The 72,089-nt window shown below is 41.8% G+C and overlaps 3 pseudogenes; 2 read left to right on the top strand and 1 right to left on the bottom strand.

Moving 5' to 3' along the window:
• The first annotated feature begins 10,919 nt into the window (after nucleotides 1-10,919).
• LOC142424075 (large ribosomal subunit protein eL29 pseudogene) lies at nucleotides 10,920-11,388 on the top strand (annotated as a pseudogene).
• Nucleotides 11,389-44,925: 33,537 nt separating this feature from the next.
• On the top strand, nucleotides 44,926-45,345 carry LOC142424074 (peptidyl-prolyl cis-trans isomerase A pseudogene; annotated as a pseudogene).
• A 7,288-nt stretch (nucleotides 45,346-52,633) lies between these two features.
• On the bottom strand, nucleotides 52,634-53,009 carry LOC142424284 (microtubule-associated protein 1 light chain 3 beta pseudogene; annotated as a pseudogene).
• Between the last annotated feature and the right edge of the window lie 19,080 nt (nucleotides 53,010-72,089).

The raw sequence follows: 72,089 nt of genomic DNA, 5'->3' as shown, positions 1-72,089 counted from the left end.
ATGGTGAGACCTCAAGATCCAAGGTGGGGTTAGATACTACAAAGGGCCCTCCCCCCAAAAGAATTTATTTCAAAGGACAGCATTGAATCTGCAGCTCCAGGAGAGGGACATATCTGATGGGAGCACACGGGAGCAGATGAAGGGGGAGGAGGAGAGAGTGGAGCACATCCTGGCCCAGCAGCCCGTGAGGATGATTTTCCCAATTAGAGCAACTACTCCACAGAGAGGACCACATGGCCGGCCCCACTGTGAGACATGATGCCCCTCACTGACCCAAGCCCTACAGGGGACAACACTGGAGACACAGTGTGGGAATTGCACCAAATCAGATCCTGCCACACCGAGGCAAAACTCCAAGGGGGGTGCAACAGAACAGCAAGGGAACGGAGTAGTGAGGTTCCCAGGGAATGCTGAAAGTGGACTTTAGGGCCAGGGCTTGGTGCCCCAAATGACTGGATTAGAAAACACTCCTAAAGGCCAACAAACAATCCTTGAACTAACTACAAACCTTTCTTTCTTGTGTTTTGTTTTGTTCGTTGTCAGTGTTTTGTTGTTGTTTTGTTGTATATTGTTGCTTGGTTTTGCTCTGCCTTGTTTTTATGCATGTTATTTTCTCCGCAGGTGTGTCTAAATATGATAGGCTGGATGAACAATCTGGGGAGGAAAACAATGGGACCGACAGTTCAAGGGGGACATGGGAGAAGAGGATGTGGGCGGGAAAGGAAGTGGTGTTAACAAATTCAGGGACAAGGGAACAACAAGTGATCCAAATTGGTGGTGAGAAGGGAGTGGGAGGCCTGGTAGGGCATGATCAAGGGTAATGTAACCAGAGGAATTGCTGAAACCCAGTTGGGGACGGAGCATGATAGTGGGACAGGAGGAAAGTCAAAGGAAATAGAAGAAAGAGCTGGGAAGCAAAGGGCATTTAGAGAGGTCTAGATAAAGACATGTATATATGCAAATATATTTATATCTGAGGATGTGGAAATAGATCTATGTGCATATATTTATAGGTTTAGTATTAAGGTAGCAGAAGGACATTGAGTCTCCACTCAAGTACCCCCCTCGATGCAAGAATACTTCCTTCTATTAAATTGGCATTCTATGATGTGCACCTTCCTGACACAACCGCCGAAGACAAAGAGGGTAAATAAGCAAATGTGGTGAAGAAAACTGATGGTGCCCGGCTATCAAAAGATATAGCATCTTGTGGGGAGAGGAGGGTCCCCAACAAATCATCGCAGGTCTGGTAGGCACAATTGTATCATGATAATAAGTAAATATTATAGTATGAATTGGGGGAGTGTCAGCCCCCTACCACTAATCATGGGTTCAGTAAGCACAATTGTACTATTGAGTTTTATATATATATATATATATATATATATATATATATATATATATATATATATGCCATAGAGAGCAGGAGAGAGAGAAGAGAGTCAAGTAGTGGAGTCAGAGACACAATTCATAGTAGCATGCTCACCTCCTGGATGGCCATAATCTTTCCAGCCAGGTCCATGTGTGTGGACTGAGGCAAGGTTGGGCAGGGACCTGGCAGGATGCTCATGGCCCTGGGCAGGAGGTTGCAGGACCCGACAGTAGGTTGGAGGACCCGGCAGAAGACAGGAGGACCCCATTTATTTCTAACTAAGGGTTATATCCATTTAGCGGGGCATGATTACAGGTAACCACACATCACAGGAAGGGGCAGTACCATAGGCATACACATTATAGGAAGGGGATATAAAATGGGCATAAGTGTAACAGGAAGGGGATGAGCTAGGGCTGTACACATGATAGGAAGGGGACGAACTAGAGGTATACATGTGACAAGGGTGGACCCTAGATTCATGATGGCGGCGTAACCTTGGTCACCCTTGGGCGGGCTTGACCTCTCTGGGGTCTCTTACAAGGAAACAGACAGCTACTATGCTTATCAAAAGGGAGTGGGCCCTACTTGTGGGATAAACAGTGGTGACTGCTTGTTCTAGATGGCTGATAGCTCTTAGGGAGAATAACCCCTGACCTACTTCTGATGACCTCCAAGTGTATAGTCATTTGCAAGCAGCTAAGTTTGGCATATATTTGGGGGAGACAACTTGGGAGAAATCCTTCTGTTTCACACAGCATCTGGGACTTGAAGATAAACAATTGGCCATCTAGCTCAGAAGCAACAAAGCCCACATGGAAGAAGCACACAAGCCTGTGTGATCACAAGGTGCTGACAGGATCAGTTAGTACGCATCAAAGAACAAAATATCACATCATTGTGTACTCACCTCCATGATAGGATTGCTGAAGACAGTGGGTGCATAAGCAAATGTGGCAAAGAAAGCTAACGGTGCCGGCTATCAAAAGATATAATGTCTGGGATCTTAAAGGTTTGAAGGTAAACAAGTGGCCATCTAGCTCAGAAGCAACAAAGTCCACATGGAAGAAGCACACCAGCCTGTGCTATCACGAGGTGTCAAAGTGATCGGCTATCAGGCATCATCACAACAAAACATCTTATCATAGTGAATGAGGGGGGGAGTGCGAAGTGGAGACCCAAAACCCATTTGTAGGTCACTGGACATCCTCTTGCAGAGGGTCTCAGGGAGAAGACGAGCCAGACAGGGTGCGATGTAGCAACAATGAAAAATACAACTTTCCTCTAGTTCCTGAATGCTTCCTCTTCCCCCCCTCCCCACCCCACTATCATGATCACAATTCTACCTTGCAAGTCTGGCTAGACCAGAGGATGTATACTGGTACAGATAGGAACGGGAAACACAGGGAATGCAGGGCAGATGATCCCTTCAGGACCAGTGCTAGTACATTTCATGGTGTGTGGTAAACTGAGGGCTCCATAGAAAGTATTTAACTTTATTTCTACACTCGCTACCACACGCACAGGAAACAAGCCCTATTCAAAGAAAACTCTCCATTGTTCCGAGACAGAAATGTTTTCAAATACGTGTTATCCAGCCAACTAATGTGACCTCCGCAATAGCACTCCATTAAGAAGCAGTCTACAAGCAGCTACCATAGTAGATGAATCATTTGTGTCGACTAGACTACTTCACTATACCTGAAGGATATCTTCAGAATAGTGCAATCATGTTCTATAGCCAACCCAACATAAATGTAACAAATCACTGGGGAGGGGGTATTTGGAGGTCAACTAGCACTAGGTCAAGATAATGACTCACCTCCTTGCTTTTTTCTTGTTACCTGGTTATGATATTACCCATTGACCATGTCTGTTAACTCTATGACGTACATGCCTTATGAAAGATCTGTAAGTGCCATTATATATAACCAGTGGAAAATACGTTCATTCTCTCAGTCCTGACATGGGAAGAGGAGCCCCTGTGTCTGCTGTCTGTCTGTCTTAAATGTTTTTCACAATCACAAAGTCATTCCAGAGGACCTGATCCAGTGTTGAAGACACTAATGCCCCAACAATAATGCACCTCCTCTTAAAATTAGAATTTTGTCTCACAGTGAAATTAGCTGAATGATCTAGAAATAGCTCACATTGATACTCACACCCACTAGATAAACACATACATGTTTATATTAACAAACAAGTTTACAGTACATTGTGAAATGGCATTAGAAGTCCTAGCAGTATCACCATTATAAGATGCTCTGTACCTTCAGTGGTGATAGGTATCAGGCTCAATTCAGAGCTGATCCCTATGAGGGGGAGGTCAAAGATACCTCAGCTCTCCAACATTTTTTGTCAATTCTTACACAAGTCATTCTTCCCACACCACTCTTTGCCTTACTTCTGGATTTGATGATCCATTGCTATGGCCACACAAAATTCATAAACCAGAGTGGTTTATTAATGAACAAGGCAAAAGTCGGGATCAGGAACACGAACGTTTAACTCAGGACAAAGAACAGAAAGCTCCTAGGCAAACTCTTCCTTACTCAGTGCAGAACAACTTTCTAAGCTCTTGGAAGCCACCTTAGGACAAAGACCCCTTGTTTAACTTAGCCAAATTCTTCTCAGCCATCTCAGGACAGTATTGCCTTCACTTAAATTACAAGGTCCTTTTGGACCTGCTACCTGTCATCACAAGTTCACCAATGGGCCCCTCCTAGTTCTGTTGACATTGGCTTGAGCTCTGAAGCCCTCCTAATCTTGCCTAGGCAGGGCCTGTGCTAGGATGGCCTAAGAATCTATCATATAAAGAGTGAGAACGAGAGGGAGAGAGAGAGAGAGAGAGAGAGAGAGAAAGGGAGAGAGAGAATTGCTTGCAGGCATGGTTCAGAAGGGACAGTGAGACATTGGCTTGTTGATTTGGTTTTGTTAGCCCCTGCAGCCACATAGTTCAGAATGAACCCATGATTTGGGGATTTGCCAGCTTCCAGAAATGCATAAACCATTTCCTTGACATCCCTGCAACTGAAGGGCCACATGTGTGACCTGATTTGAGAGTTTCCACCACTCTGTCAGTGAACAACATGCTGTGTGACCTTCCCATTGGGTTCCTCACTATCTGAGCAGATTCAACAACTTCAACTTGTGAGGTAGTGGACTGGTGTCTACCTGAGGATCTGGTCCATCAGTCTTGGCAAACACATTAAAATGAGGAGAACCCTCCAGACTGATATGAGAACTGTGGATTTGGGACTCACCAACTTCCACATTCTAAAGAGTTATTAACTTGATAGCTATTTAGTTTTGTGAGATACTGCAGAGCAAATCATAGAACAGCTTATATCTCTACTTCATAGGGACTGGTCTACTGCTGCTCCTGCAAAAGGAACTTTAATACTTATGGATCAAGAGCTGTCCAATGAAGATAATGACCGGGGCAGAAAAGACACAGCAACGGAGCCAATGGTGACAGGTCGAGAAAGGGCTTTTCAGCCAAGATAGTGGGACAGGCAGGCAAGATCAAGAGGAGGATATTCTCAAGGAGCTGAGAGGAGCCTATATAGATGGAAGTAAGGAATGAGCCTATCTTTAGAAGAAAAAGTGACTGTTCAGGACAGGGAAAACAGGCCTGCCCTGAAGAAGAGCAAATGTGCCTAATGTTGCCTTAACATGAATCCCAAAGTGTAGCCCATTGATTCTGATACCGAGTTACATTCTGTTACTTAATAAAACTTGAACCTATGACTCTGTACTGTAATTTCTATGTGGCCACTGCAAAGAACTAGTGAACTGAGAAGCAGAGAACTGTGGTAAAGGTAACTGCTGTGAGAACTGGAAAACCATTGGAGGGTACAGGTGTATGCTTAAGCTCTCCTGTATAGAATCAGAGCTCGTGCTGATGGCTGATTTTCTCTCCTACATCTATATTCAGAGGAGGTGAGAAGCTGTCAGCCATTTTCAAACCACTATTGCTACAAGGGCCAGTTTAGATGCATTAAAGAGAATGCGGCTGTTTGGGAGATTACATAACACATCACCTTCAGAAAGAAACATTAAAGAAACTTACTTAGACAAAAATCCCATGGAATAATGATCTCTGCAAAAGATGTGATCTTATTTCTCATTAAAAACAAGGCATAGCATTTAATTTGAATGATTCTCATGGGTTGGCCATACAATAGTGAATTATGAATTGAAAGCTAACATCATCCAAAGAATCCTCAGTGACATATTATGCTCAATATCAATAGTTCAGTGTTATTCTTATGATCAATATATTCCTAATCTTCCCCAACCCAATGTGGAAATCAGAATCAAAATTTACCTCTAATTTCTACTATTTCAAATTTCCACTTTTTCAATGAATTGCATCAGTATTATACAGGCCCCTACAACTCTAGTAGGAAATACAGAAAAAGATAAGATACATCAAAATCACCTGAGCGTTGGTCATTTTCTTTGGTCCTTAGAACAGAGAGCAAATGAGTGCGTTATTTTTCTCTTAACTGGATCAGCTCTAATGATGTTCATAAATCTGAATCTCATGAGGACACCCCAGAAATAATAATACCCAAAACAGGCACTTCTTCCTCTTTCCTCTAAGATGCTGGTGATGCACAATCTGCAGGCTGATGGGAGAATACAATGTGAGTAATAAATCTCCTGTAGGTCCAGATGCTGTGACTGTTCTGTCCCTCTTCTTAGTCCCCAATACTGTTAACGGTGCCCTTATTGAGTGACGGAAAACATGCTTATACCATGAGCAATAAAATCTAAAACTCATAATTTTCAGACATGTGAATAAAAGATGACTTTATAACAAATGGAGATTGGACAATCAAACATCCATGTCAAAAGGTGAAACAAAAGAGCTGGATCGCTACCTCACAGCATACAGAACCATCAATTCCTTACTGTGTGACTCTCAAGGAGAATGACAAATCAATGACATTTGAAGATGCTTAAGTTAATTAAAGCAGCTGGTAATATTTCAAATGGGCTATATATAAAAAGCTATTCTAAATTGAAAATGATTTTCTAGAGGAACGACAAATTGTACAATCACTTTAGAAACACTTTAAAACTAAGCATCAAGTAGAGTTAGACATGTCAGCAACCAATAGGATACAATAACTCTAAAGCCATGACAGGCAGCTAATGGAATTTTTGACTCTGACCGTGAGGTTAGGAGTCCAACTCTTAACACATGGCAAAACTGGGGCTCCAAAATAAACACTTATGTATAATATTAGATTGAAACTTTATATATATATTTTTCTTTTTCTGCAGAGCTAAAAAAAAACCTTTGTAATATTTGCTCATTCAGGACAGAAGCCAGGAGGCTACAGGGCCTGACGTTACCTGCATTTATGTCTGTCAAGATGCTGTCCGAAAGAAGAACTGTACCTTGAGTCATTTATGATCCCAATTTGTGTATTAGGGTAGAAAAGTGACTATGTAAAATATAATTTAAGAAGAACATCTTTTAAACTTAAAAGATAACAAAAGACACATGCACGCGCACACACATACACACATCATATATTTAAGGGAGACCATTAGCACAAGGTCAAAATAACAACTGAGAAGGCATAGCTGGGATCCTGAATAAATAGGGAATAAAACAAAAGGCATGTCATAGATCATGATTGGTGGCAGATTAATACATCACAGGTATAGATGGGACTACAGCAGCAGGAAGGAGACCATGACTAGGACATGCACATTATTAGATAGAGGGACTTACAAGATAGGTCCAGAGCCTTTACACAAAGCCAGTCAAGGCAAGATTCATGAAAATGGCCCCCATTTTGTCCTCAGGAAGCTGACTTCCATCAAGGATACACCTAGGCAGGCAAGTGGAGAGGGGCTGGCTGGAAAGGAGTGCAGGCAATCTACTTCGAAGGCAATCTCTCCCAGGGGAAGATGATCTACCTGCTTGGTTAATGATAAGAGAGAATTTAATGGCGGCTTAATCAAAGTGGGGACACAGCAAATAGACACTGAGTTTGTCACTGTCATCAGCAACCAAACCTAAAACCCTACTCACTGCCATCGAGTGACTTCCAATTATAGCGTCCCTTTAGGAGAAGATGGAGCTGCCCTTTGTGGTTTTCGAAGACTAACTCTTTACAATAGTAGACACCCTGTCTTTCACTCCAGGTGTGACTTGTAATTCTGCACCACTGACCTTGCAGTTAACAGCCCAATCTGTAACCACTACGCCACGAGCCTTTTGTTAGTTGGAGTGCTCAGAACTTACGTTCAAATACAATTATAAACTGTTACTTACCCAGTAAATTCTATCATTCAGGGAGATGAGCAAGACCTTGGACCCTGATCATCAGGACAGCCTGGGCCCTTGTACACTGGCGCTCATCTAGGGTCAGACCCCAGGATACATGGATCCCTCCTGTTTCCCCTCAAGTTCCTCACCAGGCACTGCCCTCAGGAACCCCAGAGTGGCTCACCCTGTCTGGAGTCAGGTGAATGGATTTGGTTCATTACACAGTCAGGAGTTGAAATCCTTCCTTGTGATGCTTCAACGTGCAAGAGAGTAGTAAGAGATTTCTAACTCCCTGACTGGACTCTAGTTCTTTGTTCTGAAACAGAAGGGGAGTCAATGTTAAGAAAGGCATATCAGATTCTTGGCCTGTACTTCTTGAGCTAAATAGTGACCACCCCCACCCCTTGGGATCAAAACCATGCTCCAATCTGTGGGTTTTTGCATTAAAATGGAGACCACGCTATCTTTGCAGAGCAATTTTACTAATTTCTCAAACATCATTTTCAACTTTGGGTCCATATCCTATATATATATATATACAATATTTATTTTTAGAATAAAGTAGATTTAAGGCCTCAAAAATTCAAGCTCCATTTAAGGCAAATATCTTCTTTTCACCAGCAATCTAACTGAAAAAAAGGAGTATTTTATGAAGAATGTTCTTTACCAGCCCATACTGCGCACCTAAGACCATAATCCCTGACATATCTGGCAAAAAGTGATCAAGCTGAATTATGCTCATATATGTCACTCCAACCCAAGCTGAGCTTTTCATCAAGTTTAACCTGTCCCTATCCCCTTGCATCCTGTGTATTCTTTACAATATGTATTGTGCATGAAGAAATCCTATGGTTGGGTAGTCCATTTATTCACAATAGTGGTGTAGGTAGAGAAAGTTGTTGTATAAGTACACAGAAATAGACAGAGGGACGCCAATAGGACATCCCAGATGTACTTTGGCTGAGACACAGATATCCTAAACAAGAAAACTAGCCAGGGGAATCCTGGCTTACTTGCTACTCTCTTAAGCTCTTGGATTGAAGGGTGTCCAATTTTAAAGCCTTTTGGAAAGATTGCAGCAAAAGGTAGGTATATGGGTGATGCCAAGAGCCAAGGTGAGGGCAGAAGCTTAAAAGAGCAAGATGGATCCAGGAAAGAGACTACTGATCAACCATTGTATCATCTTGGCCTAGATTCTGGATTCCAAGCTCTAGGTAATGCTGACAGATGTCAAACAACACAAACTATTGGACAGGGATTATTAGCTTGGGTTCTAGGATGACTCATCCATAGTCTTGGTCTTCCATGGAGAAGGGAAAAAGCTAGTTCCTAGGCGTAAGCTTGTGAAACATGCTCCAATAGGAACCTAGCTTGGCAGGAAAACAAAATGAATGTGCCGGGAAGAGGCTGTGCTGTGATAAAGTAGGAGGCAGTAGTCTGAGTGGCTAGTTGGATATCATTGTCACTGCCCTTTTGCAACCCCCAGGGTGTCGCTGAAGGAAAGGATGTGTGAGGTTGCAGTTGTAGGATAAAGGGTGCAGATTAGTGCTCCTCTAAAACTAATCAGCAAGTCAGGCTACTAAAGAAAAGCACAATTTGTTTTAAACTCTCTCATGTATACCAGTCATCAAGCATACCTTAAATATAAGGCTCATCATTCCACTGGGTCTTAACAAAAGGCTTAAACTCAGGGTTCTTACATTGGTTGGTTGCAGAGTAAGTTTGGCTTCCAGGCCCCTCCTTGAGCAACATTCTTAATTTAAGCTTGACTAAATTTTAACTCCTTCCAGAAATACTGTTAGCTTATGCAAAAAAATACTCAAAAAACCTGACTGGTGATAGTAACAGTCAAGAGATCAATAGATACATTGCAGTGGATAAATATGCCTTATTAGGCTTGTTTATAGTGTTGAAGAGCATGGATCTTATTTTGAGGACTAGGTTTACCTCACCCAAACCATGGTATTGTGAATTGTCTTATACGTATGTGGAAGTTGAACACTGAATAAGGAAGACTGAAGAAGAATCGATTTGACTGAATTGTAGTCAAGGCCAAGAATACTGAAATACCATTGGTCTCCAAAAGCACAAACAAACCTGTCTTCAAAGAAGTAAGCTCAGAGTGCTAGGTAGAGGTAAAGATAGTGAGAGTTCACATTACATACCTTGGACAATGTTGTCAGAAGCAAGCAGTCCCTGGAGAAGGTTGGTGTTTATGGTACAGTAGAAGGGCAGTGACAAATAGGAATCCCCAACTAAAAGGATGTTGCCAGTGATGGCAACAATGGGTTCATCCTAAATGGAAGAAGAGAAGGCAGTGTTTCCTTCTGTTGTGTACTGGGTCCCTATGATATGGAATCAACTCAATGACACCTAACAACAACAACAACAGCAACAAAACACCTCAGAAGCCACTAATCTGTACCCAACACAGGCACAAAATACCAATGTGTTGGCTATGTTTACATGGTAAGCGATGGCAAACCTTTCGTGTGACATTTGCTGGAACATAAGCTCTCTTACTAAAAAGAAGGGATGGGTTTTGTGTGTGTGTGTGTGTGTGTGTGTGTGTGTGTGTGTGTGTGTGTAGCAAAGCAATGACAAAAATCACTGAGGAATTCCTGTCCCTCATTGACTTAGACAGTTCTTCAGGAGGTGAGCTGAAGGAAATTCTCTAAGATTCACCCAACATGTCTTATGGCAGAGTATTTCCCAAACTTGGGCTCTAGTGTGAAGTCAGCACACAGTCACTAAGGTGTGAGTGACTATTTGTCTATCAAGGGGAATGTAAATCAAGAAGTCCTCTACACTGAGGGTTCAGCTGCAAGATCAGAGTATCCAGCCAGAGCAAGTGATTTATGAGAGTTGAGTGGGTTTCAGGATGCTCAGAAGGTCTATAATCAACTGAATCACAATTAAATTCCATGAGAAACTTCAAGGCTAACTGTAAGACAGATTAAAGTTGGAGATTCTGGCAGCTACACAACAGAGTATTCACACAGTATGAATAAACACTTTATGTTTGTTGTTTAAGTTCAAGTTATTTGGTACATACATAACAATGGTTGTGACAGTACACTTACTAGCATTTTCTATGAGACCAGTAATAACCTGATACCAAGGTCAGATAATGATATTTCAAGTAAACTGATGTCCAATATTGATAATGGAGCTACATGAAAAAGTTCTTAAAAATATTGGTAACCCTCTCTTCTGGTCCCTGGTGCTATGGGAGCTGCAGGCATCGGTGCAGACATGGCCAAATCCAAGAACCACACGACGCACAACCAATCCCGAAAATGGCACAGAAATGGCATGAAAACCCCAGGTCACAACAATACGAATCTCTTAAGGGGGTGGACCCCAAGTTCCTGAGAATTATGCGCTTCGCCAAGAAGCACAACAAGAAGGGCCTGAAGAAAATGCAGGCCAACAATGCCAAGGCCACGGCTGCTTGGGTTGAGGCCATGAAGGATCTTGTGAAGCCCACAAAGGTCAAGGCCAAGATCCCAGTGGGCGTCAACCACAAGCTCAGCTGACTGACCTACATTGCCCACCCCAACTTGGCAAGTGGGCCCGGGAACCTATTGCCAAGGGTCTGAGGCATTGCCAGCCCAAAACCAAGGCACAAAGCAAGGCCAAAGCCACGACTCCAGCAAAAGCTCCCAAAGGCGTCCTGACCCTAGCTCAAGCTCCCAAAGGCGCCCAGGCTCCCACCAAGTAGAGTTCTCTGTGTGAGGGCAAGAGGGACTGGTGTGAGCCCTGGGCGCTGCCTGCATGGCACTGGTGTCTTCTTGTGCTTGGCACTTAAAATTATATATATTATATATATATATAACCAAGTCAGACAACACATTAAAATTATATTCCACAATTAATTGAAATTTGTCCTAGAGTTGATTTAACATAAGAAAATAAGGACTGTAATATAGTAATTAATGTAAAAAATAACTAATTACCTAAATAGACACATAAAACATACTAAACAAAGTAAAAGGCTTTTAATGGTAAGGGGAAAAACCCTACACAAATGAGATAGTTAATGTTTCTTGTGCCAACATGGCCAATGAACATATATGGGATTAACTGAAGGTGGGAAAGATACATGGCTGACATACCTCACCTCTCTTGTCTCTTGCTTTTGATCATCAGACTAGTGTGGGGTTGCTGTGCTTGTTCTGTGGCCCAATTTGCAAGCTACACTACCTGTGGGACACCTATTCCATGGACTGTGTCGCTGTAATTTGAGGTTCCTTCAAGACCTACTTCACCACACTGTGGACTGTCGGACCGTGTCATCTGGCTGACTGTTGGTGACCTGTCTTGCTGTTTTCTGCCTGTGCCCAGATAGCCTGAATTGCTATCTACAGAGGACTACCCCGCAGCCCTCAAGACTTGAAGGACTGCCAGTGGCTCACAACTGTCTTGCGGGAGTGAGTTGCACTGAGCCATTTGTATTGCTTTATAATTTAATTAACCATTTATTTCTTATGGTATATATCTATCTTTCTGTATAAATATATATTAAATTTATAGTTCAATATGTTTCGATGCTAATAAACATTCCTAAAAAAATAGAAAAGAAAAGGTCAAAATGTCAGACTTAGAGGAAAATGTAAAGAAAACATCACCCCACCTCAGAAAAAGTACAAAAGTATCCACTTTCACCACAGATATTAAAAATTGACTGTATATTAAAACTACAGCAATCAGAATATGATTTTTGTTAAGGAAGAAAACAGGCTTCCAAAGAGAAATAAAAACTCCTCTAATCATAAATTAATGATCATACCCATAAAACATTCAAGATATGCCATAACTAGCTAATAAATATAAAAACATTGTAGGCTACATTTTAACACACAAAAATAACTTTTGGTACTAATTCACAAACCATTAATTGCTAGACAACAACTCCCAAACTATAAACCCTTATAACTTAACATGCTGAGCGTCCTTACAACACACTGATAATCTCTTCAAACACTGAACCACTACCTGAAAAGCCCCTTATCATCCAGAATTGCTATTAACACCCTGAGTATTCCCTGATACCCACAACCAATTTTTAAAAATTAGCATAATTGATTTATCCCAATTTTTAAAATCAGGAACACAACTTGGAATATATTCTATAACATTAATCCTAACTTTATAATCCAAAGTCTCAAATTGAGAAACCAACTTCCAAAACTGTACTGTTTGAACCATAACTCTACATCTTTATACCATAATACATGAGCCCTAAGCAATTCCAAACATAAGCTGTTAGAAAGGACACATTCTAAATATAAAGCCCTTTAATCTGTCCACTAACATATGTCTCTTATCTCATGACATGCATGTTCTGTTTCTATCCATTGACTCTTGTTCTCGAACCGGGAACATTAATCCCAGGACCTAGATTCCAATCTAACAGACTCTGACTCTAGCACTATACAACCCTAAAATGAACCCAAATCTAACCTATCAAGAAACTCACATTGCTAATTATGTATGTGGCCCTGTCTTCTCTCTCAGATTTCACCTAAATGTATGGAACTAAGGTAGATAGACAAAACCAGGAATCACAGGCACATTTTCAGTAAACTATTAAATAATTTGCATCTGATTGATGGTAGTTGGCAAAGCAAAGTGGTTTATAAATGTTTCTAGATGATAAACAACAACATGTCCATATCACAGGTGTCTTGTGGCTCTCCCCTCTATGTGTCCTGGTCTCAAGGAATCTTTTCTGCTATCAGACATATGCAGGGATGTGTTACCCAATAAGCAAGGTGCCTGAGGTTCAGTTTTACTGAGTCACTAATTTGTATATCCCAATTTCATATGGTTTCTTCCTCAAAGATGTAGTGAAACCCATGTTAAATAAGGAATATTAATTACTGGTTATTCTGTCATCGGCCCCTTCCTTCCCCTCATTCCCAGGGGATGCTCAGGTCACAAGAGATGCAGGAGGCAGAAAATTAAAGGTACATACATTGGAACCATTGTATCCATTTTTCAAAACTAACATTGACCTTATACTCAGACCTAGGGAAAGGGCTCAGAGTATTATTTTGTGTAACCCCCTCTACCAGTGTGAGCTGATAACCCTAAAATATTTGGCTCCGGGCATCCTTTAGATTGGTGTGAGCCAACAAATTAACCTCACAAGACATACTTCAAGTGGGGCTGTATCTTTACCCCAAACTGGAAATGTGTCAATCCTATGGACACCCTGTGTGTCCAGGGCCAGGAACTCCCTGTCAGAGCACACTGGGGTTGTCCTCTCATGAAGAAGTAAGTCCTCAAAGAGTCAATCATGATAACAACTGCAGGCCAACCCCTCTCTGACCTAACCTGTGCAATGCTGGCTGGGCACCCTGGGCACATGGATATCTCAATAAACTCTGGGATGAAAGTGAGGCCCTGGTGTGGAAAAATTAGCAGAAGTGATTAGTGGATGCTTCATCATCAGGATGATGGCCCAGGGCTGAATAACTTTGAGCTCAACCTCAGAGGCAAAATGCAGAGATCCTATCTTAGCCTGTATTACATACCTACTGGATGAGGGTACCTGGCCTAGGATCGCCCCCCTGTCCAGGTTCCAGGTTCTTTTACCTTCCAGGAAGCACAAAATATCCAACGAAGAACGATCCACTATCTTTCCACACAGCATAGGATGATTGATCTGAGATCCACATCTGCCCCCAATTTAACACCTCAATCAAATAAGCTGTCTCCAGGATCACCTTGGTCTAAGCTCAAACTGGAAAATAAAGGAGAGGCTGAGACAGATTAAACATTAATCACCCAGAATTACTTCAGCATGATCAATAAATCAATATAATGTATCCTCCAGGTGCCTTGCTTATTGGAACAGCCATGCTGGGGTTTGCAGTGAATTTCCCAATATAACCTGATGCTTGTGCTAAGAATATGCAGACTTCATGAAGCCTCATTAGTCATCTACACAGAAGGTGCAAAGGATGAGCTATGCCTGTAAATCCATAGCTGGAATGTGGGACATGGCCAGCTAGCACTGTGTGAGACACAGTGAGTGATGTCAGTGTGAACCCAGGGACAAACCTCACCTTCAGGAATGGGCTACAGGGATGTTTATGATCAAGTGAGCACAAGAACCAGGCTCTGAGGCAGGGAGAGATGGGTTGTCAGGGTGGGTTTCCTGTTGCAGTCTTGGAATTCTCAGTTTCATAGTTTCCCCAAGAAAGCATCTCTATTTGTATTTTTATATTCCAAAGCCCTGAGATCTATGAATTCAAGTATCAGGCCTCCTTAGAAGTTAAAATAATCTGTGTGTGAACTATTTGCCTTCAGAGCTCTTCACTTGGGTCAAAGCCAGTTCTCTTTTAAGAGAAAGTATAGAAATAGTTGACTAGAAAATGCGTTAACTGCAGATCTGATGGGAGAGATCACACTTTGGTTGTAGAAAAGCAGCTGCCTTAGAGAAGTGCTGAACGTGTCTTGTAATTCTGCGCCTATCTCTCCTAGCTGTGAATATAACATGTGTAATAGGGAAATGTTACTGTCCTACAGCAATGCCACAAGAAATAATCTTCAACTTTATGAAGGTTCCTTAATAGCTGTTAACACCTTTCAAACAGTGATGATGTGTGTGTACTGACTGAAAGACAATGAACATCAAATAATCCAGCCACACTCTAAACCCATATTGAAGAGAATAAAACAAGTCTTTTAAACATGATTAAAGAAAACACAGCATGACCAAAAGTGCAAAATTATTCAGGTTAAGACCCTGAAATGGGGAATTTGTTTCTAACCATTTTGTGAAAAAAAATCATGGATTTAGAGTCCTGTAGTTTTGTCTGCAGTGTTGAAACTCCTCATATAGTGATGAATGAACTAAAACAAAAAATTTCTGTGCACAGAAACACAAAAATAATTCTCATTAAGAATCCCCATATCATGGTAGACCACTGGGGAGGAGGTGGGGGAAGGAAAATAAAAGGATGAATTTAAGAAAAGGGGAGTGGGGGCTTGGGGTACTAATCCACCCAAGGGGAGGGTATTGTTTATATCTCCAGGGGAAAGAGGAACCAGATTTCAACCCAGTACCACAAGGTGTGAATGCAACATTCCGGCATGGAGTAGGCAACCAGTGGAGAAGTCTGGGAGGCTGGCCCCAGCACCAAAAATTAAGTGGACTCCTGCCCCTCCCCTGAGAAGAATTTGTTTCAAAGGACGACATTGATTCTGCAGCTCCGGGAGAGGGACATATCTGATCAGAGCACAAGGGAGCAGATGAAGGAGGAGGAGGAGAGAGTGGAGCACAGTCTGGCCCACCAGGCCATGTGGATGATGTTCCTGATTAGAGCAGCAAGTCCACAGAGAGGACAACATGGCTGGCCCCACTATGAGACATGATGCCCCTCAGTGACGAATGGAGCTACAGGGGACAGCACCGGAGACTCAGTGTGCGAATTGCACCTGAACTGATCCCACCACACCGAGGCAAAGCACTGGGGGAGTGCAGTGGAACAGCAATGGAATGGAGCGGCAAGTTCCCTAGGGAATGCTGAACGTGGACTTTGGGGCCAGGGTGTGGTACCCCAACAGACTGGACTGGAAAACACTCCTAAAGGCCAACAAACGATTCTTGAACTAACTACAAGCTTTTCTTTCTTGATGTGTTTTGTTTTGTTCTTTGTCAGTGGTTTGTTGTTGCTGTTTTGTTGTCTGGTTGTATATTGTTGCTTTGTTTTCCTCTGTCTTGTTTTTGTGCATGTTATTATCTCCACAGGTCTGTCTAAATAAGACAGGCTGGATGAACTATCTGGAGGAAAAACAACGGGACCGACAGTTCTGGGTGGACTTGGGATAGGTGGAGGTTGGGCATAAGAAAGTGGTGTCAACAAATCCAGAGACAAGGGAACAACATGAGATCCAAATTGGTGGTGAGTGGGGAGTGGCAAGCCTGGTAGGGAATGATCAAGGGTAAGGTTACGTAAAGAAGAGGTATAGCTGTAACCCAGGTGGGGACGGAGCATGATAGTGAGGCAGGAGGAAAGTCAAGGGAAATAGAGGAAAGAGCTAGGAGGCAAAGGGCATTTATAGAGGTCTAGACAAAGACATGTATATGCAAATATATATATGAGGATGGGGAAATAGATCTATGTGCCTATATTTTTAGGTTTAGAATTAAGGTGGTGGAAGGACCCTGGGCCTCTACTCAAGCATTCCCTCAATGTATGAATACTTTCTTCTATTAAATTGGCATTCTATGATGCTCACCCTCCCAACACAACTGCTGAAGCCAAAGCGGGTGAACAAGTAAATGTGGTGAAGAAAGTTGATGGTGCCCGGCTATCAAAAGAGATAGTGTCTGGGGTCTTAAAGGCTTGAAGATAAACAAGCGGCCATCTAGCTCAGAAGCAACAAAGCCCACATGGAAGAACACACCAGCCTGTGTGATCATGTGGTCCCGAAGGGATCAGTTATCAGGCATCAAAGAACAAAAAATCTTATCATTGGGTGCACACCTCCATTATAAGATCGCAAAGGGCAAACGGGTGCATAAGCAAATGTGGTGAAGAAAGCTGATGGTGCTCGGCTCTCAAAAGAGATAGTGTCTGGGGTCTTAAAGGCTTGAAGGTGAACAAGCGGCCATCTAGTTCAGAAGCAACAAAGCCCACATGGAAGAAGCACACCAGCCTGTGTGATCACGAGGTGTCAAAGGGATCAGGTATAAGGCATCATCAAAAAAAAAATTCTTGCCATAGTGAATGAAGGGGGAAGTGTAGAGTGGAGACCCAAAAACCATTTGTCAGCCACTGGAGATCCCCTCACAGAGGGGTCTAGGGGAGGAGATGAGTCAGTCAGGGTATGATGTAGTACCGATGAAGAATACAGCTTTCCCCCAGATCCTGGATGCTTCCTACCCCCCCCCCCCCAACTACCATGATCTGAATTCTACCTTTCAAGTGTGGATAGAGCAGAGATTGTACACTGGTGCAGATAGGAGCTGGAAGCACAGGGAATCCAAGGTGGATGATACCTTCAGGACCAGGGGTGTGAGGGGCGATACTGGGAGAGTAGAGGGTGAGTGGGTTGGAAACAGGGAATCGATTACAAGGATCTACATGTGACCTTCTCCCTGGGGGACGGATAACAGAAAAGGGGGTGAAGGGAGACGCCAGATAGGGCAAGATATGACAAAATAATAATCTACAAATTATCAAAGGCTCATGAGGGAGGGGGGAGCGGGGAGGGAAGGGGGAAAAAAAGAGGACCTGATGCAAAGGGCTTAAGTGGAGAGCAAATGCTTTGAAAATGATAAGGGCAAAGAATGTACAGATGTGCTTTATACAATTGATGTATGTATATGTATGGATTGTGATAGAGTTGTATGAGCCCCTAATAAAATGTTAAAAAAAAGAATCACCATGTCTATAATGCAAAACATGTCTAAATTAGTCAGTGAAGAAGCCCTAATGCTCCGGTGTTTAAATGATCGGCAGCTCTATGAAATGAAAGCAGTTGGGTCCATGAGGTGGCAATATATTCACATATAGAGTCTAAAAACCATAAGGAAAAGTTTAAGGCCCCATGGCATCACTAACAGAATGCACTGGAGTGCACCTGAGAACAATAAACCAGTGAATAAAACATGCCTTTTCTCAAGAACACTTGGATAAAAGGTTAGAGCATTTATGAAGTGGGACAGAGAAAATGGTCACTTATTTTAAATAAGATGATGTCTTACTATATATAAGAATTATATATCTGGATGTTGCCTTGTACTGGGAACAATTATAACACAATTTGTAAAAATTGTGACACTGGGACATAGTTTTACACAGTAAAATCAAACACACTGAAAAAGAAACTGTTAACAAAGAAAATAAATCAAAAGGATAAAAAGAATTTACATACTTAGAATTTGGTTGCAAAAAACATTTTCTAGATCCACTAGGTCAGTGGTTCTTAACCTTTGTACTGCTGCAACCCTTTCATACAGTTCCTCATGTTGTGATGATCCCCAACCATAAAATTATTTCCGTTGCTACTTCATAATTGTCATTTTGATACTGTTATGAATCGTCATGTAATTATCTGCAGTATATATTTTCCTTGCTACAAATTGACCATAATTAAAACATAGTGATTAATCACAAAACAATATATAATTATATATTGTGAAATATTTATTTCTAATTACCAATAAAGGAAAATTTGTCTTGAATCATGGTGTAGCATGAGTAACAATCTTCACCCCCAGGTACTCATATGTGCGCATATCTACATGTGGGTGGACTTGCCTGGAGACAGATAGAGGATCAGTGTCTCAGTTCCTAAGACCATCAGAAATGTGTTTTCCCATGGTCTCAGGTGACCCCTGTGAAAGGCTCATTCAAACTCCAAAGGGGTCACACCCCACAGGTTGAGAACCGCTGTACTAGGATAATGACCGATTTAAATTCTGTGTCACTGTGAAAATAAAACAACAAAAAAAGTTCTGACCTTTAGGACATCTGTCACTAAAATATAATATTAATGCACAAAACCAAAACTCACTGCCATCAAATCAATTCTAACTCATAGTAACCCTATAGCAGAGAGAACTACCCTGTAGATCTTCAAAACTGAAACTCTTTATAGATGAAGAAAACCTATTCTTTCTCCAGATTAATGCATAAAAGGACCTGAAGCATCAATAAATAATTGCTGGATTCTATAAATCAAGAGAATATAAAAGGAAATCAAAATTCCCTATTAAAAAATTGAGTGGACTTTAAATGTGGTCTAGCAATGCTCTAAATGCCAAGAGGGATGGTGTGGGTGGTAGCAATGGAGTATAGTGTTAAAGAGAAGTGAGCCCATAATAGGATGAATCTCTGAGGTGAGGTTTATTTGGGGAGACATCTCCAAGTGAGACTCTTCACACTGCAAGTGGAAAGTTACAGCATCAGCCAGAGATTAGGAGACAAATCCTGGGGGCTGTGTTAAGGATTCAAGTCTAAGCACCCAAATTAGTAAAGGTCTATGGATGGCAGTGACTGCCTAAAGACCAATGGAAGGATCTCCACATAGGTTGAACCGCCATTGAATTCTTTCTAACCATTAAGCAAGGATATAGATTAAATTTGCCGAGAGGCAGAGAAAATTGGAAAGTGGACAACCACCACCATTCTCCAGCCAATCCAGGGTATCCTATATTCTTTATGTTTAGCCCTGCCTGCCCACATCAGATAGCCCTGGACCAGTCTTGTAAAATGTTCTGACAGTGTAGATGCCCCAATTATGGCCCTGTCTCTGCTTCTGTAGTCTTATAACAATGAAGTATCGATCATCTACCAATCATGAACTTGTGACAGTTTCCTTTGTTCCAGTATTATTTAACTAGATTCCCAACTTGAATGTTTCCTTGACCTACACGAATGATCTCCTTCATCCGGGTGATGTCTGTTTGCATCTTTGTATTCTCTTTGTCACAATTAAGACTTAATAAGTGTTCTCCATAAATTATATTTGAGATTGGAGTCCCTTTTGCAGTCTACAACAGAGCACAAGCTAGTTTCTGCTGGGCAGAAATGATTAAGGAGGCAGACACAGGAAAGACCTGTTTTAGAGAAACAGGAGACCCCATTTTAAATATAGTTGAAAGGGAACATTTGTTCAATCTTAAGTGACAAAGACACAAATACATTATCTGAATGTGGGAAGCCACCAACAGGAAGTGGAAATGGCTTCCCAGGTTCTCAATTGAGAGGTGAGATAAAAAGGAGGCAGGGGGCGGGAGGTGGGGGTGGGGGGGGAGGGGGGTGCAGGACAAAAGAAATTTTCACAAAAGCATGATTGGTAGCCAATCAATACATCACAATGACAGACGCTTCCGATTGGTCAGGGGCCTTCTGACCCATGCAGTCAGGGCAAGACTGATAAGGCATGGCTCCTGACCCCATGTACAGTCTTCAGTTTGGTGACCTCCATCAAGGACACCCAAGCCTTCAAGCTTCTAAGAAGGACCGCCCCTCCCACCGGCTGCCTGGAGAGAGGTGAAGGTAATCCACACTCCAAAGCCCTCGCTTCCTGCTCAGAACGCGTTCAGTGGAGGTTTGCTCTATGTGGGACTCTGCAATGCACCTGAGGACCTAATCTGTGCGGGGACTTGGGGCCGTCACTGCTATTGTGCCCTTTTGCAAAGCAAGGTGCTGAGAAGTTAAGCTCTAATGCAGACCTTGGTCATCAGTGGGGTGGCCTGATGACTGCAAGGCTGGCCTCTCCTTTCAGTAAAGGCCACTCTGGGGTCCCCTACTCTCATGCCCGGTAACTGACAAGGAGGGAATGGGCTCCAGGCAAGGACCCACCCTCAATCGGACATTTCTGGTGTGAGGGGTGAGGGTGAATGAGGGGCTCTGAGCAGGAAAAGGGGACCAGCGTATTCCCAGGGCTGAAGGCAGAGAGGTTTGTAACCAGCTCAGAAAGGACTTAACTGGGAATATCTCAGGGGGTCGCAGCGACCTGAAATGCAGACAGGAGGCAGGAACTGTAATATCCTTGGGGATCGAGGCACAGCTGGGGATGCCAGGTCTGTAGGGAGCTCCAAGCCTAGGATCAGTATAGAAACATAGAGACTCACTTACCCTTGTAGAAAGCTCAGGTTGCATCTTCTCAGTCAGAAGTGGGTTCCACAGGAAATTGCATCCCTTGGGTAGGGGTGGGGTCCTTTCAAAAGGGCGAAGTCTGGAGGTAATGAGGGACTTCTGGGGGGAGTGGCCTAGAAGTGAGATTCAAGTCCTGGAGTGGCAACTGACTCGTTCTTAGTACTTTCTTGTTAGGCTGGAAGTTCTGCCAAAAACTCTTCACTCTGGGTGACCCTGCTTGCATTTGAAACACCTTTGCATTTGAATCACAACAACACACAAGCCTTGAGAGAAAGACAAACTGACATTAAAGTGGTGGGTGGACTGCATGCTTCCCAACTTCTAAGACTTTTGCTAATTAGCAATTCAGGAAAAAAGCACTTCATATTAAAAACAAAAAATTCAATGGGATAAATCTTTCCTTTAAGAACGGTTCTAAGTAGACAGAGGTAATAAAGTGAGCATAAACCTGATAAAAATGGGCCTTGGTGACAATTGAACACATCATTGATTGAAAATTAGCAATCCAGAGAAAAAGAACGCCTCATTAAATTAGGTGAGGAGGTTTCTATTTCACTGCTTCACCTAAAATAACATGGGCTGTCAGTGTTTTCTCTTAATCTGAATTCATCTAATGTCCCATTCAATACCTTATATATACTGGTCTGTCCTTGATGGTCAATGACCCACAAGATTTTTACCTTCCCAAACTCTACTGCGGCCTGTATTGTTTATCATTGCTATTGAAACAGCCAGTGAAAAAGCAGAAGTTGGGCTCACAATGAAAAATGGTCAGAAATCATCAGGCAAACACGGAAAAAATGACTTTTGACAGAAGTCAACTTCTATTGGACACTGAGATAGAATTAATTTTCTGCCATGGAAAAGTGTTCATTATCAACTCTGAAAGAAAGCATATTGCAATTTAAAAACCAGCAACACCATTTACTTTCCTCTTTTCTCTTGTCCCGAGTCTTAGTCTGCTTCTTTATTGATGTCTATTTGTCTAAGCGTTTGACTATGCTGCTCTCAGTTTCCAGCATAATGGATTAATAAAGTCAATGATCCTTAGTAGGGTGGGTACCCATAAGAAAAAGCCTTTACTGATTTCTTTGTCTCTTTTGTTTGAATGGAACTTTTTTCCTATAGTTAATGACCCTAATCCAGTTCAGTTTTACTTTTCCTGCTTTTGGGTTTTGTTGTTGTTGTTAGTCCCTTAGGCCAAGATTTACATAGGAAGAATAAGAAATCTGGAGGGATTTTAAAAAGAGATGTACATTGCATATATTTACACAGCCCATCTCTCAAGAAATGGAAATCAAAAGCAATATCCTTTTAAACATTCTATGTAAGTGGTTCTCTTTCTTTTCTCTGCCCCATCTTCCTCAATAGCCTATCGCTCTCCTATCCCTGTTCCCTCCCAGTCCTTTGCCTCCTCACAGTCATCAAAGTCTTATCTTTTCAAGTATAATCCAAGTTTCTTTATCTTTGTTTTTCATTATAATGCTGTTATTAAATATTTATGTTTGCAAGATTGACTGAGTTTGTGAACCATAAGTTTTTCCATGCCTCATGGTGTTTAAGACTTTTTTTTTTCAAATAAGAATATAACTATATTTTATTACAGATAATATGACTATTGATTCAACACTTTTCAAATCTACAAGATAAATCAAGGCTTAGAACTGGGTCACTTGGCCCTTTTTCTCTTATCAATTCACAGTTCAGAATGCTTGCATCTTTTAATGGCCAGCATGCTCTTGGACCTCCAGGAAGGCTCAACACATTCAACCTCAGCATAATCTTCTTTGTGGTTTTAGCCTTCTTCTGGAACATTGGCTTTGTCTGCCCACCATTGCCACTCTGCTTTCCATCATAGCAACTCTTTCCTTGTGTGTACAAGGAATCCTTGACCTTTTGCATACTGGGTCACTTTGTGTGGTTGATGCTTGCTGCACCTCTTATAGAAAGTTCTTTAGACTTGGGATACATTGACCATCTTTGCAGAGATGTGGTCTATGCAGTGTAAACGGGAACTGAGAGTCTGCGATCCTCGCCTCACTCCACTTGGACCTAACCCGACAATCATTTTGTTTTAATTGATGCATAATATTCGATTGTATGGAAGTACCAGGGTTTGTCTGTTCCTTTATAATAGGGATCTTTGCATTGGACCTCCACTTAAGTACTTACTCATGGCAAGAACACTTTGTTCTTTTAAATTAGCAAAATATATAGCATCTGGGGTCTTAAAGGCTTTCAGGTAAACAAACAGCCATCTAGTTCAGAAACACCAAAGCCCACATGAAAGAAGCACACCAGCCTGTGTGACCATGAGGAGTAGAGGGACCAGGTATCAGGCATCAAAGAACAAAAAATCATATCAGTGGGTGCCCACCTTCCCGATATGATCACTGAAGACAAATGTGTGCATACGCTAATGTGGTGTAGAAAGCTGATGGTGCCTGGCTATCAAAAGTTACAGTGTCTGGGGTCTTAAAGGCTTGAAGCTAAACAAGCGGCCATCTAGCTCAGAAGCAACAAAGCCCACATGGAAGAAGCACACCTGCCTGTGTGACCATGAGGTGTTGAAGGGATCAGGTTTCAGGCATCAAAGAACAAAAAAATCATATTGTAAATAAGGATGAGTGCAGAGTGGAGACCCAAAGCCCATCTGTAGGGCACTGGACACCCCCTTACAGAAGGATCCTGGGGAGGAGACGAGCCAATCAGTTTGCAGGGTAGCAACAATAAAACATACAACTTTCCTCTACTTCTTAAATGCTTCCTCTCTCAGCTACCATGATCCCAATTCTACTTTACATATCTGGCTAGACCAGAGGATGTACACTGGCACAGATAGGAACTGGAAACACAGGAATGCAGGACAAATGACCCTTCAGGACTAGTGGTAAGAGTCGTGATACCTGGAGGGTGAAGGGAAGATGGGGTAGAAAGGGGAAACTGATTACAAGGATCTACATATAGCATCCTCCCTGGGTGGAGGAAATAGGGTGAAGGTAGACGTTGGACAGTGTAAGATATGACAAAATAATAATAATTTATTAATTATCAAGGGTTCATGAGGGAGGGGGAAAGGGGGAGGGCGGGGGAAAAATGAGGAGCTGATGTTAAGGGCTCAAGTAGAAAGCAAATATTTTGAGAAGGAGGGCAACAAATGTACAAATGTGCTTGACACAATGGATGTGTGTATGGATTGTGATAAGAATTGTACAAGCCCCCAACAAAATGATTTTAAAAAATAATAGGTGTCATTAGTTATTTCCTTGTTTTTGATATTTTGGAAAATGCAGCAACAAACACAGGTGTGCATAAATCTGTTTTTGTTTTGTATTCCTTATTTCTTCAAGGTATATATAAAAATGATGTGACTACTAGATTATAAGATATTTGTGTTTGCATTTCTCTAAGGAAGTGTTATACTGATTTCCATAGAGATTTTAAAATTGTACAGTCACCATTCATGTATGAGCATATCAATTTCTACCTTTTATTAGCATTTATTATTTTGTCTTATTGAATTTTGATTAAAACCTGAGTATCAGGTTGTATTTCATTATTGTTTTAATCTATTTTCTCTTCTTCCTGGTGAATGTTAACATTTCTTCATATGATTGTTGAACACCTGAATGCCATCTTCAATGTATTGTCTATTTTGTCCTGTGCCTATTTTTCAATTGGGTTATTTGTATTTTTCTTATTAAATATTGTAGTTGCCTACAGATTTTGGAGGTTTCCCTTTAATCTGATGTATTATTACTGAATGGTTTTCTCAGTCTGTGCGTTCTTTGTAAATTCTTTGATGAAGTCTTTCGATCTGCATACATGTTGTATTTTGAGTATGTCTCAGTTCTTTACATTTCTTCTATACTGCGGATACTTAATTATGTTCACAGTGTGTTTGTGTCTTGTGTTAATGCCCTTTAGTTTGTCCCTAATTTTTCATTGTTAGTCTTTATGTTTCTGGAGTTTCTGTTTAGGTCTCTGATTTATGTGACTTCATTTTTTACATGGTGTGCAGTATGGGTCCTCTTCGTTAAAAAAATTTTTTTTGCAGCTGAAGATCCAAATTAACTTAGATCTCTGAGAGAAAAGGCTATCTCTGCCCCACCTACTCTATCTTAACCTTTATCAAAGAATAAGCATCTATAGGTATTTGATTGTATTTTTGGGTTTTCAATTCTAAACATTGGTCTTCATATGAATTATTGTACCAGTACCAAGCTGTTTTGTTTACCATGGCTATATAATATGTTTTAATGTCTGGGTGTTAAAGACCTCCTACTTTGTTTTAACTTGTTAATAGTGTTTTATTTCTACCTAGTTTCTTTTCTTTCCATATAAGCCCTTACTGATTTAAGAGGCTTACACCTCTTCCCTTAGGAGAGTGTGGCAAAAAAAAAATTGCATTGCACATTTGGTGGGACTGCTAAGTAGGATGATGTCTGGAGGGTTGTGACAGAAATGCAGGTGGAGGTCACAATGAACAGTCTTTTGGCTTACTGGTTAATCTAAGAATCCAACAGGGATTGCTTTAAGGGTTAGGTGTTAGTCCAGATAGACTAGAGAAACAAATTCATAGACACTCATAACTGTATAAGAAAGAACTTTATAAACAAGAGCAATTGAATATTGAGAAAACATACCAGTCCAGTCTAGATCAAGTCTGTAAGTCAGATTTTAGCCCCTATGTCCAATACCAATCTGTAAAGTCCTCTTCAGACTCACCCAACACATTCAATGACACTGAATGCAGGAAGATCACAGGCCAGTGGCTGGAAAGTCTTGTGAATCTAGTGGCCGTGCAAGTATCTCAGCACTGACAGGGGTCTCCATGTGGCTTCTTCAGCTCCAGGGCTCTAGCATAGCTCCATTTGTCTTGTCTGCAGGAATGTCTGGCAGGGAGTGAGTGTGTGTCCCGCCCCCAGTGAGCTATTTATCTCCTTAGTGCCTCCAAATGAGGTCATCAAGCTGCGACTTGATTGACAGGCTAAACTCCAGTCCTTCATTCTTAAGCCTCAAATTGACAACAGATTTTGTAACTACCACAGGCTATTTCCAAGAGACAACTCCAGTAGAACTCTGAGATTGATGGGCGTCTATGTCTGAGACCTACGCTACTTAGGACCTCAGGAATAAAGCATTATCACTTTAAAATAGAGAAACTGGATTTTGAGAAGGATAAGTCCTTTTTCTAAACACAACCCCATATAAATAATGCTTATACAGGATCAGAATCTGAGGTGGTTTTTCTGTTTGTTTGTTTTTCTTTTTTAAAAACTGTTGTTCTGGAACTTAAGATCCACACACATGTCATTTTCTTTCTTTCTTTTTTTTTTTAGTCATTTTATTTGGGGCTTGTACAATTCTTTTTTTTTTTTTAAGGTGGTGTTTTGGGTTTTATTTTTAACATGAAGTCAAACTGATTAAGTCATGGAAGATGATATGATTTTTGCCCTAATCATTTTCTTTTTTTTCCTTCTTTTCTTTTTTTACATTTTATTAGGGACTCATACAACTCTTATCACAATCCATACATATACATACATCAATTGTATAAAGCACATCCGCACATTCCCTGCCCCAATCATTCTCAAAGCATTTGCTCTCCACTTAAGCCCTTTGCATCAGGTCCTTTTTTTCCCCTCCCTCCCCGCTCCCCCCTCTCTCATGTGCCCTTGGTAATTTATACATTGTTATTTTGTCATATCCTGCCCTATCCGGAGTCTCCCTTCCCACCCTTCTCTGCCGTCCATCTCCCAGGGAGGAAGTCACATGTAGATCCTTGTAATCAGTTCCCCTTTTCCAACTCACTCACCCTCCACTCTCCCAGCATCGCCCCTCACACCCTTGGTCCTGAAGGTATCATCCACCCTGGATTCCCTGTGCCTCCAGCCCCCATATGCACCAGTGTACAACCTCTGCCCTATCCAGTCCTGCAAAGTAGAATTTGGATCATGGTAGTTCGGGGGAGGAAGCATCCAGGATCTGGGGGAAAGCTGTGTTCTTCATCGGTACTACCTCGCACCCTGACTGACCCATCTCCTCTCCTAAACCCCTCTATGAGGGGATCTCCACTTGGGTCTCCACTCTGCACTTCATTTTCAATACATATGAATTTCCTTTTTGTCTCTACAGTTCCACCAGCAAGGTCTAAAAAATATATGGATATGCCTTAAGCAGTCTGTTTGTTCATATATTAATATGAATTTTATATCAATAAAAAATCTACATTCTCTTTAGTGTTTCTTTTCTTTTGTGATTGAGAGCAATATTGATGTCTAATGGGTAAAGAATATGAAGGGTTTTTAATGCTGTCACATTTCTCTATTTTTTTAAAAGAAAATTTAACTTTATTTACTCATATTGGTATTTACACATTTTTATATACTTTAAATACATCTTTATGATATTTTGTATGTAAAACACAATAATTCAAATAAAAACACATTCTGTGTAGATGCACTGCCCAACTCAAGTCAAATCAGTAAAAGTGACCCAGTGCTCTCCCCCACGCCCACTTTAAGCAGTTCTTTTTTTTTTGTCTGTCTCTTCCTCCAAAATTTTCTGTCCCTTTCATCTTACTTCCCCCACCACATTTCAGCAAACTTGTAGTTCTTAAAATCCTATCTTTTCTTATGAAAATGACATTTTATTAATTTCTTATAATAATGATTTCATAAAATAGTTATCTTTTGTTAGATTAACATTCCTAATCATAATGTTCTCTTGCTAAGTCCATGTCTTAAAATGAGTAACAGACTCAAGATGCTTTTAAGTGATATTCCATAACATTCCATTGTATAAATACAGAACTTTCTTTATCCATCCCTCTAGAGTCAGTTTTTGATTGTCCCCATTTTTTGCTATTATAGAAATTTCCACAATTAACAAAATTTTGCATATCTGTCAATGTTGTGTTCTGTAGTTTTTGTTTTATTTTTAATCAAAATAATCTCCATAACTTTCTTTGATTTTGAAAAGGACTGTGAATTTCTGGTTGCAAGGAAACCATGTGAAGTGCCAAAGTGATTGAAGAGTCAACTTTTCATGTTGTGGATACCCTGTTTCACAAATATCACATGAGATCTCAAAGGCAAGGATATGTGACACTTGCATACTCACAGGTGAGCGATGTAGTCTCCTAAATGCGCATTGTAGTCTTATCCTCTGTAACTCTGGTCCTGCTTCTTTATTTCTATCTGTCTGGATCAACCTATTAATATGTTGTTCTCATGGTCCCAATTGTCAGACTTGAGATCAAGCATATTTAATAAACTAAGTGAGCAGCAAAACTCCCTTCACTGATCCCTCTGAATACAACTGTGCTGGTACGACACATTCAAAATATACTTTACCAGCCTTTGTGAAGGCAGGTTTTCTAGGATGTTGCATGAAAGTCTCAGCCTAGAATTGTAGACCATCACTTTGTAGACAACAACCGGAAATGTAGTAGGGACAGAAAATGGATTGAGAACAGCAGCAAGTAAACCCATCATTAAATGAATGAAAATTAGGAAATCAAGGAAAAGGAGCACACCATTAAAAATTAGGTTTTCAGTGATGTGCAGTTGCATAATCTCCTGTCAACTTCTGAAGGGGTGGAGTTTCGCCATTCAATCAGGTCGAGGCTTCATGACCTCTTTTGGAGGCACAAAGGGGCTATAACTCACTGGAGGCCAGATAACCTCACTCCCTTTGAGACATTCCTGATGACAAGCCATGTGCAGCTACACTGATGCAGCCAGAGCCCTGAAACAGAATGTGCCACTTGGGAAGTCAATTAGGAGTCCCTTTCAATCAACTAGTTGGAAATGCTTAGATGTGCCCATTTGCATCAACCCCTGCAGGTCAATTTTACTTTAAGGCACAGGCACTTGAGGTGCGTCTGGCATGTGCAGGTGCGTACGTACCTGTTGGTGTGTGTGTGTGCACGCGCGTACCCCAAATTGTGTGTTAAAAAGCAGGTTTGTGCAGCGACCACAGATAACAAGTATCTATACCTCTATTTCTCCAGGGGTTACCAGACCATCAGCCCCTGAAGCATTAGACTTGATTGCTTATCTAAAGGGGGATGCTGTCTGCCTGCCTATCTTAATACCATCTTCCTCAGTTAGAAGACTAGCTCCACTAATTAAGCTTAAGAGCAATTTGTACTGCAAGTAGGGGACTGCTACATTTTTTATTTCCCACACCTAAATCTAATATGGTTATATTTCTCATATTTTAACTAACAGCAGGCTAACTCTTTCACTCACCGCCCACCCTCATCATTTTTCCCTTGACCATTTCAATCCCCTTAAGCTACTACCTTCTGGCAGTCCATGGGACTTTCAGCATTCTTTGCCAATACCATAATTCAAATGAATTGATTCTTCTTTGGCCTTCCTTACTCAATATCCAACTTGCACATGCATATGATGGGGCTGAAAAAAGGTGCACCTCTGTCCTAAAGTGACCTCTTTGCTCTTCAGCAGATATTCCCAATGCAAACATGTGTCCAAACAAGATGAAATCCTTGACAACTTCAAAATGTCCCCTATTTATGATATTATCTCTTGGTCCAGTATTGAGAGTTTCGTTTTCTTTACACTGCGTTGGAATCCATACGGAAGGTTTCCCTCCTTTCCAGCACGCAAGGTGTGTCACGTGTACATTGACAGGTGTTAAAAAGCCTTCCTCCTAGACAGTGCAAAGTATAAGGCCAAGTTCTTCTTCAGAAACTCCAGCTTCTTGGATGATTTGCTCAGCATATAGATTGAATAAGTATGCTGAAAGGATACAATTCTGACATACACCTTTCCTGATTCTGAACCACAAAATATTCTCTTCTTTTTAAATGAGAGCCCCTTGGTCCATGTACAAGTTCTACATGAGCATATCTATGTGTTCTGAAATTCTCATTCATCTCATTGCAGCGATCTTGTGTTAGGCCAGGTTGTCTAGAGAAACAAATCCAGAGACACTCATATATGTATAAGGAAGAGTTTTATATCAAGAAGTAATATTATACCAAGAAGACATGCCACCCCAGTCTAACTCAAGGTCACAAGTCTGATGCAGGGCAGGATCCTCTGCATACTCACATAGCTGCAGGCTGATGATGCAGGTGAAGTGGGATGTGGAAGATAACAGGCCAATGGATGCAGAATCACATGGATCCAAGGTCAGTCATAGTGTGGGAGGGCGCCAATAGCTCTCAGGCTCAGGCAGCCCACAGGGGACCACCCCTGAAGGAAGACAGAGTTCTATCAAGCATAAATATGGAGTGGAAGATAGAAGGAAATACCAATATTCTCCAATTATTAGAAGGCCACACCCCAAGGAGGCATATAAAGCTGTGGCCTGATTGGCAGGTTGGATTCCACCACACGTTCATACATCTTCAAGTTGACATAAATCTACCTGCCATAGATCCACACAGTTTAATGATTTTGCATAGTCATTGAAACACAAGGAGACATCTTTCTGGTAGCTTTCAGGCAAGGCCCATCTGATGTCAGCAATGAAATCTCATGTCACATTCTCTTTTGAATCCAGATTGTATTTTGGAGTCTCCCTGCTGAAGTCCTACTGCAATCATTATTGAATTATCTTCTGCAAAATTTTATGTGCATGTGTTATTAATTCAATTGGTTGATAATTTCTACAGTTTTATTATCAGGCAGCTATGTTTTGACTTTCTTACATAGAGAATTGAGTGATTGCTGTGCTTTACAAGTTGGTTGATACATTTCAGCTGGTATTCTGTCAACTCCTGGAGCCTTGTTTTTTGCTAATATCTTCAGTACCATTAGGTCTTCTTCCTTCACTACCACTGGTTCTAGATCATATGCTACCTCTTGCTTTTTGTAATTCTTCCATCCTCTTTTGATACTTCTTTCATCATTTGAATTATGGTTTGGCGAAGAATATTGGAAGAACCATGGACTTCAAGAAGAACTAACAAATCTGTCTCAGAAGTACATCCAGAATGCTCCTGAGAAGTGAGCAAGGTGAGATGTTGTCTCATGTACTTTGGATATCTTATCAGGAGAAACTAGTCCCTGGAAAAGGATATCATGCTTGGGAAAGTAGAAGGGCAGTGAAAAAAGAGGAAGACCTTTGTGAGAGATCGAATCATTGACTGCAGCAATGAGCACAAGCAGAAAAACTACTGTGGGTTGAAAAAGTACTTTGCAGTGTTTCATTCTGTTGTATGTAGGTTCTCTGTGAGCTGGAACCTTATGGAGGGCAAATATCAGCAACAACACACTATCCCTCATCCTATTCTCTTCAGGGCTTTCCTGTTTCTATTCCTCCATATTTCCAAAATTCTGTCCTGGGGTGTGTACTGCCCTTTTGATCTTACTTACATGGTTGTTTAGTCTATCAACAGGGTGAGTTCAGTTCCTGACCGTAGGAAACGAAGACTGACGGAAATATGACTAGGACTATATTCTTTAACTTATAACAGAGGGAATCTGGAAAGCTAGTATTCCACAATAGGAAAGCCACCACTTTGGTACATTAGAGATAAAGTACAAGTACATTATCCTGGTTTAAATATAATTCCCACAGATGCTCCCCTATTCTGCCTTAAAGTGAGCACATGGCTGATTCAATCTCTCTATAGAAGCAAACGTTCGTGTTGTCTCTTCCTGCCGCAGCACCCATCCCCCCTCATGCCTTTCTCTAATGCAGGTATTAGGTTTCCTCACCTGTGAACTCAGAGACTTTACTGTGGTTACCACTCACCTTGTAATGTATGTAACTACTGATTATGCACATCTCATGGCTATCTACAAATATACCAAGACAGTAAAGATTGACTATCTCCTCCTCCCTCTCTGCGTGGACCTGGCTGCTGAGATCATGGCCATCTCGAAAGTGACTATGCTATCATAAAATGAGTCTGACTCCTTTATTTTATTTTCTCCTATGTTCTATGACTTTAGTATGGTCTTTATATATTTATAGCCATGCAATTTCACTTAGGAACCCTGTGATTGTCACAGGCTTGTTTACACAAAGCCTGGACTTGAAAGGTGACTAAAGGCCATTGTCTTGAGGGTCTCTTTGGTGATCTGAGTTTTGGTCCACATTTTCCTCCCACTCTGTCTAGGATCTTCTAATGGGATTCCTTTCGGAGCACTTGGTAGTGGTAACTGGGCATATCTGGTTCTGATCAATCACTAACTTTAGGTTAGCAATTCGATGGACAGTAACTTGCATAACTGAGGGATCCTTTTGGACTCTACTTGTGTGCTATTGTGGGTAGAGGTACAATGATCCACACAAAGCCCTGTTTGTGTAGTGGTTATGAGTTGGGCTGCTAACTGTAAGACTAGCACTTTGAATCCACCATTCACGCCACAGAGAAAGATGGAACTTTTTACTTCAGCAAAGATTTAGTCTTGGACACTCACAAGGGCAGTTCTACCCTGTCCTATAGCATCATTCTGAGTCCACATTGACTCGATGGCAGTGAGTTGGTTTTTTTGTTTGTTTGTTTTTTGACAATTCATGATTTATCCATGGGGACAGAAAACCTCAAATGAAAGCAGGTGTAGTAGTTGCATAATTTCATATTCACTTGATAACTAAGTCTAGGTGTGGAGTTTAGCCTGTCAATCAGGTCACAGATCCATGATGCCTCCTGGTATGCTTGACCTTCTCTTCCCATGAGAAATCTGGGAACTTCCACTCTTTCTCCCTGGAGGTGGGCCACCCTTCCTCTCTGCTTCACCTTCCCACTGTTCGGAGAGCTCAAAGAGCCATGTGGAGACCTGCGCCAGCACTAAGAAATTCTACCACCACTGGATACACAATAATTTTCAGTCACTGATCTGTGATCTTTCTGCATTCAGCATCATTGCATGTGCTGCGTGAGTCTGAAGAGGAATCTATGGTGTGTCTGGGTACTTTAGAGAAAGAAACCCACAGAAACTCATGTATAAGAGAGAGTTTTATACAAAGATTAAGTGTGCATAAAGAAAACAGCCCAACCCAGTGCTGCCCAAGTCCACAAGTCCAACATTAACCCATGGACCCATATGTCCAAGACCAATCCACAAAGGCCTCCTCCATCTCACAAAACAGATGCAATGATGCCAACTGCAGGAGGAAAGCCGAGTCAGTGAATGTGTATGCATCTCAGAGCTGGCAGGGGTCTCCACACGGCTGCTGCAGCATCCAGGGCTGCATCGGGGTGGGTCCATGTGGCTTCTCATTGGGGATGACTTGCTGGAAGTCAGCCTTGCAAGCTGAAGCAGGGAACTGCTAAGGCAGCTGCACCCTGGTGTGATTATCACAAAGCAAGAGACCCGAGTACTAGAAAGGTGAGGATCACTGAACCATTTATCCCTCTGCCCTTCAATTAACCCCACATGTGTTTATCGGTCAGGTTGGACCAATAACTAACTCATATGAACTAGTATTGGACTTATGGGCTAATATCAGACTTACGGACTTGATCTGGACTGGGCTAGGATGTTTTCTAGATATCCAATTACTCTTTGATATAAAACTCCGTCTTACACATTATGAGTATCCCTGGATTTTTTCTCTAGCCTACCCAGTCGAACAAGGCAGGTCTTTTAAGAGCAGTTCCCTTAGTTGCAAAATCTAGCCTCTGTTTCCCAAGAATTAAGGATAAGGTGGCTCCATCAGAACTGGGAACATAAATTACTTTAATTCAGTAAATATTTGCTAAGTGACTTTTTTCGATTCCTGATAAAGTTAGGAGACAGAGTTTTCTGTACAGTGTGCAGAACAATCTGCACAAATTCGGAAATGTGACAAAGTATTACAATTCTCATATCTCCATTTTCAGCCAGCAACATTGGAATCTGACTGGAAATTTCATAGAGGCATTCTCTAGTATAACAGGTATAAAAGAAGCATAATCCTTATGGATGCAAACTAATAGGGAAATGCTTCACTTTGATCTGTCCCATAAGCGCTTGTTCTCAGAGACCCGGAAACCATGAGTTAATTCGAGGAAGTAAATTTAAATTCCAGACCTCTCAATTTGGAAGAGTCTCTACATACATTCTGCCCATAACTTGAAACCATTGGATTGATAGAACCTCTGGTGAGTGATAAATTAGCAGCGTGCAGAAATCATGATAAACATAATTGAACTGAACTGTCAAGTTTAACTGCCCCAATAGCATTCAAGCAAAATAAAACAAGATAAAAATATAAACTCCAACTCTAAGAATAATGAAGTTTAACAACCATGCCCTCTCCCTTTCTCCCATCACTTTTTAGTGCTCCTGCTTGTTTTATTTTTAAATTTTGTTACACTGACATATAATTTACCAAGACCATATGATGCCAGGTATTTCTCATTTCCTAAAGGCAGTCATACATGTCAGTACTTTGGGATGCAGAATGGTCCTTCACCTCAAAGGTCATTAGTTTCGGTTCTTGCTTCAGCCCCATTAACATGGTGGCAGGTTGGATGGCTGGGTGGTTCGTTAGTTAGGAGGATGCCCCATCCGGGGAATCTGATCACAGGCTGACACACGTACATTGTGTATCGTTTTATGTCCCCCATGCACACTGGCGGTGCTGGGGGAAAGTACTTTTTCTGCCCACATGTGTCTCCACCTGAGCCTTTGCAGCTGCAGCCACCGGCCATTGTTGGCCAACCGCCTCTCCCTGGCTCCTCCCCGCGCCGCCCAGGCCCCGCCCCAGGCCCCGCCCCAGTGCAAACAGCACCGCCCCTCCCCGCTTCGACAGGCACCTGGGTTTGGGCAGCCTTGGCAATGGACGGGTCCAGAGCCGCCTCCAAGGGGAAGTGAAGGTGGAGACCCTGACCCCGCGGGCTCCTCCCACCCGGGTCGCTCTGAGACGGGCCTGAAGTCGCGGTGTCCTAGTGGAACTGCGGCTCACTTGGCGGCTCCTACTTACTGTGCGCTGTACGTGGAGCCAGAGCAGCGCCCACAACCTGAGCACCGTGTAGCCAGCGCTCGCAGGTGAGAGGCGCTCGTCTCCAGGGACGTGCGTGTGGGCGGCGGCCAGAGTGGGGTACCCTGGTGCACGCAGCAGCCCTGCTGGGGTGCAAGCGCCCTTTCCTTCTCCCCTTCCCCAGGCGGCGCCCCTCACCTGGTGAGAGGTGAGCGGGAGTCCCAGGAGCCTGATCCCATCTCCCAGCTCTTGGATTGGTTGAGGCTCTTAGTGGGTAACCGCCGGGGTGTGTTGTTTCTCTCACTACGAAGAAGAGAACGCATCTTAGGAAGCAAGTGGCTGCAGCTGATGCACAAAACGTTAGGGCTTCCCCCGGAGGTTTGCTAAGTCTTGTCACCTGTGCGGTACCTTCTCCCGGGAGCGGGGCAGCGGAGAACCCAAGGTCCAGGTCTAGAAACTCCCTGGCTCTTCGTGCCAGCTAGTGTGTGGCCACAGGGAAGCTCACTCAGCCTTGAGGGTGTTGAAGTGACATTCCCGGGCATCCACCGCGCACTGAGACATGATAGGCATTCCCAGGTTGCTGGGCTAAGTCCTTCTAGGACTGGGGGCCTCAAGGAAATGGCCCAGTTTGGAGGCTATTCGTCAACCTGGCAGCTGGCAAGTGAAGAAGAGACAGGCCCAGCTCCAGAAAGATAGGGTTCGTTGACCTTGAACTCAGCCAGAGGAAGGCCCAGTCTTTTTTGGGAATGCCTACAGGTCTGTAAAGAAGGGCTGTCCTGTCCTGCGGGACATTCACCGTGGGTCCTGGAGGAGAGAGTGGGAATTGGGGGGGGTACAAGAGGCACGGAGAATGAGGACAAGACAATATCCTGATCAAGTCCTGTTTATTGAGTGGAAAGTTATAGCTTATATAGGCCAGGGAAAGGGAAACAAGCCGCAGGTGTTTCCCTGAGAACACTAGTGGGGGAAACAAAACGCAGATGTTTCCCTGAGAACAATGGTGGGGGAATCAGGATGCAGATGTATATATATAATCATTACACATATGTTTACCCAAGGTTGGAGCAGAGTTCATACCGGGAATAGTGACCGCAGAACAGAATCATGCAGACAGATAGAGACTTCCTTATCTATGTCTGGCAAGATAAGTATGTCAAACACAGCTGTAGTGCTGTAGGCTGGCTCAGGCTAATAAATTCCAAGTAATGGCTGGGCCTCATGGCTCCGGACAGGTCTCCCTTTTATATATTTTTCAAAGCCAAGAGAAATCCCTTCAGGAACTGAGTCTTAGGTTGTCAGGCATCAAGAATCATCCTTAACCGTCATTGATCAATGGAATGCCTTCATAAAATAAGAGCAAACCAATGTCTGTGTTAGGTTGGTATGTCTTGTGCCGATTTTACCCGTCAATGACTGCCAGTCCTTCAGGCTTTGCGGAGGGGGATTACTCCACGAACTTGGTTCAACTCATGGCTGTTCAGAAGAACTTGTGCAGTACCTCATGCTAGCATGGTTCGAGGACATTACAGATAACAAGGCAATAAATTTCAAAAAATTTAAAATAATGATAACAACATTATATTCCTTATATTCATGCAGAAACAACCCAGTGTTAATTATCTCATTGTTAAGCGAGCACAGTTGATACACATAGCAACTCTATCTTTTGCCAAGTTAGACATCCTTGAGAAAATTAAAACACCTGTTTTTCCAGACCTTGCATACTTTCTTGCTCTTGATAGAGTCACAGAAGAAATCAGCAAACACTGACACAAGTCATGAGAATTTTCAGCTGTTTTAAGGTTGTCTTAATGGCCTTTAACATCTTTCTTCCTCCTTTTTAATTTACTGAAGACGTTTTCACTCAAAACATCAGCAGATGACTGTGTCTGGCTTAGGTCTTCGAGTCCTGAAATCTCCCTTACCCGTCATCAGTCATAGTCCTCCAGGCAACTATGACCTGTCTTAGGTTGAGAGACTCAGACTCGATTTTACCCGTCATTGACTCACCAGCCTCTGCCTTACACCCCTGTTCGGGGAGGGGGCGAAGTGCACAGGTGCACTTCATGAAGTTTTGTTCCTAAGGCCAATAATTTAACCATAACTTTGCACAGTATCATAGGAAGTATGCATAAGATCAACAATACACACTCTTGCTGTGACCATGTTATAAAGAGCATTAACTTTTTGTTCTAACGTTCCGTCTTTTTGAGTACCCAACACATTAGTCGCATTTTTGGATAAAGTACAGTTGCTTTAATAATATCAGTAGCAACTAAACAATATAGCTAAAATACTTGCTATAAGCAAACTTACAAAACTCTTAGTTTTCTCAATCTCTTCAAATACCTGTAACCATCTTTTTTAAATAATAAAAGATTGATACAAAATAGCAATGACAACACCCTCAGGGGTTCAGGTAATACAATTGGACAAATTACAATTATTACAAGACATGTTAAACTTACAATCATCATGATCTATAGTAATATTCCCTGCCAAAAGTACATAAGACGATGTTACACAGGCAGTAACGTTTCCTTGCGGTTTGTAGGAAAGGCCCATAAGCTTCACATCTCCAAAGTAGTCTCTATTTTCCATTCGGCAATATTTTTTAGTATTTGCCTGGTTGCTGGACCAATCGATGATATATCTCTTTTGTGATGTTATACTGGATAGGCTTGTCCATGGGACCTGATCTCCACAATATGGTTTTATTATTCTTTCACATCTCTAGTCCACAAAAAGAAAAAGACTGCGGAGTGGATGAGAATACATTTCCTTCACCTTGTACAGGGAAGATGTGAGTCATTAACCCACACTGTGATTTCCAGACTCCCCGATAGCAGGATGTAAGAGTGGTGGATCAGGAACTTAAGCCTAGTACTGCTCACTGTGCAATGTCCCCAGAAGCACTTAGAGGCGAATTACCATCTGCTTAGTTTGCAAACTGCACCAAAGGTTCAGGCAGTCACCTTGCTCCATCAGCCTCCTGTGGGAGAAAAGACAAACATGCCCTCGCCCCCAAATCAGGAGGGAGCTGGCTTTTGCCATTTTCCATTAAGTAGATCTTTCCATATTACATATGCTTTGTCTTTATGTTTGGCAATCTTTTTCCAAAGGCAGTCAGCAGCAGACTGACCGTGTACATCTAAATTCCAAACTGTTAAAATAAAGTATGATTAATTAAATTGCCGGGAGTAAAAGGGTATATCTCCCCTTTTTCATTTTGTCTAAATGTCGCTTAATAGTTTCATTGGCACATTCCACAATACCTTGGCCTTGAGGATTATAAGAGATTCCAGTTATGTGTTTAATTCGAAAAGTGACACAAAATTAAGTAAATGATTCACTAATATAAGCAGATTCATTATTTCTCTTTAAGCATTTGTGTATACCAATTACAGTAAAACAACGTAACGTGTTGAATAACTAAAGACGTTTTTTCACCAGTCATAGAAATGGCCACAATAAATCCAGAGTAAGTAACATGCAAATAGCTCAATTTACCAAATGAAGGAATGTGAGTAACATCCATCTGCCAAAGATGTCATTGAGAAACTGCTATGATTGCATGTAGCTCAACTAACTGTGCAGATTGAGCAGGGAATTTTTTTACCATAGTGTGTAGCTGCAGTTCCATTAGAGGAACCATCAGTAAATATTGTAAGGGCATGAAGTATGGGTTTATTTTTACAAATGCTGGGGAAATAAATAAATGTTTTTTAGCAAATAGTAACAATTTATCTGGAGGATAAATATTGTTCACCAATCCACAAAACTCAGCAAATGCTAATTCCCATGAATCATAACTTTCCCATAAACAAGAAGTTTGGAGCCTGTCATAAGGTATGACTATAGAATTAGGGTCTTTCCCAAAATATTTAACAGACTTGGACCTACCTTTCATCACTAATTCAGTTATTTCTTCAAAATAAGGTTTCAGATGATTAGGGCAAAGAATGTACAGATGTGCTTTATACAATTGATGTATGTATATGTATGGACTGTAATAAGAGTTGTATGAGCCCCTAATAAATTGTTTTAAAAAAATTACCAAGGATTGTGGCCCAATCAGGTTTGGATAAAACCTAACTATCACAAGAACTTTTTCCACAAAGATTCTAAATCCCCTTTGAATAAAAATTATGTATTCTTCTGATGCTTTAAAAAAAAAAAGGTTTCAGAACTCTTTTTTTCTTGAAGAAGCTAAGTATACCCACAATAATGGTCTTTTCTGCCATAACACACCAGATGTAAAAGTACCAAGGTTTACCATAATTAATAAACATAATTTGTTCTTGAATACATAAATTTACTAATTTTTAAGGCTTGTCTGCTAAAGGGGAAATTTCCCGAGTTGAATTTGGATCAGGATCTCCTTTTAAAATATCAAACAAAGGCTTAAGCTCTCTAGTACTTATTTTTAAATATGGTCTAAGCCAATTAATAGCTCCTAATAATTTTTGGAAATCATTTAAAGTTTGTAAGTGATATTTTCTTATTTCTATCTTCTGGGGTTAAACAAAACCTTTCTGTAAAATATGTCCTAAATACTTGTAAGGTTCAATAACCTGTACTTTTTCTTCTGCTATAACTAACCCATGCCTTTGTAATGCTTCTCGTAATAAGTAAAAAATAAAGAGAACCCTTTTTGGTCCCTATGAGCCATCAAAATATCATGCATATAGTGAATGTTATATACCGACGTTTCAGAAGTTCTCACTGACTTTATAGCTGCAGTTACAAACTTTTGACATAAGGTGACACTATTAGACATTCCCTGATGTAAGACTTTCCACTGATAATGCTCCATAGGTTCTTTAAAATTAACACTAGGAACACTAAAAGCAAATCTTTTATAATCTTTTGGATCCAAGGGAATGGTATAAAAACAATCTTTTAAATCTAAAATGATTTTATATGCATTGGCTGGAATAGCAGAGGGGGAAGGGAGCCCAGGCTGCAGGGCTTCCATAAATTTCACAGTATCATTAACCCTCTTTTACTGTTTTTCCTTGCAAAGCAACTGCTATAGCAAGCCTTGAGTAAAGAAAGTTTTAACATTTTAGCATAGTCTGATATAATCAGACAAGTTGCTCTTGTTTCTTAAAGGTCTCAGCACTACCTAGCAGGCAGTATTTGCATTTTTTTTTAAAAACAATTGTTTAATTTTTTAATACAATTCCTGATTTTAATTAGACAAAGGGACAAAAAATTAGCACATACTTGAAAGTTACATAGTCTATAAATGATGGCAATATTTTCCTTGAGAGAGTAGTTTCATTGGTATAATTATTTTTAAATACTCAAAAAAGACTCAACTTTAAGCAGTAATAAACACAAGCAAGTGATTTTATTCTTAAAATAAACATTCAGAAAAACATTTGTACATACAAAATGAAAGAGTGTGTAATACACACACACACACAAACACACACGTGCGCACGCACCACACACACATTGTTCACACAAACTTTGTTCACACAAACAGCTTATATCTGCTGTATTTTGAAAACTCTCAAGAAACTCTGAATTCAACAACAAGTAGTCTTTTCCTGACAAACACGTTTGAGCCAGCTATTACCAGTCTTCTGCCCAAAACACATTTTCTCCTATCGCGGCTTCTACTAACTCCATAGTAAAATGAGCCACAGAACCATATTGAGAACAAGCAGATTTTAAATCTTTTACAGTTTTGAATGAAATGGGGGGAACATTCGCCAGTCCTTGAGCATAGATAACATCCTGGAATTCCTAAATCTACTCCCCTTTTGTTGCTAATGACTCATACACTTGCTCCCAGGCTACCCCCTTTGCCAATTGGTTCATCCCAGCAGGACGTCTGAGTCTCCAGGCACCAGGTTTCTAAGTCCTAGATCCTTATCATGATAATGTATTGACCGCCCTCTAACTGCTTCTGCTTGCTTTCAAAGCCCTCAGGTTCACTTTCCAGCGGCTTCTGGGGCTTCAGTGGTGGAGGGGGAGGAGCTGGAGGCTCAGCAGCAACTTTTCTTTCAATTTTGTTTGAGCATGCAACCAAATTATTCTCACCCCAGAGTCCTTCATGCTTAGGATCCAGGCTATCCCTAATATTTACAGTCCCATCCTCAGTAAACCAAAGACATATCTTACCCACAAATTCTGAAAACTTCTCTAATCATTGGTAACTTATATTTGTTCCTTTAGCTTATAACACATTTTGAAACATATTTACATACATACATTATTTACTAGAAATCTGTCCCATTATTTATTACTTCCAACTTTTCACCACTTACTCTTAATTTTCTCTAAATATTCACGGCCGTGCTATTCAGTGGTGTCTGACATGGGATCCTTTGTTTTTAATCACAACTTTTGACCTTTACTCCCCATGCCTTTAAGGCCTCTTTCAATTGTTTCACATAAATCTGATGCCTGCTTAATTCTTGACCCATCTTTAGGCGCTCTCACCTTCAGTCTCGCCGCAGCAGGTTCCCATGGCGGCCGAAGGAATTTTCTTCCACTTTAACTCGCCAGCTTATTCCTGCGCCTTCATTCCTCACTTTATGCCTCATATCCAGCTCACACGTTGGGCGCCAGTTGCCCCGTCCCGCGGGACATTCACCGTGGGTCCTGGAGGAGAGAGTGGGAATTGGGGGGGTACAAGAGGCATGGAGAATGAGGACAAGACAATATCCTGATCAAGTCCTGTTTATTGAGTGGAAAGTTATAGCTTATATAGGCCAGGGAAACGGAAACAAGCCGCAAGTGTTTCCCTGAGAACACTAGTGGGGGAAACAAAACGCAGATGTTTCCCTGAGAACAATGGTGGGGGAATCAGGATGCAGATGTATATATATAATCATTACACATATGTTTACCCAAGGTTGGAGCAGAGTTCATACCGGGAATAGTGACCGCAGAACAGAATCATGCAGACAGATAGAGACTTCCTTATCTATGTCTGGCAAGATAAGTATGTCAAACACAGCTGCAGTGCTGTAGGCTGGCTCAGGCTAATGAATTCCAAGTAATGACCGGGCCTCATGGCTCCGGGCAGGTCCTAATAAGTTCCAAGTAATGACCGGGCCTCATGGCTCCGGACAAAGGGCCAGACCCCTTCTAGGGTCCCTTGGAAGCCTTTACTAAGGACAGCATAGGTTTCTTCTGTTTACAAAGCTTACTCCACCCATCTTGCTGCCCAGTTAAGAAGTGTCAGTCTGTGGAAGCTGGCAGCCAGCCCATTGGAGTTATCCACACCAACCAGAAAGATGTGGGGGAACCCTCATATCAAAAAGTGTACAGACATCCCAAAGACTTACATACCCAAATTGATCCTTTGCCTCGCTTGGACTCGGCTCCTTCTACCCTCCTGCTGCTCTGGACTCTTTTGCTCTCACCTCTTCTCTCTACCTTGAAGGCGGACTCTCCCTCCAGCTTGGATTTCTTCTGCCAGTTCTGCATCAGACATTAGAGTTGTTTAGCCCCTTCCTCACCAATTCTGCTGTAGTTTGTTCATGGGTCTGTATTAAGCCTAATGTTCTCCTTTATGTAATAGCAGGTCTCATGGACTTTACACCTTTTAATTTGGCTAATCCTCTGGCTTTAGACGAAGAGCCAGCTCTAACCTTTCTTACCTTACTATCTTAAACCCCTTTCACCTAATTTCTTTTGACTTCCTGTACCCTACAAACTGCACCTCTCTCAATAAATCTATAAATTAAACATCTCACTCTGTCTCTTGTCTCTGTAAAACCTACTATATGGTGGCCTGCATGGGGAGGCTGTCTAGGCTAGGACTGAAGTGGCACTTTCCTTTCCCTAGCCAGTAAAGTCCTCAGCAGCCTTTCCAGACCTCCTTCTAGCAGCCTTTCCAGACCCCCTTCTAGCAACCTTTCCGGACCCACTTCAAGCGAGCCTAACAAAGGGATCTCATCTTCAGCTAAAGACCCTCTGACAACGCATCAGTGAGTGTTGAATCCAAGGCTCCCTTCCCCAAGGTGGTCTGCTCATTTTCTCTTGGCCTTTCTGAAAATGTCCATATACCAGGAATCTTTGCTCAGTCAGGTGGCCTTCCCAGCCCCAGGGGCTTAGGTGGTAATTATTCAGTGTAAGGATGCTCTCCTGTTTTGCTACCTCATTTAAAAGAGCTCAAATTTTTGCTCAGCCTTTTAAAATGGGTTGTAAGAATTTTAAGTGTGTTGGTCCAAGTAGGCTAGAGAAATCCATAGAAACGCATGTGTATAAGGGTTTTGTATAAAGAGTAATTATACATTAAGAAAGCATCCCAACCCAGCCCAGTTCAATTCATAAGTCTGATATTAGCCCAAGTATCCGGTACCAATCTATATAAAGTCCTCTTCAGACTTAAGAAACACATGCAATGATGCTGAATGCAGGATGATCACAGGCTAGTGGGTAGAATGTCATTGGATCCAGTGGTGGTGTAAGCATCTCAGCATTGGCAGGGTCTGCACATGACTTCTCTAGTTCCCAGGGCATGCGGTTTATCAGTGCAGTGCCATGTGTCTGGTCAGCAGAGGGTCTTTAAAGGAGTGAGCCAAAAGAGAAAGAGAGAGTCTGTCTCTTGCCTCCAAGGAGGAAATTACAAAATTCCCAGAATTGACAGGAGAAGGGCATACCCACACCTGCCACAGGGGCCATTGGTTATATTTTGATTGAAACGCTGGACTCCACCCCTTCAGTCTTAATCAAATTGACAAATGATTATATAACTACCACACTAAGCAATGGCATAAAACACCTCTGGTTAGTTTACTGGCAAACTTCTATTCCCTGGGTCTTAAATCAGTTATTCAAAGGGGAAAATGGATTTTCTTATGTAACACGGACAAATTGAACAACTCAAGATGGTTACCAGGTGGTGTACTTGATTTAAACATTATTCAAGATCTCAATAATTTCTTTTTAATCTATAAAATATAATCTGATATTCCATATATCCAAGTTTTTTGTCTCCTTTGTGCTCAACCTCATTTATGTCAGAATTGTTCCCCTATCCAAGTTCTGGTTCAGGAAAATGTTCCTCTCTCAGACTAAGAATCAGTCTTTGATCCTTCGGATCACGCTGTGCAGCCAATTTCAGTGCCTATTGTCTCTGACTAAACTGCTGCTGGGCTTTCTTTCTCCCCTCCCCCTTACACCCCCTCCAGGTCTCTCCAACCCCCCTGGATACTGTTGCAATCTCCCTGCTGTCAGACTATAACCCTCTATTTTGCTATAGTGTCTCATTCTTCTTCAGTCTTCCTCCTCACCACCTCCTACCACTCCTGCCTTGTCTCACCACCTCTGAGCCTACAAAGTGTAATCCAATATCCCCTCCCGTTACCTCATACAAAATTTTACCCAAATTCCTCCCTTGCCCATACCATGATTGTCTACTCCTCCCACCCTTGCCATGTTCTAAAACATCTGACACCTGTCCCCTACTGCCCGCACCATCTCTGCCTCTCACTCTTTGATGTTCAGTTCTCTCCAGCACAAAGACAGCAGCTTCAAATCCACAGGATCCATCCTCAATCCTGTCCCCCTTATTCCCCTCTGTGATGTCCCAGGACCAGAGAGGCTTGTAAAAGTTCAGATCCCTTTCTTGTTAAATTATTTATCAGTCTTAGGAAAACATCTTGGAGTTATACGTTGGACCCAGACACTTACATTAAAGAATTTAAATATCGGCTTTGCAGACGCCACTGCCTGAATTTGTAGTCTTTCTGGCCCTGTTGTGTCCAGCCATGGTCAACTCTGAGTTTTTTTTGATAGCTGTCGACAGCAAGCTCTTTTGCTTCATCTCTTTTGAGCTGTGTGCAGACAAAGTCCCAAAGACAGCAGAAAACTTCCATACTGTGAGCACTGGGGAGAAAGGTTTTGGTTATGTAGGGTCCTGCTTTCATAGAATCATTCCAGGGATTATGTGCCAGGGTGGTGACTTCACACGCCATAATAACACTAGTGGCAAGTCCATCTATGGAGAGAAATTTGAAGATGAGAACTTCATCCTGAAGCACACAGGTCCTGGCATCCTGTCTATGGCAAATGCTGGGCCCAATTTGAATGGTTCCCAGATTTCTATCTGCACCACTAAGACTGAATGGTTGGATGGCAAGCACGTGGTCTTCGGTCAGATGAAAGGAGGAAGCCATGGAGTGTTTTAGTTCCAGAAATGGCAAGACCAGCAAGAAGGTCACCATTGTTGACTATGGACAATTCTAATTAAATTTGATCTGGATTTTCATGTTTTAAGCACCAGACCATTCCTTGTATAGCTTGGGAAATCACCCTTCTATTCCCAATGTGCTTGCAGTGTGGTTTAATCTTGTGCTCTCACGCCACTTCTTTGGGTTTCCTACTTCCCTTATTGCCCCTGAGTCCAGCTGTAAAACAGAGTTAAGTTTATGATTATGAAATAAAAGATAAATAATTTTTAAAAGAATTTAAATATCTCAGTCATATGATCTTACTTGGCATGACATCTATATGATTTTAACAACTGCCTTGACCTCTGAAGATGGGGAGAGATTTAGATAGCTGCACAAAGAGAGGTGATGAAGGGCATGCCCAGAATTGGGATAAGCCCGTAGACTTCAAGGCAGTCCCAAGCACAACCCTGCTTGGAATTATCAGATGGTCATGAGCACCTTATTCTTCAAAATGATATGATTTTTATCTCATTGAGGGCTTGCTGAAAGCCTCAACTAAGGCAGACAGTTAATGACAAAATTAGGGAAATCATTTGGGAACTAAATGAAAATTCTACCAAATTTCTGTCACATCTTCCAGAAGTTTTAAGTATACCAAAGTTGACCCTACTACACCAGAAGGGATCATTGTACTTCACTCAAATTTCATCTCACAATCAGCTCCAGACGTTAAAATAAAACTTTAAAAAGGTTAGAATGTGGACCCCAGACTTCAGAGTAAGACCATCTCAGTGCAGCATTCAAAGTTTTCAACAATGGGGAGGATCAGGAAAAGTTATATAAGCTACAAAGAGATAAGGTTAAATGTCAAATGTTAGCAAGTGCCCTCCAGGGCAGAGTGGGTGTGACTAAACTAGTTATTGGGCCGCACAAGAGTGTGCCATGAGGACCTTGCTCCACATCTGTGACCTCCAAGAAGGCCATGTCCATACTATGAATAGAAAGGTCACTGGGGAAATGACTGCCCAACTCAACAGAGAGTGGGTGGAATAGTTTATCCCACTAGACCTTCGTAGCTCCCTGCTCAAGGTGCCTCAGTGTTAGAGCTGCTTGGCTTGGCCTTGGAGGATTGATGGTACCCAGGGTGTGAGGCCCCACAGATCACCCATCTCGAGCCCAGGTAACTATCATTGTCTCAAGAAAGCCCATTTCTTTCCTTTTAGAAGCTGGATCTGAGATACAGCTTTCTCATTGTTTCTTTCCTCCTGCAAAGGTACTACTACTGGTCGAGGACCTGGGCCTGCCCTTTCCTTTTTCCCTTGCTGAAGAAGATTTTCAGCTACATATTTTCATGTTTTTCTTCAGACTGAACACTTCATACATAAACAAACCAAAGAGAGTTGCTTCTGGACATAATTTCAGATGTATTCTGGCCTGTGCCAGTTAAATGTAGATTTTTATTAATGCATACCTAGCCTTTCAGTGATTTTTGTTCTGCTAAGGGTCGGGAGAGGTAAGTTTGGTTGCATTTTGTCAGTGATTACTCTCCAGCTACCCTAGTCACCATCAAGGGATTAGAAGGAAATCAATTTTTGTTTATTATCTACATCTTAAGACATGTTCTGCAATAAAACAAGTATTTTCATCAGTCTGTGCTTCTGGGAGATCCTATTCACTTTAACACAAGAAGTTTTAAATTATTAAATATTTTAGAAAAACCTTTATGCAGTTTAAATATTATCTAAGAATTATATTCCAGCAAAGTTAAGACTTTGGTGTTTTTCTCTCCTAATGGGAACTCTCTCACTAAAAATATATTTATTGTTCTTGTTTTTAATATTACAACTTTGTTGAAAATTTTACAGTATGGTCATGCTTGTTTCTGTGATTTCTGGTAATAAGAATGTGAATGCTTCCCCCCCCCCTCACTTTTTTATTTCAACCCAAATAGTAACTTACATTAAAAAACCAGAAACGGGGAGCGTGGGGAGGGAGGGGGAATAAAAAAGACCTGATGCAAAGGGCCTAAGTGGAGAGCAAATGCTTTGAAAATGATTAGGGAAAAGAATGTACGGATGTGCTTTATACAATTGATGTATGTATATGTATGGATTGTGATAAGAGTTGTATGAGCCCCTAATAAAATGTTTTAAAAAATGGAGAAAGAGAAGAAAAAACCAGAAACAAGAAACAAATGTATAAAAACAGATAAATTGAGGTATACACATGTTCCTGCTCTAAGATATTGAACATTAAAATCAATTCATGTTGGCTAGATATAAACTTATGGGTCTATTGTCACATAAATGAAATAAATTGAAAAAAGCTAAGCAAGTGAGCATACATTCTGCCTTAAATCATCTATATATAAATCACTTGTGTATGAAACAATATGAAGAGACCTGTATTCTGTGTATCACAATCACATAATAATAAATCATTTCCAAGCACTATTCCCATCAATTCTGCTGGTATATTCATTTATGTGTATGGTGGGATAGTGAGCATTTTGAAATTATCCAACCATATTTGCTGCTGTGTAATAGGAAGTTATGCAAATAGACTCCCTCCCTCCTTTCTGCTAATAAAATCCACACCATTCCCAACCATACAGTTCTGGTAGAAGATCCACAGTACCATAGTTCCCAGGTATCCCCATTCAGTAGTTTGTATGAACATAAGAGTCATCTCACTCAGGTATTGTAACAAGTCATTTTATTGAGAGCTAGTGTGTGTGAGTGGCTATGAACAGGAGACTGGAAATGTGTGATGGTTTTCATGACCAACATATACTGTGTTTACAAGTGTCAACACTAATGTGCAACTGGTTGAGTCTGACGAGACTTGAGGGAGCATAAAATGTCTTTGTGATTCTCTTGTGAAATCTCTGGATTCACTTTGAGTAGCACTGCCGTGACCTGTATCAGCCATGCTCCAAGCCTACAGTGGGTCTCACATATTAGTACTGTTGTTATCGCGTATTATACAGATTCTATGAAAGCTGGTGTACCATCTCCAGAAACATTACCATGAACACACTGTATCAGTGAATGGAGAGTCTAAAAGTCAATCACACATCCATGTATTACGGTGGGGAAGATACACTGAGGAAAGTCAGTGTGAGTACAGATACGAACCACGCATGCAGGGAGGGAGCTGTGTTGCAGGGCACTGTAAGGGCCTGAAAGAAGAATTCTGACTCTGGAGTGTTTGGAGAGGGAGTTTCAAGTCTGTTTTCTTATTTCAATTCAGGGTTCTTCATCTCACAGTTTCCCACTTGGAATCTATATTTTTTGATTCAGTGCCTACTCTTGGTATCTGTGAATTCAAAGTTCTAAGAAGAGAAAACATTCTCTTGGAGAGAAAAACACAAATGAGCTTGTTCCATAGGGAGTGAATATTACTCTGCCAGGGGCGATCAGCATATGTTTTGAGAAGGTCAGTGTGTTAGTCCGGGTGGACTATATAAAGAAATTCATAGATATTCCTATGTGTATAGAAAAAGCCATATATAAAGAGAAAACATACCAGCCAAGTTCAGATCAAACCTTAAGTCCAATATTAGCCCATATGTCTGATACCAGTCTCTAAATTCCACTTCAGATTCATGCAACACATGCAACAGTGCTGAGTGAAGGCACACCACAGGCTAGGAGGTGGAAGGTCTTGTGGATCCAGTGCCATTGAAAGCATCTTAGTGCTGGCATGGGTCTGTCCCTATGGCTCCTCCAGCTCCAAGGCTCTGGCTGATACTTGCATAGCTCCATGTGGCTTGTCAACAGGAATGCCTTGCAGGGAGAGAGAGTATCTGTCCTCCAGTGAGCTATTTATCTCCTTTATACCTCCAAATGAGGTCATTAAGCTGTGACCTGATTGACAGGCTAGACTTCATTCCTTTGCAAGTTGACAGGAGATCATGTAACTGCCATAGTTGGAATACCTTTCAGGCAGACTCAGTGGACTCTCTGGGTGGTGCTGTTAAGGATTGAACTAATGACTGTAAAGTTGATGGTTTGAAATTGGTTTGTCATTTTTTTCAAGTAAAATTTTAAAAGTTACTTTTCGCCCAAACAAATTCTGCTAACACGGATAGTTTCCAACTCATAGTAATCCTATAGGATAGACTAGAACTTCTATAAGATTTTCAAGCCTGTATTTCACTTGGTGGATCTGAATGATTGACTTCATTTTAACAGCTGAGCGAATCACCACTGTGCAACTGGAGTTGGTAGTTCTAACCTATCCATCCAGATGAAATTTTAAAAATATTCTGTCAAATAATCATCATAGTTTAAAATTATATATTTCAGAAAGCCTTGCTGTTTTTCTTCCTAACTCTACCCCTAGATCAGGGGTTAGCAAATTTCCATTTTGAAAAAGGCCTGAAAACCATAATTTATTATTCATTAGTTATAGAGTCTTGGAGACAATTACTGAACCCTACTAATTGAGTGTAAAAGCAACAGCAGGCAGTAGTGAAGGACATAGCTGTGTGTTAATAGAATTTTATTCACAAAGAGAAAAACAGCCATGAGCCTGTTAACCAAAGCCCTACCTGAAGGTCTGTGTAAGTAACAGACAATCTCTTTCTTTAAAAAAAAATTATTGGAACTTCATGCACATATGCTACAATTCAATAATTCAATCATATCAAGAAGAGGCATACAGCTGTCTGTCTTCTCTGCACTAAAAGCAGCTCCCCTGACACTGACCCTCATCCCTTAAAAATGTATCCCTAATAAAATGTAAAAGAAGAAAAGAGAAAAAAATGATTAGGGCAAAGACTGTACAGATGTGCTTTATACAATTGATGTATGTGTATGTATGAACTGTGAAAAGAATTGTATCAGCCCCAATAAATTGTTAAAATTAAAAAAAAATGTATGCCTGCACCAAATTCGTCTCCACCCCTTTCCTGGTCAGGAGCATCTCCCAGTTGTTGACTTGACCTTTGTCTGTGTTGGTGCAGAAATAGCCGGAGACACTGACAGATGAGCACTTCATCAGCTCGACAGCCCACGTTACCTGACCTCACTCATCCCTAGTCTCAGCTTCTAAGCCAGCAAGGACATTGGCACAGCAGCCAAGTTCTTTGGGGCTGGGGCTGCCACAGTTGGCGTGGCGGCATTGGGACTGGGTTTGGGAGCCTCATCCTTGGTGTGCCAGGAACCCTTCTCTGAAGCAGCAGCTCTTCTATGTCATCCTGGGCTTTGCCTTCTCAAAGGCCGTGGAGCTTTTCTGCCTAATGGTGGCCTTCCTCATCTTTGCCACGTGAAGGAGTCGTATTCACCCCCCGCAGTTCTTAGTCCCACGTCTGTCTGCCCAGTATGTTCCTTTCCCTGCACCTCCCCGGTCAGCCTGTGGATAGTAATTAGCTCAGGGTATGTCAGAGGGAATGGCAAATACATACTGTATCAATAAAGATGTTTCTTGGGGGGGGGGGAAGGCATACAATCATTATCAATCCAAATTTTTCTTCTTTATACTCATGGTTAGTCCTATCATATTTTTAATTTGGTAAGGTATACACAAAAAAATTCCCCAATTCAACAATGATTACATGTATAATTCAGTGCCTTTGATTATACTCTTCATATATTACTTTTTCAACTATTATTGATATCTTTTTCCAAATTATCCCACCACCATTAATATAAACTGAATACCCCCTAATAACCATTTCTCCTTCACCCATGGTAACCATTGGTCAAACTTTGTTTATTTAATGTAGGGTTTCTTGATATATTCACATATAATAAACTTACGTAGTTAAATCGCTTTTTAGGAGTAGTAAGTATATATGTATATACACACACATCATAACGAATTCTTATGTTCCCTCTTCTCTTGCATTCATTCTTTGCTCTCCAAATCCCCTCACCCTCCTGACTCCTCTGCTCCCCACATGCCCCATAGACCATTACATTAGATATTGTCTCTATGCATCCATTCCAGTGCTTTACAAACCTGGAAACCCAATAGAAACAATAAAACACAAAAACAAAATAAAACAGCAAGAATAAATTAATATAAAAATGAAAATAAAGAGTAACAAAGAAAAGATCACCCTCAGTATTTTAAAGTCCAGAGGGGGAAAAATTGCTGTGGAACAAGTGAAAAATATTTGACCCTAGAGAAAATTCAGGTTGGGTGAAGAGGTAGGTCAACTGACCAAGTATATTATTCCATGGTCTGATCCACCATGATCAAGTTTACAATCATCTCTGTCTGGTAATAAAGCTTGTCAAGGGGATCTGCCAAAGGCCCAATATGACTAGATATTCTCCAGATGGACTTTGAGTTCCAACTGCCCACTTAGCTTCTTACAAATTGGAGGTTCACAATTTGAGCGCTGAAACTTTTCCCTTCATCATACTTGGATTTTGTTGTCACTGTCTTTGGATCACATGGGCTGATGTGCTTCTTCAGTGTGGACTTACTTGACACCTCACTGAGATGGCTGCTTGTTTGAAGACAAGACTTTAAGATCCCAGGTAATTGATAGCCTTGTGCCATTTGCTTTCTTGACCACACTTTGCTCTAATGCCCTTATCTTCAGTGATCTCCTCATGAAGGCGAGGATTGTGCAGAGCCATGTTATAAGATCCTGTACTCAGATTATGGTCACCTAGAGAACTGATTAGCTAAATCTTGTCACAAACCATGGGCATTTCTGACTAGTAACTGAAAAGTGACAGGTGAGACTCCACAACCACCGAGGCAGGTGAGAAGGAGGAAATGAGAAGGGAAGAAGGTGCTCCCTCTCTTTTTTTCATGTTCTTTATTTTTAGTTGTATCTTTATATTATTATTTCTTTCTGTTTGTCTCCTGTTTGGAGCACAGAAGAAGTGGATTCATAGAGACAATCACTGAGGCAATGGTTTATCTGGAAGGGGAGGGAGAGGGTAATTGGGGAGTGATCAGTGGGCAAGGAGGCAGGATCGCATTGGAGCTGATTGTGACGATGCATATGGAACTATTTTTAGAGGTGGTTTAATGATAGAAGTGTGAATATTATATCAAGAAAATTATTTTTAATTTTTTAACTCCAATGTTTATTTTATTGGCAACTTAAAATGCAAAGCACTTTATTTGTAAACCTAACATCTGAGTTAAATAAAAATAGTCTGCTGAAGCTGAGGGTGCGCACTGCGTGAGGGAAACATGCTACAACTTCCAGTGGGCGGGACACCGCAGAGGTGAGGGCCTGTGCTGAGGGGCTGACCGATCGACCTGCGCTAACATCCCTTTCCTTCCCCGCCCCTTAGTAAGGGGTGACATTCTGGAGATGGTTTGGTTGGTCTTAGGCAGCCGGCTTCATGCCAAACGTCTCCTGGGAGGCGTAGACCATGTGCAGGAAGCCGTCTTCATCCCTCTCGCTCTTGCACACCTCAGAAATGGGCGTGGACACATTCCCCATGCTGTGGCCGCGAACCAGCAGGAAGAAGGCCTGGTTGGCGTTCAGTTGCAGGCGCCTTTGTATGATTTTGATGAGCTCGCTCATGTTGACGTGATCGGGGACGAGGAACTTGGTTTTATCCAGCACAGGAAGCTGCTTCTCACCCTTGTATCTTTCTATTATCACCGGGATTTTAGTAGGATGTTGTTCTCGGATAAGCCGGACATCTTCCACTCTGTTCAAATGAGCGGCTCTGCTTGTAGGTCTTCTCAGACGGCATAGCGCGGGACGGTGGCAGCGGCGTCAGACGGTAGCTCAGACTAGGACGACGGCAACTTCCCCTGTCAAGAAAATTATTTTTAAACAGAAACCAAACTTTACTGTGCGTGAAGGAGGAAGAGTTTTTGCTTAGGTGGCAGTGAATTAATTTTAATGTTTGTGGAACAATTCACAGGAGGATACAATAATTGGTTGTACAACATAAAAAGAATGGTCAATGGCACCGAATCACACATGTAGAAGTTGTTCAATTAGTGACTTCTTTGTTGTGTGTATTTTTGAAAAATGTGAAAATATTACATAAATACTAATGATTATGGGGGGGGAGAAAATATCCTAAAATTGATCGTGGTAAAGATTTTACAACCCTTTTATTTAATCACTGAATTGTATAATATGTGGATAAAGTATCATTAAAATGTGTTTTTTTAAGAGATGTGGATGTTCAGAAATATTCATCATTTTACCCTCACTTTAACCCAACAGCCTGAATTTCTCATAGACTGCCCTTGTCCTTAGGATAGGACTCAGCTCCCCAGAGAGAAAGTGGAATATTCCAAGGAAAATGGCATCCTCGGGAATTTCCTTCATTGTGGTTCACGTCTCAGGCCAACCACATGCATTTCTACCAAACTACCCATGGTTTCAGGGAGGACTTGTTTGTCCACAGTCAGTGCAAATGATGAAGGGGAGAGATTGAATCATAGAACATGGGTCAGGAAAATCCCCTCTAGGGGCCATCACTCAGCTGTTCCTACTTAGAAACATCCTGCTCCTGTTTCCACAAACCCAGCACACATGAATCACCTGCAGTGTAAAATATGGCAGCAGAACTCCACGTCACATGTGAAGGTCAGGTTTTGGGGCCTTCATCCTTCCCATGTTGATCAGAGATGCCTGTGGAGGTAACACCCTTCCGGATTCTTCTTGGTGACACGAATGTCCTACCCTGTGAGCACTTTCAATGTCAAAAATAGTGCTTTCCATCTTAGAACTCTTAAATTTGCGCTCCCCTTTCCCCCTTTTTCCTAGGTGTGATCATGCAGGTAGAGCTGCTACAGACCAGTCATGGGTTGGGAACGCTTTCTCAGACGGCTATCTCTCACTGCCATGTCTGCAGCTAGCAAGTTTCTAGATCTATCAGGCTCTGAGAAACAAAGCCTGAATTATGTAGCAAAGAAGCCTAGTGATGGCAGTTTTAGCAACAACCCTGTCTTCTCAAATCAATGCACTGCAACCACGAACAATCTGAAACCTGGGGACACTGGCATGTATTCTGTGGGAAAAGTACCAGGAGACACTGAAGGGGAAGTGATCAAACATCTCAAGTGTCAGGAGACCAAGAGGGCAGCAGAGGAAGCTCAGGTACATGGGACCCAGTTTTTGCCATGGGAGCAAGTGCAGGGTGCTGAGTGTTTGTTTCCTCTTGTGTCTAGACTTTCCCAATTTACCCAAGTCCAGAGCCTCTCCAGGGACTCCTCAGCAAGTACAGTCCAAATATCTCTTTTATTTTCCTGCCGGGAAGATACTGAAAATGAAAATCTGTCATTCTTTCTAAGAAGACGGGAGAAACACATCAAACTTTGGATAAGTTGAAATCAATCCCAGAAGGACCAGTGGTCTCTATACCATTAAATTCTGACCTCAATGAGCTTCTTTCAACATATTCAGTTTCTCTCCATCCTTATAGTTCAGCCAAATGCCAGTAGATTGACACTGTATTGTGTTCATCTCAGCCCAAATATCTTTTGAAGAGAACACAAAACATGTTTTTACAATTCTTGAAATAGTTGATAATTGTATATCATTTTGAAAGTTGGAGAAACTGAAGTTTTGAGATTCTGAATAAAGCATCAAAGTGCCTCATGGTCATTAGGAAGCATATAGTATTAGAGAGCATAATACCATCAAGTGGCCATCTAGCTCAGAAGCAACAAAACCCACATGGAAGAAGCACACCAGCCTGTGCGATCACGAGGTGTCGAAGGGATCAGGTATCATCAGAAAAAAAATCTTACCATAGTGAATGAGGGGAGAAGTGCAGAGTGGAGACCCAAAGCCCATTTGTCGGCCAATGGAGATCCCCTTGCAGAGGGCTCTAGGGGAGGAGATGAGTCAGTCAGGGTGTAATGTAGCACCAGTGAAGAATACAGCTTTCCTCTAGTTCCTAAATGCTTTCTTCCCCATCCCCGCCATCATGATCCGAATTCTACCTTGAAAGTCTGGCTAGACCAGAGGATGTACACTGGTGCAGATGGGCAGCTGGAGGCACAGGGAATCCAGGGTGGGTGATACCTTCAGGACCAGGGGTGTGAGTGGCAATACTGGGAGGGTAGAGGGAGAGTGTGTTGGAAAGAGGGAAGCAATTACAGGGATCTGCATGTGACCTCCTCCCTGGGGGACGGACAACAGAAAGGGGGGTGAAGGGAGACGTCGGACAGGGCAGGATGTGACAAAATAATAATTTATAAATTATCAAAGGTTAATGAGGGAGAGGGGGGCGGGGAGGGAGGGGGAAAAAAGATCTGATGCCAAGGGTTTAAGTGGAGAGCAAATGCTTTGAAAATGATGAGGGCAATTCATGTACAGACGTGCTTTACACAATTGACGTGTGTATGGATTGTGATGAGAGTTGTATGAGCCCCAATAAAACATTTAAAAAAAGCAAAATACCCAGATTTGGAGAACACAATCAACTGCTCAAATATGGGACTTCTTTCGAGGCAATGGAAGACTCCCTGGAAACTTCCCAATGTGTTATGCAAATTTGCAAACAGCTTTGGCTTCTCTGAAGGATGCAGAGAGCTTCAGCATCTATAGAAATTCTAAGGTTAACTCGGTACCTTCAAGTGCTTGGTGTGCAGAGGCCTTGTGAAGGGAAGGTAACTTGGGAGCCAGTCTCATATCCAACTCAAGGGAACAATTAAGGGCAGGTCCTGAGAGGGCTGGGGAAGGCTTTCCTTTTAGCATATGGATTTTCCTCTTCCAAAAGTTAATATAAAACCGCATTAGATAAGGGTGCTTGAGTCAGATTAAATATCTAATTCTACCAGGAATATTTAACTGGTTCAGTAAAAGAACGAGGACCACACTTAAAGAGGTGGAGAGGGGCCCTGCATTTTTAGGAAGTGTCTCTAACTGTGGTTGACATTTCCATTAAGTCAATTCTTTCTCATAAGGACCCTATAGAACAGAGTAGGGCTGCCCTTATAGGCTTCTGAGGCTGTACACCTTAATGGGAGTAAGAGCATTACATTTTTCTTGCAGAGCAATTGGTGATTTAGAATGACACACCTTTTAGCAGCCCACTGAATAATGAACCAAACCCACATGGCTCTCCAAGATACCTAGAACATTCTTATCTACTCTGGGAGTGACCCTCTTAGTAGTCATTCAACTTCACTTATGGATATATAGGCAGAGGGTATTCAAATAGAGCCCCCCCTCTGCTGATGAGAGCCACCCAGCCCCACCTCTGAAAGTCTTGCAGAGGTGCCCAGTGCTGGAATTTCCAGGTGACCCCATTCAGGACTTAACACATTAAGTCATTATAGAGTCTGGATCGTGCTGACTTTTACTTCCTGGAATTTTAAAAGATGATTTGATGGATAGCAAGTATGTATAAGTGGACATGAGTTACAGACAGTGAATATGATAACCAGGATGTTTGTGTGTTTTCTAGTGTCCAGTGAGAGATGTAGCTGGAGGAATCTGAGGGAGACTTGAGGCAGCCTGAGGCTTCTCTGAGACTCTCTTTTGCAGTCTCTGCATTCACTATCTGTCGCTTTAATATTTACTGGGTCTGCCTAGATCCAGAGAAGGGGCTGCAGTGGGTTTCATACATTTATAGTGTTGGTAGGATATCCCACACAGACTATGAAGGGCTAACTCACTGTCAGGGGAAGCCAGCCCCTAACACATCATTATGGGTCCGGTAGGTGCAACTGTACAACAATAATAAGTAAAAGTCATAGTAAAGTTATGGAGAGCATGAGAGATAGAAGAGAACTATTGAAATAAATGGAGTCAGACACAATTCATGGTAGCATGCTCACCCTGCTTGGTGATCCACGTGGAGGGAGGGAGAATGTTTAATGCTAGCCCGGGCTTGTTATCTTCTCTGGGGACATTCAAACCCCCTAATTACAGATGAGGACATATGTCACAGAAAGGGGCTGTGCTATAGGTAATACAGTAATGAGAGGGGGTGGTCTAGGGACATACATGTAATAGGAAGAGGAGGGATTGGGAGTATATATGTGACAAGATGGGCAGATCCTAGGTTTAGGATGACAGTTTAACTTTGACTTTTCTCTGGATCTCCATAGGAACCATTATCAGTAGGGTGTAAACCACCTACTGGAACCAAATAGATGACTGCAGGCGTCCATTGTCTTTCACAGCAAGGAGTGGGGCCCACTGCAGTCTGGCAACAGATTGCCCTCAGGGAGGATGCCTGTAAGCATCTGACATCCTCCCAAAATATAGATATAGTTAAAAATTATTTCCAGAGACAACAGGAAGAACACACGATATCCTCAAATGGACAACCTGAAATTCAATGAAACAGCCATGTCTGACTCTGCAGAAGACACACAGTGAGGGGAACTGGAGGTTAATGCAGGCATAAATGTTCCCTGGTGGGAGGGCATGGCTGCAGGGGCTCTCCAGACTCACAAAGCACAAGACCCAGAGGTGGAGCATCACCACTGGCTTCCTGTGTGTCTAGGGATTCTTGTCCATTTCAGTGTCCCGCAGGGAAATGGTGGATCTCCTCACTTCTATCAGCACTATGAGCCAACCTCCCTATAATGATATGATGATTTTGAACTTAGTTTCTGTTCTTTTCTCATCTTCAATCCCCTATACTTCCCATATTCATTGGTAATTCCTAAGTCTAGGTTTAATTCTCTTCATCTCATCTGTTTCCTCAATCACTTTCTCCCTTGCATTTAATTCCCCTCCTTTAATCCCTCCTAACCAGGGACAACTGAACCTGCTGTTCGCAGGATCTAACTATATTATTATTATATATTTTCAGACAAAAGAGCACTGAAAGAGCTTATCACCAGTAGATCTGTCCAAAGTCAAGTCATCCTGTCTCCATTCACACAATCAGGAATTTTCCTTTCTGAGTTCATTCATTGTCATAATTCACAACGCCTGTCTGCCCCTGTTCACCGCAGACTCATTTGAGAGTCAATCATTTCTCTGAATTCAAATTTGGTGTTTTGTTTCATTTAGTAGTTGTGAATATTGATACAAAGATGGGAAGGGAAAGACAAAGCACCTCTTATTCTGAATCTCAATTTTCATCCACAGAACTCACCTCCCTTCCTGTCCTGTGTCCCCTTCCCATGGACTATACAAGTCCTATTCATTTCAGGGCATCCACTGGTTCCCTACACATTCAGTGGATGGCAGTACCTCCAAATATCACTCCAGATCAGAATATCTTTCTCTAGAGACATGCCAGAGACTGAAATTCCCTCTGCTAGCTCTATGACTGCTATAGTTATGGTCACATATTTCTGAGTCAGACACACACACAGAGGGAAAGGCAGTCGGAGCCTGGACACAAACCCCAATGGAGGGAGAGGGCTGGACTTCAGGGATTACTCAAGATACAAAGATAACACGGACCCACATGGATGAAAATGCAGAGGAGCATAAGAGGAATTTGTTCAAACAAACAAACAAACAAAAAGCCTATTTTCTGCAGATAAATGTCTTTGCCACTTAGATATAGTTAAAAATTATTGTTCCATTATAGTGGGACAAGAGGAAAGTAAAAGGAAATAGAGGAAAGAGCTAGGAGGCAAAGGGCATTTTTAGAGGTCTAAATAAAGGCATGTACATATTTAAATATATGTAGGAGGATGTGAAAATAGATCTATGTGCACTTATGCATAGATTTAGTATTAAGGTAGCAGATGGACATTGGGCCTCTACTCCAGTACTCCCTCAATGCAAGAATACTTTGTTTTATCAAACTGGCATTCCATGATGCTCACCTTCCTGACACAATCGCTGAAGACAAAGTTTGTACATAAGTAAAAGTGGCGAAGAAAGCTGATGGTGCCCGGCTATCAAAAGACAGGTCTTAAAGACTGAAGGTAAACGAGCAGCCATCTAGCTCAGAAGCAGCAAAGCCCACATGGAAGAAGCACACCAGCCTGTGTGATCACGAGGTGTGAAGAGATCAGATATCAGGCATCAAAGAACAAAAAAGTCATATAGTGAATGAAGGGGAGTGCGGAGTGGGGACCCAGTGCCCATCTGTAGGCAATTGGACATCCCCTATGAAAGGGTCACGGGGAGTCGACAAGCCAGTCAGGGTGCAGTGTCGCAATGATGAAACACAACTTTCCTCTAGTTCCTAAAAGCTTCCTTCCATTCCCCTGACCCTCCCCCCACTATCATGATCCCAATTCTACTTTCCAAATCTGGCTATATCAGAAGATGTATACTGGTACAGATAGGAACTGGAAAAAAGGAGGGGGGGAAAAGGCAGGGGCTTAAGTGGAGAGCGAATGTTTTAAGAATGAGGAGGGCAATGAATGTAAAAATGTGCTTTACACAATTAATGTATGTATGGATTGTAATAAGAGTTGTATGAGCCCCTAATAAAATGATTAAATATTTTTAAAATGAAAAAAAAAAGATTATAGTTCCAACCTGGCCGACAAACATATGTGAGGTTGATAAAAGGGTAGAGAGAGAAATCAGTGAGGTTTGCCTTTCTACTTCTCTGGTCTCTTGCTTTCTGATGCTTGGACCAGGGTGCAGCTGCCTTACCCAGTTCCCTGCGTCAACTGGCAAGGCTCACTTCCTGTGAGACATCCCTGAGAAGAAGCCACATGGACCTCCCCTGATGCAGCCCTGGGTGCTTAGCAGCAGCCTGGAGACAACTGCCAGCATGTTATATATTTCTCTGTGTTTGGTTTTGCTAATATATATGTCCTACCTTTTGATGTAATATGTAATACTATGTGATAGAACTTGTAGTCTTGTCTGCATTGCTTTTATTGTTTAGTTCTAGTATATTTTAGGGTGTGTTTTTTTATCTTTTTATGTAAATGCATATGTATTTATTATTGAGTGGGTACTGTATGAAGGTTTGTTCTAGTATGCATGTATATGCTAATTTGTTCAAAATATGCATATGTATATTACTGTGACTGTGAAAATACAAATATAATTATGCGAGTTTCTGTGCATGTGTTCCCGTTTAGTATATATGTTACTGTGTCTTGGTAATATGTATGCATTAGTGTTTGTATATTTTGCTACAGGACTTTTCTTCCTCAAGCAGGAAGACTTTAGACAAGATACACTTTGAGCTCAAATCTAAGAACAATTGTGAGGATGGCTCAGGACTGGGTGGTGTTCCATTTTGTTGTACATTGGATCGCTGCATCAGAACTGAAGCATCAGTTAGCAACAGAAATATTTTACCCCATGTGTTCTCTCGTGATTTTAATAAAGAAAGGATCGTAGTGTTTCACCATTGACTTTACAGTGAGAATGAAAGTTCTATGGCTGCAATCATCTGCTGGATAACTCTCTGCTCCAGCTTTTTTTTTAAGGATCCCACTGGTAATTAACATAGATAAGGCACAGAAGCTCCTGTGTAGGCCACAATATATGCACACCTGTGTGACCTGCACAATTGAACAGAGTTTTCAGCCCTGTTTGACCACTCTAAACTCTCTCCAAATCCTGATTCCAGGAGAGGTCAGTTAGGACTTCATTTCATAATAGTATTACACAAACTGAAAGTAGAGTGGTCTTCCCACAATCTATTTGCTAACAACTAGAACACTGTCCAGATATGAATGATATTGATAATCACCACCCAGAAAACCCCAGGAGTATCTCCTTTGGTGCTCCATTTGTTGACTTCTGAACAAAAAAGAGAATGTAAACAAGGATAGAAACAGTAACTAATCCACGATTTTGTTGTAACTGAAGTGTGTGTGCTGGTGGTGTTGACAGTACAATCAAGTCCAGTGTTTGCCATTTTAGGTGAACTGTTGCCAGATGACAGCAGGATTGAGTAAAAGTTCATTTTTGATATTAGGAACATTTTCAACCACTTCTTCCAGTGTACAGGAAGGAGCATAGAGAGGTCCCAGAAGGTCAGCTTTTCATGTGATATTATAGGAGAAATCACATACTGGTAATATGCCATTTGGACCAGCTAGTAGACCCATGGTTCCATACACAGTAGATTTCCTTTCAGTAACAAAAAGCATATAGACAGCTTACAGAATTAACTGAGGCACAAAGTACAGTTGGTTGTTTATTTCTTCTATGCAGCCACTTACTGGATTTAATTGGTGTTATGTGCTGATAACCTAGAAGTACCTAGGCAGTGTGTACATTCTCTCTCTTGTTCACTAGTCAGCCATAGAGATAGGCACAGCCTGGGGGTTCTCTGAGTCTGTCCAGAAAAGTCGTGGAATTTGCCTTCGCTGATTATCTCCCCTTTTCCTATTTGAGTGTTCTGTTAACATTTGTCCTCCTTTCTTATGCTTCCTGCCTTTATACATAGGTTTGGGAAGGGGCAGCCACTGCCCTGCAGCTCTCATATGGTCCATAGAGCAAGAAGCAGAGTAACTCTGAGCATCAGGTCTCAGGAATCCATGGATGGTGGCTCATAAATGTCCACTGGAACAAAAAAAATGCAAATGCAGTCCCTCCTCCTCTGATAATGAAAGGCACTCGATGCTCTGTGTGTGCAGGTCCTTTCAGAGCATCCCTGGTCTGTACTCATCCACATCATGTCGACAGCTTTGATATGGGTTTCCCTTCTGATCACTGTCAAAGGTAATTTCCCTCCTACATCAGACTTGGTCTAAGCGCTGCAGTTTGGATTGAGTGTAGTCTCTGTTCTCTTTGTTCAGGTGTTCTCTGTGATGTCCAGCTTGTGGAGTCTGGAGCAGATGTGACACAGCCTGGGACTTCTCTGAGCTTATAATGTAAAGCCTCTGGATTTACTTTCCCTGATTATCACCTGCACTGGGTTCAGCAAGCTCCAGGGAAGGGGCTGGAGGGGGTTGTAGAAGTGAGTAATCCAAGTGGGAGTACTTAGTGGTACTCTCCCATCAGTTCAAACACGATTCACCATTTCCAGGGACAAGCCCACAAACATAGTGTCTCTAAAAATGACAGACCTGAAAGCACAGGACACAGCCATGTATTACTGTACAAGGGACACAGTGTGTGGAAGTCACAGTGAGCCCAGACACATATCTCCCAGCAGGAAATGGGTGGACCTGCAACTGGTGCTCAGTTTGCATGTAGTAAAGGAAGCCTGCTGGGAGCAGGTGCAGAGGAAGTCCAAGCTTTCCTTTTTATCTCACTCTTCACTGTTCACACTCAGCAAAAGCCTTAGATAAGAACATCAGTGCTTGTCCTTTGTAAATCCTGATTATTCTCAGATAAAAAGAGTTATCATAGGACAGTGATTTAATTTATTTAGACCTTCATTTGTCATACTTTTTCTAGCAATAATTTTTAGATAACATTTTACTGGTTATAAATCACATTTCCTCAATCCAAACCAAGTGGTATATATTGAATTTGTTCCTAATGATAGTGTTTCTATGTACAACAGAATAAAACACTGCCTGATCCTAAGCCATCATCATATTTGGCATGTCTTATCACATTGTTACAGTAACAATGCATCTTGTTTATCCTCTAATCAGAAAGCAAAATGTCATTCTCCAGGGAATGGCCCCTTCTGAAATCTTGAGCACAGTTTCTGATCTGACTGTCAACATTCAAACTTCTAAGGAATATTCTTATGGTACTTCTTCCAACACAGAATTTTATCACTATCCTGGTAGTCAATGATATCCTCAATATTCCCCAACACCTAATTATAAGGACAAACTCTGTATCAGTCTTCTTTAATCATTGTACAACTTTCCCATGCATGTGAGATTTTCCATGCAGTACTATTGCTGGCATCAGGTTCACCTTAGTCCTGGATTTGAACACAATGCTCTTTAATCCTTACAATCTGTGTTTTGTAACAGTGCATTAAAAGACAGAGACCCTGAGTTCATATATGTATTGGCCTTGAATAAGGATAATATTAAACACAACATGTTTATTTAATAAAGTTTTCTGTAACCTTGCAGAAACTTATGTTCATATATATGCCAGTGTATATATTATATTAAATATATATATATTGTCGTGAACATTTTCATTGTTGCTGTCACGTGCCATTGGTTTACTTCAAACCGTGTTCCACTGGGGAATAACTAATAGCATTCTCCTTGCAAACAGGAGCCAGACAAACATGTCCCCTATCACCAGTCTTACTCACCTTTGTGCTGGATATCTTAGCGAGAACTATTACATAACAGTACAATCAGGCAAACAGAAAGTAAAATTCTCATTATCCACATATATAATAGTCTATGTAGAAATAAACAAAGATGAGACAAAGTTTGCATGACAATATGGCAAAATATAAAATGAACACAAAGTAAATAGTATTACTGTATACTAATGAGAGCTCTAAAAAAAGCAACAAAGGAAACTATCATTTACAATACCCAGGGTTAAAACAATCCAGAGAAATAAAATAAGTGCACAAAGAAAATTATAGAGCAGAGCAGCCAGAATGTTCCTTAGAATGAAGAATGACAGGACGATGTCAGCAGAGAACAGCTGCTGAAGTAGAACATCATGCTTGGTGAATAAGAGGGTCAGGGTATAAAAGAAATACCCTCAACACAATGTATTGACACAGAAGCTGCAAGCATGGGCTCAAACAATAGAACAACTGTGAGGGCAGCACAGGCCAGACAGTGTTTCCTTGTGTTGTGCTTGGGGTTTCTATAAGTCAGAAACCTATTCCATGGTACCTCAGAACAACAAGAAACCAAAAGGGACTTACATAAGTGGAAGAATAGCCCATGTTCATTGATAAGAAGAGTCAGTATCATATAAATATAAATGTCACTGAAGTCAGTCTTTAATTACAACAAAATAATGACCAAGTAGCAACTTTAGTCTATACAGAAATGTTCAAAGTAATTATCAACTTCATATGAACAGGGAAGAGATGCAGGATAAGCAATAAATTTCAAAAAATGAAGAATGAAGTAAGAGACCTTCCACTACCCAACATCAAAAACTATTACACAGCCACAGTAGTCAAAACTGCATGGTACTTTGGAAAACAGAAAACCCTTCAACAAAGAGCCAAAATAATATGAATGGGAAAAATATGTTGAATGGGAAAGAATTTCTCGATTCATCAAATGGTGATTATAAATTGGATCTCCATCTGCACAGGATGCATACCATATCCCATGAACAAAACAAACTCAAGATTGACAAAACAAACATACAAACAAAAACAACTTAAACATGGTGGGAGAAAACATTAAAGAACTAGAGAAAAGTGGTATGCTTCATCAATGCTATATTGCACTTGGCTGGCTCGTTCCTTCCTTGTGACCCTTTGGGTCTCCACTCCAACCTCCCTCGTCTGCATGAATATGATTGTTTGTTTTGGGTCTTAATATGCCTGATACCTGATCCTGTCAGCACATCATGATCACACAGGCTGGTGTGCTTCTTCCATGCGGGCTTTGTTGCTCCCCAGCTAGATGGCCTCTTGTTTATCTTTAAGCCTTTAAAACCTCCGAGGGTCTATCTTTTAATAGCCAGGCACCATCTGCTTTATTCATCACACTGCTTATGCACTCATTTTGTCTTCAGCGATTGAGTCAGGAAGGTGAGCATCACAGAATGTCAGGTTTTTAGAACAAAGTGCTCTTTCATTGAGGGGATACTTGAGTAGAGGCCCAATGTCTATCTGCTACCTTAATAACTAACATACTAACATAAAACTATATGTACCAGTGATCTCTTAAGAGCTCTCAACACGAACCCAGGACAGATTAACCCCCCCCCCCGGGAACAATAATAGGAGTAACAATACCATGATGGCAGGGTGAAGGCCGGAGGAGAAAGAGGAAACTGATCACAATGATGTACATGCAACACCCCCACCCAGGGTGATAAACAAGAGAAACATGGGTTAAGGGAGGCAGCAGATAGTGTAAGATATGAAAATAATAACTTATCAAGAGTTCTGAGGGTGGGGGAGGGAGGAATAAAATAAGGAGCTGATACCAAGGGTTCAAGTAGAAAGAAAATGTTTTGAAAAGGATGATGGTGACATATGTACAAATGTGCTTGAAGCAATGGATATATGAGTTGGTATAAGAGCTGGAAGAGCCCAGAAACTTGAGGAAATATCCTCAAGGGAGGAGTGGGTGGAAAGGGGCACTGAATGGCATCATGGAAGAGGTGGATATTTGAGGCATCATCAACCCCTAACTCCTTGGGACTGGTCTGGAATTAATTCTTCTAAAACATATATTTACCACATATGAAAATTAACAAGGACTTTGAGGAGGTTGAGTAAGTGGCATCAGTATATCTAAAAGAAATGTGTTTTGGAGAGTGTGAGGTAAAGAAGACACTGTGCGGTGGATCTGCTGGTTTCAAGGAACTTTTTACTGCCCGGGACCTGATGTACAGGATATATGGGAGCCTCAGTCAGGGCAGGAGCAATGAAGGGCTGGAGGGAGAGAATACTGGGCTCAGAAATCCTGGGCTGTCCTTTGACCATTCACAGACACTTTCTAGGAAAAAGTGCTCTCTCATTGCAAATTATCACACAGGTGAGTCCAAAAGAAGAATTACCCTACCATGGGCTCAGAAGAAACAAAGGAGCATCTATTCATAAGCACAGGGCTCCCTCCTATGCAAATCATTCTTCAGGCACTAGGTTAAAATCCCAGCCGTGGACACTGAAGGCTATCAGTTCTCTTCTGACAGGGCTGTGGGTCTCTTGGGAAAGCACAGCTGTGGTGTAAAGATGCTATTGTTGATTCTGGGAAGATGGCCAACCAGGGGACCCGCATACTCCGAGAGCTCTTTCCAACAAAGCTAGTTTGGTGTCCAGGTAGCTGAGCGCTAGGAGTCTGGTGAGTGAAATATCCCACTGGGACAGCACCCCAGTCCCACCCCATGTATTTGTCCTGAGCAGGGACCTGGGTGATACAGGACCGGATTCGTGGGACATCTGTCACTAGGCTGCCGCCATCGCAGCTGTGACTAGCTATAGCCCCACTCCATCCCTAGACCGGGACCCCGAGCCCAGCACTCCTGAGACACGCGCAGCTGTTGCGGTACCCCCTACAGCAGCTGCCCACTTGCAGGACCCCACTAGGAGAGAAGCTTCCTTTTCCCACAGTTCCTCTCTCCCCAAGTGGCAGCGGCAGCGATCTGCCATTGGGCCCACATCCCTCCATCCTAGGCCCAGATAATTGACCTGCGGGCTGCCTGGCGACCCCCATGGGGGCCCTTCCACCCACACCGCTGCCTGGGACCTCTCCATTGGCACTCCGTTTGCCTGGCCACCCACCCCCAGTCAGCTTAGCACGGGCTCCACTCCCGGCCCGGGAACCTACGCTGAGCACTTCCCACCAGTGTGAGCCATAGCCCAGCCGCTGCTATTCCCCCCCTCCCCCCACTGCGTTTCCACCGGAGCTGCTGCAGGCTGGCCTGGGAGACCTATAGCTGTGGCCCAGGGAGCTGAGTCTGCCTGCTGAGGGCGCCCCGTCCAGCATCAACAGCACCAGACGCAAGAGTGAGTGCCCCTGCCCACTGGGAGCACTAAGTGACAGGATTCTGCACTCTTGTGGAAGTAGCATTGTCCCACCCCCACATGCGCTGCGGGGATTCCAGCGGCCAGCAGCTCGGAGCTCTGAACCACTGTCCGCAGTTTCCCGCCAGAGCCACCGCTGTCTGATCTGGCTCGCACCACATCACTGCGAAGCCTGCCTGCACTGCTCACAGGGCTGGTGGATTAAGCAATAAACGTCCCCGCCTGCTGGGGAGCCTGGGACACGGCTTTGCAGTCCCTACCAGAGCCATTCGTGTGCTCCAGCTGCCTCTCACCAACGAGGGACCCTGTGGGGCTCCCAGTGCCAGCTCCTAAGCCTGCCCCAGCCCTTCCCAGCCAGCATAGGAGGCTGGCGCTTGGGCCTGTGCCTCTCTCAGCACCAATAGTGGCCCCAGCACTTTCCAGGCGGTGCAGGAGGCCCGCCCTAGGGGAGCTGCTCCTGCCTGTGTAGCCTCCACCCACAGGCTCAACTCTACAGGCCTGCAGGGACCTGGGAAGGCCTGCTGATCTAAAGAGCATTTCCCTCCACATAACCCGGCACTGGAGCCCAGAATAGCACCACGTCCTGTGAAAGCAAGGCATCCCCCACCTCCACATTCTATTAGGAATCATCAGAGCTTAGAGAGAGAAAGGGGAAATTATATATATATATATATATATATATATATATATATATATATATATATATATATATATATATATATATACACATCTTTTATCTCGCGCTGGTTTCTCTCTTTTCTTTCTTTTACTTTCTTTGTTGCCTTTCCTGTCTTCTTTCTTCTTCCTTTTTCACTATTACTAGTACTTCTCTTTGCCCCTTTTCTGTAGGTTTTCCTTCTATCTCTTTTTTCTTCTCCTTCCACTTCTATTATCACTGCTTTTTCTCCTCTTTTATAGATTCTCCTTCTTCCTCTCTCTCCATTTTTTTCTTTTTATGCCCAAAATTTTGTTAAAATTATTTTTAAAAATTTTAAATTATTTTTTATTACTAAACAAAAAGGGAGCTGCTAAGAGTACCATGATAAACCAGGTTAAAGCAGCCTGAGGGCACTCACTGAGGCTTCAGCCCCCACTCCAGCTGCTGAAACATCTCACCACTGCTCGTCACTAAGCCGTCGGGGAACTCGGCCTACACAGCAGTCTGACCCACCCTTATAGTAGGTCATAGGCAGTCGCCTGAAATAATCCTTAACAGTAACACAGATAAGGTTCCCCTGGCCTCTCAGAAGCATGGAGTCTGTGAAAGGATCAGGAAAAAATCAACAGACCACATCACTCCCAACAACAACAACAAAAAAAACAGAGAGATGAGACATAGTAGCAGACGTAAAATCTCTTATAGAAGAAACAGATACAGATCTGCCACAGAAGGAAATCTTCAGAAGTCTGCTCACAGTAATACAGGAGCTAAGGGAAGAAACCCAGCATAAGGATGCAATGATAGAGGAGATGAAATGCACAAGAGAGGGGATGAAGTCCACAATAGACGGGATGAAATCCATGCACCAAAGAGAACTGCAGGAGCTAAGAGGCGGTAGCAGAAGCCACAAACAAGGTCATAGAATTTACGATTAGGCTTGAGGAGGTAGAGAACCATATCTGATCTCAAGGACACTTAAACAGACCTAAGCAAGTGAGAAAGACAGTCAGATAGGAAAATTAAAGAAACAGAAGAAAGCCTAGATCAATGACAGATGCTATGAAGAGGAATAATATTCAAATAATCGGTCTACCAGAGCACAACACAACACACAAGTCGACAGCCAAGATAGCAAAGGAATTTCTGGAAGAAAATTTTCCCATCCTAACAAGGGAGAATCAGACACTCATACAGGAAGCAGAAAGGACGCCAGCTAAGCTAAATCCCAAGCAGAACACGCAAAGACATATAATAGTAAAATATCCAACTTAGAGGAAAAAGAGAAAATTTTATGAGCAGCAAGAGAAAGGAAGATAGTCACATACAAAGGAACGCAGGTAAGAATATGCTCAGACCTATCAGCAGATACCATGAAGAGGAGGAGAGAATGGAGCAACATCTTCCAAAAGCTGAAAGAAAAACATGCCTCCCCTAGAATCCTGTACACTGCCAAGTTATCCATTAAGATAGATGATGAGATAAGGGTCTTCCAGGATAGGGAGAGGCTCAAAGAATATGCTGCAAGTCACCCGACTCTGCAGAAGATACTGACTGACTCACTATGGCCAGAGGACTAACCTCCCCCAAGAACAAACAGGAGACTACAATGTAGCCCATCTCCATCTAGAAGCCAACATGCCAACAACAATTACCAAGACAACAGGGTCTCAGATGGAAATGAGGACATAATAGAAACTCTCCACTCAAACACAGCACACTGATATGAAGTGAAATAGGTAAATACCCAAAACACAAAACAGGGTATGGCAACTATGAATCCAGAGATAGTGATAATAACTTTGAATTCCAATGGACTCAATTCATACTTTAAAAGAAAGAGGCTTGAGGACTGGCTCAGAAAACATAATCCATCAATCTTTTGCCTGCAAGAGGCACATTTTAAGCACACAGACAAGAATATGCTCAGAATAAAGGGTTGGCAGAAAGTTTACCAATGGAATGTAATTCAAAAGAGTCAGGGGTGGCTATCTTAATCTCCGACATATGGGCCTCAAAATCCAAACCATAAAAAGATACAAAGAGGGACACTACATAATTCTCAAAACCTCAGTAAATCAAGAAGCACTTAGCATAATCAATATTTACACTTCTAATAATGGTGTGGCGAATTACATCAAACAAACAATTAAAAAGATGAAAAATGAAATCACGGAATCAACAATCATAGTAGGTAACTTTAACACTCCGCAATCAGAGAAAGACAGATCACTGGGAAAGAAGCTCAGCAAAGAAGCCAGAGAGCTAAACAATGTACTTAGGCAACAGGGCCTGATAGACATCTTTCCATCCAAATGCAAAGGGTTTTACATTCTTTTCAAATCCACATGGATCTTTTTCAAGAATAGACCACGTGCTGGGACACAAGTCCAGTCTGAGTAAATTCAAACACATCAATATTATCCACATATCTTTCTCAGATCACCATGCCAAAGATGCTGGAGATTAATAAGAGGGCATCCAGAAAAGCAAGAGCAACTAACTAGACAATGAACAACAATCTCCTGCGACATGAATGGGTACATGAACAGATCAGAGAGGATATTAAGAAGTTTCTAGAAACTAACGAGAATGAGCATACAACGTATCAAAAATTATGGGACACTACAAAAGCAGTTATCAGAGGTAACTTGATATCATTAAATGCGTACATGAAAAAAGAAAAAAGGCGTATGACAGATATGTTAACATAAAACCTCCAAAAAGTAGAACAGAGTCAGAACAGCACCTCCAAAAGCTAGAGAAAAGAAATAATAAAAATATGGGCAGAGTTAAACCAGTGGGAAGACAAGAGAACAATGCAAAAGATAAATGCAGCTAAAAGCTGGTTCTATGAAAGAATTAATAAAATTGACAGTCCTCTGGCAAAGCTTACCAAAGATAGAAAGGAGCAAACATCAATAGACAGGATGAGGGATGAAGCAGGGGCAATAACAACAGACTCCAATTAGATTAAAAGGATAATCACTAAGTACTATGACGGTTTGTATTCTAATGAATTCAGAAACCTGGAAGACATGGATAAATATTTGGAAAAGCAGTCTCTCCCTAGATTATCTCAGACAGAAATCAAGAACCTCAACAAACCCATAGCAAAAGAAGAAATAGAGAGGGTCCTCAAAAACCTATCTATAAAAAGGCCCCAGGGCCACATGGTGACACAGGAAAATTCTACCAAACATTCAGGGAAGAGTTCACACCGATCCGCCACAAAGTATTCCATAAGGTAGAAGAGGACGGCAAACTCCCAAACACTTTTTATGAAGGCAGCATAAAGACCCCACAGTTATAGAGAATTACAGAACAATATCTCTAATGAACATAGATGCAAAAATCTTTTTAAAAATATTGGCCAATAGAATACAAAAGTATATAAAACATGTTATCCACCAAACCAGGTAGGATTCATCCCAGGGATGCAGGGATGGTTTAACATCCAAAAATCCATCAATATTAAACATTACATTGAGAAGAAAAAGGATAAAAACCATACGATAATATCCATAGATGCAGAAAAAGCATTTGACAACATCCAGGACCCATTCCTAATCAAGACACTCATGAAGATAGGATTGGAAAGTAAACTCCTCAAGCTTATACAAGCTATCTATGAAAGACCAACAGCCAACGTCATAGTCAATGGAGAAAAAACAAGAAGAATCCCACTGAAAAATGGTAAAAGACAAGGATACCCCTTGTCCCATTTGTATTCAATATCATTTTGGACATTCCAGGTAACAACATAAGACAGCAGAAGGACATCAAAGGTATCCAAATGGGAGAGGAGGAGGTGAAACTATCACTAGTTGCAGACGATATGATCTTGAACATTGAAAACCACAAAAGCTCCACAGCTGGAGCACTTACAGCTATAGAGGAATATGGAAGAGTGGCAGGATATAAGATCAATAAACAGAAGTCGGTAGATTTTCTATACACATTGGACAGGGTCATGGAAGAGGGGATTAAGAAGGAAGTACCCTTCACAGTAGCTAAAAACAAACTGAAATACCTAGGAATATATTTAACAAAAAATACTAAAGACCTATATAAGGAAAACTTTAAAACCCTATGACAGGAAACCAAAAGCGACCTCCACAAATGGAAGAACATCGTCTGCTCATGGATTGAAAGACTCAACATAGTAAAGATGACAGTTCTACCTAAAGCACTTTACAAGTTCAATGCTATACCAATTCAAATACCATCAACCTTCTTCAAAGAATTGGAAAAAAACAGACCACTAATTTCATATGGAGATGGAAGAAACCCAGAATTAGAGAACTCCTCTAGAAGAAGGATACAGTTGGAGGACTCGCCTTACCTGATTTTAATGCCTATTACACAGCTACAGTGGTCATAACAGCATGGTCCTAGCACAAAGGCAGACACTCAGACCAGTGGAAAAGAATAGAAGCCCAAGAGTAAAATTATCAGCATATAGAAAACCGATCTTCGACAATGGTCCCAAAAACATCAAGTGGGAAGCGGATGCCCTTTTAAACAAGTGGTGCTGGAAACAATGGATATCCACATGTAGAAAGATGAAACAAGACGTTTACCTCACCCCATGCACAAGAATAAACTCAAGGTGGATCACAGACCTACACGTTAAGCCCCAAACCATCAGGACCATCAAGGAGGGAATTGGGACTAACCTCAGAGCACTGGCCCAGGGAGCTCATAGGCTT

The sequence above is a fragment of the Tenrec ecaudatus genome, chromosome 13 (assembly GCF_050624435.1).
Source record: "Tenrec ecaudatus isolate mTenEca1 chromosome 13, mTenEca1.hap1, whole genome shotgun sequence".
Classification (NCBI taxonomy): domain Eukaryota; kingdom Metazoa; phylum Chordata; class Mammalia; order Afrosoricida; family Tenrecidae; genus Tenrec; species Tenrec ecaudatus.
The sequence above is the reverse complement of the archived record's forward strand: the minus strand, read 5'-3'. Positions and strand labels throughout refer to the sequence as shown.